The sequence below is a fragment of the Indicator indicator genome, chromosome 21 (genome assembly GCF_027791375.1).
Source record: "Indicator indicator isolate 239-I01 chromosome 21, UM_Iind_1.1, whole genome shotgun sequence".
NCBI lineage: Eukaryota > Metazoa > Chordata > Aves > Piciformes > Indicatoridae > Indicator > Indicator indicator.
This window is the reverse complement of record NC_072030.1, coordinates 4,365,274-4,437,362: the sequence shown is the minus strand read 5'-3', so window position 1 is coordinate 4,437,362 and position 72,089 is coordinate 4,365,274. Positions and strand designations below refer to the sequence as shown.

General features: G+C 39.2%; 1 protein-coding gene across 1 annotated transcript; it reads right to left on the bottom strand.

The window, feature by feature from the left end:
• Positions 1–42,601: 42,601 nt before the first annotated feature.
• Positions 42,602–71,829, bottom strand: SLC17A6 (solute carrier family 17 member 6). The gene is made up of 12 exons (XM_054390376.1): positions 71,744–71,829; positions 68,575–68,827; positions 67,402–67,520; positions 52,491–52,605; positions 50,866–50,953; positions 50,679–50,765; positions 49,634–49,776; positions 46,574–46,723; positions 45,798–45,930; positions 45,163–45,273; positions 43,268–43,395; positions 42,602–42,934 (listed from the first exon to the last, which is right to left on the bottom strand). Exons 1-12 carry the CDS (start codon positions 71,827–71,829, stop codon positions 42,602–42,604), a joined length of 1,746 nt encoding a protein of 581 aa, XP_054246351.1.
• Positions 71,830–72,089: the final 260 nt, after the last annotated feature.

Sequence of the window (72,089 nt, the reverse complement as noted above, 5' to 3'; positions counted from 1 at the left end):
GCTCCAAAGAGACCTAATAGTGACCTTCCAGTACCTGAAGGGAGATACAAGAAGGCTGCAGAGGGACTGTTTGCAAAGGCCTGTAGTGATAGGAGAATGGTTTGAAATTAGAGAAAGGGAGATTTAGATTGGATGTTAGGAACAAGTTCTGCACTATGAGGGTGGTGGAACACTGGAACAGGTTGCCCAGGGAGGCCCCATGCCTAGAGATACTCAAAGTCAGGCCCAGCAAGACTCTGAGCAACCTGATCTAGTGGAGGATGTCCCTGCAGGGAGTTTGGACTAGATGACCTTTGAAGGTCCCTTCCAGCCCAAACCACTCTATGATTCTATGATTGTGCCTCCTATCCGCAAGCGCTTTCTTACTGACCATCTTCTTCTGAGGAATTAACACTAGTTGTGTCCTTTGTCAGAAGGCACTGAGGGGGTAGGGAGGAACATGTCTTGCTAGCAGAACTGATGGCTTAGGGCAGACAGTTAAGTGGGGAATATCTTGTGTTTTCATTTGGTAAGCCAAGAAATAAGAGGTAATGCTCCTTAAGTACCCTGAAACTATATCTGTGAGACCTATGTTTTAAAACAGTGCCAGCACTGGAGTCTACTAGGAAAACAAATCATTTAGCATGGACAGGCAGGTACAACTGCACTAGGGCAAATGTCATCTTTTTAACAGACAAATGGACTTTGTACCTTTGATGTAGTTTGTTTAGCTCTTTTAGCCAAAGAGGGAGAGAAAAGGTTAGGGTGGAAAGAACCTGACTTTTCCAAAGACTTGCCATCTTCTCTTGTTTCAATTAATTAGTTGACTTTAAGTATAAACCTCAAACTTTCACTGTGTAAGGACTATTTTTCCTCTTTTGAGAATCCAGTATTTTTTAAATTTCATGAAAACGTATTCCGTTCTAATAAACCAACAGCTCCATGAATTGTACAGGTCTAGGTTTTACTGCACAGGGGTCTCATGCATGAATCTGCCCCAAAGTTTTGTCCATGATTGTCTAAACTTGTAGCTGTCAGTCTGAGCAAACTGTGTTTTCTAGCAGTTTGCTTGACAGCCTTGCTGTATTCTGATGAAAGGAACATTTCCAAATATATTAAAGAGCTGGATCTATTCATAAATCTTGTTTATTTATTTTGGAGAGAGAGAGAAGGAGGTTTTTGCTTGTTTGGGTACAGGCTGTGCTGTGTGTTGCCTGTATTGATGAAGAACGGATGGGGTGGTGTGGGCTGAGGCTCTGTTTTGCTTTGAAGAGAGAAAGAAGCTTAAAGATTATTTGTTGTTGCTTGGCTACAGCCCTTGCTTTTCAGCTCTCCAAGGGATAAGTTGTGATGTTAGGGAGGGCAAAAAACTGGGTTTTTTTAAGAAAACAATTTACATTCCAAGTTTAACATGAGGTTCTTAAGAACTCCTTCTCTTAAGCACAGACATCACGATACATTGCCTTGTCTTGTTTTTCCCTGATGCTGTGCATCTGTGTAAGGATGGCAGATGTCAGTTCCAAGTACCCTCTTTTACATATGTACAGTCTCCATTCTCCTTTTCAATCTTCTGCCAGCATTCAATGAATCCGTATATTATGGGCCAGAAAATTGTCTTATGTGACTGCTGAAAGTGATACACACCTGTGCTCTCTACACTTCAGAAACAGCTGTGACATTTATGACCTTATTTTGCTATGAAGCAGGCAAGAAGGGAAGGCAGCCTTTAGAAAGATACAGGAATGAAGAAAGAAGTAAAAAAAAAAAAAAAAAAAAAAACAACAAAACCCTAAATAAAAACCAAAACAAAACCCCTGATACATTGTAAATCAGAATCAGTGGCAATTCTTTTCTGTATTAAAATCAAATTAATTTAATGTGCTTCCTAGGTCTTCTAGACTGGTGGTGACTCTCAGAAATGTGCTAGTGATACTCCATTTTACCTAATCCAAGTTTCTGTTGTGCTGCTTGAATATCCTCTGCACAGCAGGAGTTTGTGTGTCTCCATTTAGTTAAGGAGCAGCAAACTTCTTCCATGTGACAGGAGAATCTGAATCCAGGATCATCTAAACTGCAGACCTGAACTGAGCACAGCACAGGCTGTATGTAGCCCATGCCTCTTTCCTGCAACAGGAGTTACACAGAAAGTTGGCTGTAAACACTTACCCTGCAAAAGCACAGTTGCAGAATGGCTGTATGTGGAAGGGACCACTGGAAATCATCCAGCATCCAGATCCAACACCAGGCTCCATCTTCTTTCTCTCCTCCCTACCACCCAGCACTTACATATTAATTAGATCCCTCAAGAACCTCCCCCAGCCTAGACAACCCCAGCTCTCTCAGCTTTCCTTGTGTGACAGATGTTTCAATCTCTGTCAGTCTCTCAGTTTGTCGCCCTTGACTGGACTCACTCCAGTTATGTCCATGTCTCTGTTGTTCTGGGAGCCTAGAACTGGAGCTAGCAGTCCTGTTGTGTCTCACCAGTGCTAAGCAGAGGGGAAGAGCCATCTGCTTTGACCTGCTGGCAAAACTCTTCATAATGCAGCCAGTCTTAGAATGAATATAGCACTTTAGACACCTCATAAGAAAATATTTTACTAAGATCAAAAGGAAAATATGCAAAATTACTCACTATTTATGCACATGAATTTTCTGCTGTTTATTCTCTTACTCTATAAACACTTCTCTCATATTTTTCCCTACGCCTTCATTTTAAGAAGGTGATATGATTCCATCTCTTTTCCAGCCGAGTTGTTGGTGCTGGTACATTTAGAGGATTTTATTACCAGGCAGAGCTATCCAAGAATCTGTCATCTCTGATAAAGTCTTGCTGTTTGACTGGCAAATGTCACAGAATAGCAAGTTATTTTCCTCCCTTGTCTCCAAAACAGACGCTCACCCAGCCCATTTTATAACACTTTGAGCTTCTTTTGGTGATGAAATCTCAAGGTGTTATTTTTTTACCTGTTGACTAAACTGTTTGAAGCTCTCCATTTAATTCAACGGTTTCTGATCACAGACTGTTGTTGCTATGATGCCTGGCAAGGGATGCAGCTGAGGCCACAACAAGAGAAAATGACAGACCAGATGGATGACATTCCAGTTCTGCCTAAATCAGTAACTGACTTCATGTGGCAAGGATTTTACCCCAAGTCTGCTACATTTGTCCCTGTTCACCTTCCTAAATCTTAAGTTTCCATAAAAGAGTTCCTAATGAATTGGAAATTTAGCATGAGACATAAAAAGCTGCAAATTGTTGGATGTGGATTGTACTTCAAGGATGAAAGCTAACATTAAAATGCAGATATGAACTGTGCCCACCTCCTTATGTTCATGCAGTTAGTTCCAAATCAGAGAAATTAAATGTTTTCCTCTGGTTTTGCTATCTGATTTCTTTGAATGCAATGGAGAGTATTAGTAACTCTCCAGGAGACTGTTGCTGAAAAAAATCAAAAGCAAATATCAATTGAATAAAACAGGCTCAAATAGGTCTTTAAAATCTGGCAAGGGGACCTCAGAGCTGCCTTTCAGTACCTGAAGGGATCCTACAGGAAGGCTGGAGAGGGACTTTTCTTAAGGGTGTCTAGAGACAGGACAAGAGGGAATTGTTTTAAGCTGAGGGAGAGTAGGCTTAGACTGGATCTTAGGAAGAAATTCTTCAGTATGAGAGTGGTGGGACTCTGGAATGGGTTGCCCAGGAAGGCTGTGGATGCCTCATTTGTGGGGTGTGTCCAAGGCTAGGTTGGATGAGGCCTTGAGAAGCCAAATCTAATTGCGAGGTGTCCCTGCCCATGGTGGGGAGGTTGGAGCAGATGATCTATCTCTAAGGTCTCTTCCAACCTAAGCCATTCTATGATTCTGATTTAGGAGGTGTAAGAACTGTTTAAAGCAAAAGTTTAAGGAAACATCCTTAGAGAGTCCTGCCAAATCTGTCTTTAGGGGTGAACTGAAGATGCTGCCAAAGCTTTGATTAATTTGACTGAATGACTATTAAATGCTTTCTTATACAAAATTCTATTTTAAAGAAATTATGTGACAGAAGCACAAATTGTTTTAGTGAGACACAGATGGGCTGAACTTTCCAGACCTTAGTTTTTCTTCAGCAAATTTTTGGATCTTTCCAGAACATCCCTGGTTTAGCATACATTGCAAACTGCCATATTTTAGACATTTTCTTCCAGTATATAAAGAGATTGAAATAACCATCAACCTCTTATTAGGCCCTTTGGTCATGTCTCTGCTCTTCCTAGTTAAGTACAGTCACTGAGTGACTGTGATCTGAGTCTTTCTGTCTCATCTTCCTCACCAATGCAAACACCCACGCTCCAGATTCTATAGTGCCTAGGTAGCAGCATCTCCTAATCCAAGGATGTTCAGCTGCAGCCAAAATATTTCCATTTTCAATAAGTTTTTTTTACAGTTAAAATTCTGATCTCTCTGTGGAAAGTAGACCCTTCTGGGATAGAGTCTTTTATTGGTAGAATAATAGCAATAAAAATAATTAAGAATAAAATTTTCTGTGGAACAATTTGATGGTTTTCTGTTGAATGATTTTGATGAAGCTCATCCTTCAAACCTACTTAACAGGAAAATTTAATGTATGGGCCTAACATTTTCCTTTATTAGATCTTCTCATAAACTAATTATTCCATTAAACTTTCATTTTGGTTGATATTTTAGTGTTGGATTACTAATTTAATCTATAATTTTTAGAAGCAAAAATGGGAGCTAGTGAGAGCAATGCCAGGTGAAGGCACACTAATGCTAAGATTTCCCATATGAATTTCTAAGCCTTTCTGTAGTTAACAGGATGTTTTCTGAAATGTGGCAGGGAATTAATCTTGCAATCTGCTGAATTTTGATTTCCCACTGGAAATCAACTAGGAATGGTCAAGGCTATGAACTATGTAAAATTGTCCTTTGCACAAGGGAGTGCTCAGGGCTAGTTCAGTGTGGAGGTAAATGTTTGGCTGTGGCTGAGGACTGTAGAATGCTGAGCTCTGGAAAGCTGTGCTGGCTGTGATAACCCTTTGGGAAGAAAGATTTCCTTACAAATATCAGTTGCCATCTTTACCTTTCTATTCCCACAGGATAGGTGAGGCAGACATTGCAGCTCTGCCTTTCTTTCTCTCTTTTTTTTAATTTTTGTTTTTATTGGTGTAGCAGAAGTATCTGGGCCTCATCCATGCATCCCTAGGGCAGGAGAATTCAGTCTGCTGGCACCACACAGCCTATGCTGCAGTTGTGCAGAGATGGTGGGCATGAGCTCCTTTAGAACTGCAGGGTCCTTCTGCCAACCCAGCTGGACGTACATGCTCTAGATCACCACCTCAACAGCATGCTGCTTTCCATATGCAAACTGCTAATCCTGCTGACTACCAGTGAAAATATTTTTCATAAAATCCAGACTCTATAAAGCTAGGTATGAAATTCTGATCCAGCATCTTCTGCCCACCACTTAGCAGTCAGGTAGAGACAAATCCTTTCCTTTGTGCTAATTTTCTTCTCTCATAACTGAGCATCAAGAACCATCAAGTAAGACAACTTCCAGCCATATTTGGCTAAAAGGAGATTTTCTGAATGATTGTGTGATTGGCTCTGCTGACTGTTACCATGAGGCATCTTTGTCACAGGAATGGAAAAAAGGAAAAGAATTTGGTAATTCGATTAACCTGCAGCATGGCAAGGAGTTCTGCATGTCTGTGGCAAGGAGGTGGTCCAGAATAAACTGATTTTTAACCAGCCTCAGTTACTCTTTTCTGGTTATACACTGGAGAACCAAAATTTGTGGTTCAGACCTTGATTAGAGCTTGCCTGTTGGGGGGTCAACATTCTAACATATCCTGTGCACTTACCACTGACACACAGCAGGAAAACGGATTTTAATTTCTTTTAATTTTTTTTTTCATTTACAGGGTTAGTACCCATTGTAGTTTAACCAAACAGGGGCTTGACTAAATAGCTCTACTCCTGACATAACCTACAGATGTTATCTTGAGTTTATGTCAATTTAAAGGCAACCTGTTTACTAAGTAGTGTAGCTTGCTGTGTCTTTAAAATCAGACAACGCCTATGTACATAAAGCGTGCCTTTAGTTATTATCTGCAAATAAACCTTTAGTAATGAGGTTTCAGATCTATTGGTTGAGTGTTAATAGTAAATTCTCTGTGGAACTGACTTCAGCCCATTAAGCAAGTCTGCTTCTGCTGCCGTGGTTGTTAATTTGACGGGACTGTGTCACATTAAGTAGAACAAACATGTTTTCACCCACTCAGCCATCCAGAACCGACATGGCTGTTACTCTAACAACTGGATATTGATTGGAAGCATTCACCCTTTCTGACCTGGGGCTGGTACACGAAAACAGAGCCAGGACTGATTAAGAAATTGCATGTGTTTGTGCACATGTGTGCAGTGTTAGCAGTCCACATAAATCCCAAGCCTTTTGAATTCACGTCATGTTAATGCTCTGAGCATGGGATCTGTCACTCATTTCCTGCAGGGACCGTGAAGCCTCATTTATCTTGAATTATTTATTTGTCTGTATGCTTGTACCCATCTGGTCAGACCATGCTTTCAGGGTCTGTTGCCCCATACTGAAAAATTTGTTTATTAGCTGTAGCTCTAATAAAACTGCCTCAGGAAATGTTGAAGTTGAGGAAATGTTGGGGTTTGTTTCTGGTTTAAATCTCATGTATGGCCTAATTCAATAGATAGTAGTATGTTACTTGTGTGTGGGAATATCCTTAGCTGGTGGTTTCTGTAGACAACCAAGAAAAAAAGGAACTAAAAGGGAGCGGGGGGAAAGGGAGAAAGGGGGATTACATGTATTTATGAGAGCAGGATGCCTTGCAATACAAATTTTCAGTCTCCTGCACTTTCTTGCTACAAGTTCTGCTCTGTCACTTACATTATCTACACATGTTGAGCTATACATGGTCTAGTGTGCAGCACAGGGAGGAGGAACCAGGGCCATCTCCTCCCTTATGCCATACTGGTCAACGTGGAAGGAATACACCAATTACCACCAGGAGATGGATGGCAGGTGGCTTCTTTTTACATTAAAGAGGAGTCATGAACTTGGGGGTAATTCTGGGTTCAGTGGAGCTCTGTTGAGTCTCTCACTTCAGTCTAGCTAGAAAGAAGTTATGGGATCACTGGTTGTTTTCCCTTTGATATTCTCCTCTCAACTTGTTTTTCTAGCCATCCCTCAGAATAAGGGTTCTACCAACTGTATTATATTATGCAACAAGGAGTTCCACTGCATTTTCTCAAACTTTACCATTTTCAAAGATTATCAGCCAAGAGCTGATAACACATTTTTACTTATGAAGGTAACTGCTGTGTATTTTCTCACAATCACAGGTCAAATTATGGCAGTCAAAGTGAAAAATGAGAGACTTAGGGAAATTTAACATGGTGAGAAGAGGACTAAGCATCAGGGATAGCCTTCAATATATTTTTTTCTATAAAATAAAATATAATATACAATATATGCAATATCTATTTGATATTACTCAGTATTGTTGTTTTCTAGTGTAAGTTTCTATTATAAAATATTAATCTGGATTTTAAAAGAATTATTTCATTTCCCACATTTTTCCACTTTGCTATACTCCTAAGTATTTGAAAGAACCAGAAGAAATACTGTTGGAGAACCCTGTAAAGAGAGTGGTAGGGGGTAATGAAATATGATCTTCTTTTATTACAGCTCATAACTTGTGAAACAATCAGTCTCAGAAATATATTTTGATACTTTGCTTTTGTGGAATTCAGATGAATGGATATGATGATGAAAAGTGATTCTGGCATCACTGAGTTAGAAGGGAATTAAAGATTCATGGGGGCTCTGCAGAGGGATGTAAGACTGGAAGAACACAATTAGTCACAGGGGGAGGATTCTGCTGTGAATTTCAAGTAATCAATGCATTGCTTTTTCAGACTTTTAAATGATGAATGTATCATCCCAGAAAATCAGACTCTTCATTACAGTCCAGTAGTACTACAGCACATTATATACATACAATTATGTATATCACACAAGATAAAATTCATCACAAGGCAATGAACTAAGCAATTAATACTTAGTTGTGGCTAGTCAATATTACTGTTCTTATTTTGCTATAGTGTTGAATTCTGATGAATATTTCATTTGGAAATTTTTGAGCAATATTCATTTGTTACTCAGTTGTAAAATGAGCATTTTACTTCATTACTAAAGACACACCAAATTATTACTTTCATTTATACTGAAATTACAGTGTGGGTGAATTATTTAGCAGATAAGATCTCAGGAAAATAAAGACATTGCCTTTGAAGAGTTCATGAAAAAAAGGAAGCCCTCCTTTTGCTTTTGTCAAGGCAAGTGAAATAGACAAAGCCCTTTTCTCTGGCACGGCAGGATTCTCTTCTCTAAGGTTAGATTATGTTCCTCCCTTTGGAGGTGGCCTTGGCTTGTGCTGCCTGATGAGAATTATCGTTGCCCAGTGCTTTATCTCATATCATACCCAAATGTTTTGAGAATACTGACTGGCAATGGACGAAGATATTTCTTTGTTCATTTGCACCAACCAGAAGAGAGTTTTGGAGATCGTGGGTGCAACCCCACTGCCTTCAAAGCAGGATCAGTTTAGACCTGGCTCCAGGTGCTGCAGCCAATTTATGAATATTTCCAAGAACAGAGATATTCTTTCCCCTCATCTTTCTGGCTGCAGTCTTGCTAACACTGCCTAGTGTCATTGACCTGTTTCTCTGGATGAGCACATTGCCAGCTCAAGTTCTGCTTGTCCACCCAGGACCTCATCTCTCATTGTGCAAAGGTCCTTTGTGGCCAGTGGTGTCCAGTTTGGGTTGCATGAGGTTTTTCCATCTCAGGTGCATAACTTTGAGTTGGCATCAGAATCCTCTGTGCCACTCAGAAGTGGTCCAGCCTCCTCAAGTATCAATACCAGACAAAAAGGCTGACCCTGTGGCTTTTATTCCTATGTGCATTATAACTGTTCCAAGCTACTGATGTTTTCATTATCCAAAGCGTCAAAGTGTGTGAAACTAATATGTCCAGGAGAATAAATTATACTTGAGGAAGGCACTTGAACCAGGCCCTAATTTCAACTGCTCTGTATCAGTTTGATTAAATCCACACTGCACGGTGCTACCAATGTCAGGTGGGTTTGATTAAATTGTAATGCTTCATACATTTATGAGATACCTTTTGAGTAATAAAATCTTCCACTTTTTGTCCGTTGCTTCACGTGGTTTCATCTGTGCAAAGGGAAGATATTGTTTCTGTATCAGTGAGCAAAATAAGTCTGCAAATCCACGAGATCTGTTTGAGTGACAAGGAAAAGCAATTAGAAATTGTTATTAGATGGGTATTTTGGAGTTAGTACGTGTGGCTGCTCTTTGAGTCTGCACCTACTTATACAGAAGGCCAAGACCTGTGAACAAAATAATTCTTCACTCACTGATTTTTGTCTAAAAAGATACAGATTTGGTCTATAGCAGAAAACAATCAGAATCTGATCTTTGTTGCAGATGTACTCTTCAATTCTGTTGTGTTTTCTTTATCACCAGAAAGTACACAGCCTTGTGTCCTTCTCTCAGCATTCCACCTGTGCCATTCAAAGGCACAAGGTGGTGGTGGTGGGGAGTTGTGCATGCCATAGGCAGCAATAGTTATGTGACTAGAATGAGAACAAATATGCCATCCTAAGAGCATTTTGATCATGCTCAGAAATCCCAGTATTCATTTTGATCTTCTGTACCCTTTACTTGCAATGAATGGGAATGAAGATGTCTGTCTCATTGACCTAAATATAATTCCAACATGATTTATCCTGCAAAGGAGATTAGAGCATCTTTATGGTATGATGCTGCTTTAGTGCAGAGAAGTCATGGATAAAATAGATGTTTAAATCTTCAGTACTCAGTATCTAATAACAGCCAGCAATTTAAATAAGAGTGCTCAGGTATGTTACAGGTGATGCCTGTGTCCACTGCCAGCTCTCACTGCACTTGGTTCAGGGTTTCAGTATTTTCTTTAAGATCCCAGTAGCCAGACAAAGTGCATTATTTCATTTGGAAGCTTACAGTACACTTCAGTGTAATTAGTCAAGCAGAATTTGTTTCAATCAATGCTCATTGGTTTTGGCTGCCCATTAAAGTCAATGGATTTTCTGTCCTAACTATGGAGAGATTCAGGCACATCACCAAAACTGTGATAATTTGCAACTTAAATCTGTGTCATTATAAATATTTATATTTTCCCCCTTTTCTATGTGGCAACATCATGACAGTTAGTGGTTTCTTACCACAGCTGGGGCACTGAAATCATGGTCAGTTCTGAGAACTTCTCCCTGAGTAGTGAAACACTGGTTTAAAAAATAAAAACACAAGTCTAAGTTTACCAAATGCTCTCACATTTATGGCACAAAGTGGGACAGATGCAGATGAAACTGCTAGGATCTGGGTCACATTTACTATTGCTGTTGTGCACACAAAAGACAGCTGAATGTTGCTGTTTCATCCTCTGTTGCTTTTCAGTCACACTGCATCCCTTTATGAAAGCATGAAAACTGTAAGGAAATATGTTCCTGTTCAGCTAAAGAATGAGAAGTGCTAAGGGGGCAGTGAGATGCCTGTGAGATTCCAGGTGAAATTTTAACAGGGCTTTAAAAGTATATTGTCTCTTCAAATTGAGACAATGAAGTAGAAGACATGATGAACAGCTTGGGATTTCCATTCCTTTTGCAATTACCGAAACCAAAACCACAAATGGAAATACATCAAGAAGAGGTTTTCAACATGTGTGGTGTGCTGCCATTTATTTATGGAGTTGATGACATGTACAGGGACAATCTCAAAGTTAATTATTTTATCTTGGGTGAGCTCTTGAATTGTTGTCTATGGGCCAGTACCTTTCTGATCTCTTTTACTTTTGAATTTCATCACCATAAATAGCTACCAGTTCCATTTGCATACTTTCACAGCCTTGCATGGCATAACTTCTTTTTCTGTTTTGTGGGCAGAGAGTGTTCAGAGTGTGGTTATAGCCTACTCATGGATTCCACACATAACAATTTTGTGTACGTAGTGAATGGCAGAGGTGAAGAGGACAAGAAGAGAAGATCTACATAATATAAGCCTTACGCACTAACATTAGGTAGTTAGAAAGACTTCATTACTCTTTTACACTACCAAACTTGCTATGGATATTAGTTATGAGTTCTTCTTCATTACCTTTCCACATACTTTGTATCAGAGCTCCATAATGATAGCAATAAAAAAATTAGAATTTTAGCAAGACAGAAAAATTTATGAAACAGAGATGAACTAATAACTGATTTGGTCCTGGTCTTTCAAAGTGATCATCTACACCAAGCAGGCAAATGCATGAATTGCTTGCTTATTAGTGGGCTTGTTAGAGACAGTGAGTCTCTCATCAAAGAAAACAGAGAGAAGAAAATTTCAAGAAGCAGGAAAATAGTTCAACAATCTACTCTCCTTAATGAGAATTCACATGAGCTTCTTTTCAATATTCTTTACTCTGACACTGAAAATTTACACAGAGTTCTGCTTTCAAGACTGAATAATAAATTAACTCCTACAGAATGCGTTGAGTTTTTTTGCTAGTGAATGATCTAATTTTTAGTCAGTGATTAAGCACAATTGTCCTAATGAAAATTAACCCCAGTCCCCTTACACCTTCCGTGGATGTGGTGCACAAATTAACTGTTTTGTTGTTTTGGTTTTTTCAAGGCATAAGACTTTTTAGTGTAAACATTAAGCACATCAGTGTTTTGTTTTGTTTTTTGTTTTCACAGGACTTGGGATGCTGCAGCTCGTGTTCCATGAACACTTCTGTTTAAAAAGAAAGATTTAGTATGCACCACAAAGTAAGTAACAACACACCACATCTTTTTAAGTTATGCTCAGCAGAGAGTTGTACCTTTTTAAGTAGTTAGATTTTTGTTGTTGCTGCTGTGTGAGAAATGGAGTGTGATTATATGGCCTGTAAAAAGCTACTATGTGATTTGTAACATCTCTGTCCCTTTAAGAGATACAAGTTATGTATCCTAATGGCTGTGCCTTGGTCTGATGAGGAGCCTTACCTTTAGATATTACTTAATTCCCTGCAAATGAGGCCTGCTGTTTGGGCAGTCTTTAGGGCTGTTGGATGTTCTCACTGTGGTGATACACACAATGCTTTCTGTGTTGAACTCTGTGTGGAGTAAATTAAAATTATTAGCAAGTCTCCCCTCTAAAGACCATTAGCTGAGCAATAAATCAACAAAGGATACCACAGCATGATGAAAGTGTTGTAGCCCAGGGTTATTACAACACATGGGGCATCATCAGAGAACTCTAATCCCTCTCAGGAAAAATAATTTATTACAGCAACAACTTCTGAGCTTCCCTTATTTGGACAGAAGTTATTGGGATGAAACATTTGTCACAGCAACATTAGCATTGCTAAATAGATTGTGTAGAGACACTTTCCCTTTATGGATTCATATCAATACTTTCAGTAATGTGTACAACTATCTGATTTTAAACAAGAGAGACAATGAAAGCAAAAGCCTTTTTTTTTATTTAGCTTGACAATAAAAATCTTTCCTGCTAATTGTAGTGACAAAAGATAAAAGAGTATAATGGACTAAGCATGAAGTTCTGTATTCAGCCCCAGTAATCCTCCTGTGTGGTCAAAATCACTCAAAATATTCTTCTGCCAGGCTTGGGCAGAAGATGTGAAAGTGGGATTCTGATTGTACCTTTGTGTCCTGGGTTAACACAGCCTGCTCTCACAAGGCTCTCCCTACCGATGGGGCAGAGTGGGGAAAAAGGTCCTGGGAGGCAGTGAGGTCAGTTTGCCTCACTCACTCCTTAGGTATCCCTAAAGAACCCCACACAAACCCTTCCTCTGAGATTGGGTCATGACACTGAAGGAAAAAAAGCAGAATACCTGCTAGACCTTTGGAGAAAGCTGGAGAAGAAAATCAGCTCAGAAATTTTTGCTGCCTTATTAGGTATTAGATGAAAAATTTAACCACATTTCCTGAGTCCAGGCAGCCAAAGCTCAGGCAAAACAAGGTACACGTGGGCATCTGAGCAGTGACTTTGGTAATCTAAATATGCAGTAATTGAATCTACTGGGCTTTGGAATTGTTTGGGGCTTTTTCTTTTTGTGTGTGTGTCTGTAGTACCTTTACTTCCAAAGGTGGATATAGAATTAGATGGAAAACTTTTTCTCTCCTGTATAACTTACGATCACAATGGGGTGGATTCATCCTGAAGATTTTTATATTTTTCCCAGCTGTTGCAGTTCCACTCAAGCTTTAGAGTAAATGGAAATGCCAATCATCTGTCTGAAAATAATGCAGAGCCATATATCCTCCTTTTCCCAGTTACATGACTACAAGGGTTTCTGTTATGTGACCAGATGCAGGCAGGCACCAGCATGCAATGCACATGCACCAGGGCATGCAATAGCAAACAGAGCACTGTTTTCAGGAATACAGGCCTAAAAAAGTTCTCATCCAATGATGTTCTGGTCAAGGATGAGGCACTTCAGGATCCTGAAGGCCTGGTGGGTTGTACAATATGATGTGCCTGAAGAGCTTCCTGGGAAGAATGAATTGGAAAGCAGGCACTGAACTACATTGACAAGTCAGATCCAGCCCACAGCCAGAGGCTGGACATCCACATATTGGCAATTTACTCATAAATATTTCATTACTCATTTAAGTTAAATTATACAAAAAATATATCTGAGCAGTCATATTATTTTTGTTCTTGTTTTCTACAGTGGGCAACATCTTACAGTTTTGGGTTTTTTTCTGAAGTAAACATTTTAATAACCAATGTCTCCTGCAACTCCCAATTCTGCCTGCAGAATTCTGTCTACTTCACATTCACAAGGAATTAATTTTTGGAGCTTCTGGATGCAGAGACCATTGGAATTTTTAGCCACTCCATTTAATAGACCCAGTTGGGCAAAAGCAGAGAAGCAATCATGCATGGATACACTCTCAGATTTTTAAAGTATTGGCCAGGATATGCCTAACAGAAATACCATAAACCTGTAAAAGAGTTACAGCTATTCCTGGTAGCGACAGTAAAACTTCAAAAGTCTTTAGTCTACCCTTGTCCTATAATTTCATCTTCTGTTTTTCCTTTGTGTGTATTTCTCAGACAAAATGCTAACAGCAAAATCATTCCAGACATCTGTCTTCTATTAAGTTGTTGAACTCAAGAAACTTGTAACACTCCATTAGAATGATTTCCCCTCTCCCTGAGATGCCCTGCCACAAATCACAGAACAACTTTAAGCATTACTTGCTAGTACCAGAAAATACTGAAGTCCTGGGGAAAAAAAAAAATCAATCTCCCTTTCAAAAAAAAGAGAAGTTTAATTCTGAACCATGGCCTAGAGGCATTGCAGGCTTCTGTTCTGAATTATCATAGATGAATTTGATAGCCTAAGGTTGGGTTAGTTGAGATTGATTGAAACATCAGTTGGGTTTAATCCTGCAGCTTGGGAGAAGGAAATATAAATTGCAAGCAGAATAGTAGCCCTGAATAAGATGATCAATAAATAAGCTCTCCTAGAAATCTGAGGTATTGCTTTTCACATGAACTATGGACTTCTTTAATAGAAGCTGTGCTAAAATGACTATGGTCCATATCAAGGAGGGAATGATTAATATTTTTATGACATTTTATTAGAGTAAGTGTAAGTTCGTTTTTCAAAACCATGATCATGCTTGCTATTTTTATGTGGCTTCTTGAAAGTATTTCCTCAGAATGTCTCCCATGAATTTTCTTTTGTGTGAATGGAATTGAGCCTTCTAGTTAAAAAATGATGAACAGTAATTAGGACATAAATTATTTAAAGGTTTTGTAGTTTAAGCAGACATAAAAAACTGGCAGGCAATTAAATTCATGGTAAACTCTAGAGGATACTGGTGGAAACAGGTGGAAGCAAGTATTTTATGAGACCTGAGGACAAGCTTGAGGGCTCAGGAGATGGTGGCGTGTGGATGAAAACTGGCATTTTTCAATCTAATGCTGGTTTAACAAGACATATAGGAAACCTTATTGCACTGGTGTGCATCTCCCCTGTGAGGCAGAGGGGGGCTAAAGCTCCTCATTTAGAGCTCCAGATGGGAACAGCCAGCCTCCTCTTTGAAAGCTTTCTCTTGCTTCCATCCCTTTATGTGCATAAATATCTGTGGTGTGCTTAGGCTTTGGAGACCAGTTTCACAGCTACTGTGAAACCAAGCAGAGCAAAGAGCATTGTGACAAATTAGCAAAGCTTGCCAGCATCTATGAATTTAGTTAGAAGCATAAGTGCTAAGGGCTCTACTACCCAGCCCCCATGGAAGAAGGAAACAGAAGAAGTAAGCAGTGCCAAAATCTCTCTGCCTAACGGAAGAAAACTACCTTTCTCTTTTTCAACAACAACAACAAACTGATTGTTTAATATCCATTTGCCTTTTTCTTCTAGCATTCCTGCAGTTAGTAAACAGCTTACCTAGAAATGGATCTGTGGTGGAAAGCCTGCAATCATTTATAAATGTGTAGAGTAAGTTTGCAGGATAGCCTACATTTATGTTTATGAAATGTGTGGCAATGATGCTGAGCCACAAATCTCTTTTCATTAGCTGTGTGACTGTGCAGTGTGTACAAATCTACACATCTTTATTCTCCTTACTTATGTTTTCCATTTGTAGCAAGAACTCAGAGGTGTAGTCCAACAAGCTGTTTTAACAAACATGCATGCAATCAGAACTCTCTTTGTACTTCAGAAAAAGGATTTCCTTTCAGCACCTTTTCCTGATTGCCTTTAACTGTATGAGCAAGCTGAAGACACACAGAAACTAACCACAAAACTACCATGAGGCTGCACAGTTATTCTCTTCAGGTTACTGAGTCTGTCTTGTTATTTTAATATGGCTCAAGACATTATTGGCTGCTTGATTTGTTTATTTCTGTTCTCTGAGCTTGGGACTGCCAAACAACAAGATGACCATCTAATAGAACAGAGCACAGATCTTATGGCTACTTTTGGAGGCAGTGTTTTTGAAAGCATACCAAAGGCTCTTCTGGAGATTTGAAGACATACCATGGATACATTGCTTCCTTCACATAGCACTCTGTTTTTTTTCACTCTCCCAGGACAGTAGAAATTGCAGCTCAATAATGCAGGGTTTTAATTGCTTCTCAGCACACCAAGCCAATGAGGATGTAGACCAAAGATGGTCGTTCTTTTCTGAGAAGGTGGAGCCCTTGGAATGCTACACAGAGGAGAGAAAATCCAGCCTGCATAAAAATTAAGATTTCAGTAGTTATTCCTATTCCATTTGAGGGAAAACCATCTATATTTTGGAATTTCCAAAATGAAAATTCTGGGAAGAACTTTCAAAAGCTTTGAACCGTTCTATTTTAGTTCCACTCTGTGTGTAAGAAAAACTGCAGACTTCCAGTTCAGAAGTGCCAAAACAGGGAGCTTTGTTCTTGACACCTCTTTTAATTTTTCAGCTAAATGATATTTCAATGAAATCAGAGGGTTTCAACTTTTGGCAGAGAAGTGCATTGTTATGCAAAATATTTCAATTAATATTTTCTAAATGTCACTTCCATTTTGATTTAGCTTAGTTCTCCCTGCCAAAAATTTCCTTCTCTTCAGTGTGAGGACTCTGCTATTGGAAGCAAGCTGAAAAACCTTTGGCTCTGACCCCAGAGAAAGGCTCCATGGAAGGTGTCTTCAATAGACAGTTTTAATTTCCCTGTGTTGTTTCTGTTTTCCGGCATACACAAAGCTCTGGTCTTGAAGCATCTGTATAAGACTCTTTAAAAACAGTGAAGTTTGTAAAAATATTTTACCAGTCCTAGCATTTCTACATGTATCAGACATCCACACTGGCACCAGACTTGATAATACATCATAGGCTTTAGACCTAGTTCTGTGAACAACTAAACTGAATGGGATTCAGCTGTATTCTCAGGGTAACTAGGAAGAGGTGGAACCCTCATGTGTGTAGCAAATATGGCCTGAGCACATCTTCCTTGGGCAACTGTAAAAGGCACCTCTGAGATCACTGTCTTTAACTGGGCTCTCAGTACTTCAGCAGTTTTGCTCAAGAACTAGCCTTCTAATTCAAAAGCAATTCAAGGGCAATTTCAAGTCCCCATGCACATGGAAGAAGGCTGGAGAGCATGATGGAATGACATTGTTATGACCCAGAAAGCTAAAAGCTAACACAGCACAGGCAAGCAGCTGATGAAACTACGTTTTAACCCACGAAAATGATGATTTTCTTTTTCCCCTCCCTCTAAACCCTTAGATTTTAAAAGCTTGTCTTATGCTTGTGAATGTTAAAGAATATATATTAAATTCTGGACCCTGAGAGTCCATATGCTCAAACATTGCACTAAAATATAGTGGGCCTTAATTTGGTGGGGAAGCTCAAATGTAGTAAGCCTTGTTTAGTAGCACTGCTTTGATTCCCTGCCAGAAGGCCCCTGCACCTTTGGAGCCAGAGACAGACTTGACCCATGGGTAACACTCTGCTGTGTTACACAGAATATGTTAATACTACACATGCCATTACAGTAAAGTATGTTACAGCCTAAAAATTATTGTACTAGCTTCCTTTCTGGTTTGAACCATTTAAATAATGTTAAAATCAATGAGGACACATAGCAGGGCCAATTTTGGCTTTGGGTTATGGGCTGTGCACATTGAATTGTACAATTTTGTGATGAAAAATAATACTATAAGCATTGTTTTTATAATTCACATCAGATTTCTGTACTGCAGAAGCATACTGGAAAGCTCCAGAATCCCCTGAAGAATTGGTTATTTGTAGGTCTTTGAAGGGTTTCTGCCCTTTAAATCCAGCCATATTTCTTCAACTAAACCTGCTTGTGTGTGACTGTTAATAATAATAAACGATTTTGCATACCCAAGAAAAAGCTTTTAGCTTGCACTACAGCTTATCACAGAATGCACAGGGCATAGCTGAGCAAAAGTAGTTTTGCCACTAATGAAAACAATCTTGTATTTACCAGGAATACTACAAAAATAAAATCAGTTGGCTTGCCAATAGTTTCTTCTTTACTCAAGTGTGAAAATACAGCTACGTATGGAGATCAGTAATATATATTATTTCTGGAGAAAGAATTTCCTTTTTAGCTTTGTAGATATTGTCATAAATCTTAAGCTACCCTTTTCACAGTTACATGGGGTATTTGACTATTTCCTTTTTGATTTAAATGGGAAATGAACATACAAATCCCACAGGCCTGGGTTTTTCAAAGCACCTTGTGGGACTGCTGATTTCATTCAGGTTTCTCCTTCAATTTTAGGGAGGACAGTATTTTAAGTGAATGTGCCAGCAGTGGTGATCACAAATATCACCATTTTGAATGTATTTTTCTCTCCCTGCTAGAGAGAAAGACAGGACAAAAGTAGATAGTGGTGACTAAAAAGGCTCACATATGAATCAGACAGGTCTGCCCTTGTTACTGTGTCCCATAACTGTCATTAGGACCCCACTACACGAGGTACTGTACATACAGTATAAACTAATTCCTATCCTCAAAAAGAAAGCATAAAATCCATGTGGAAATGAAGCATGACTGAAAGCATTACCACACTAACCTCACTCATGGGAAACTCAACAAACCCATGTGGAACTCTTAAAGTGCTATATATTAAAAATACCTTATTATGGCTTCACCCTTGGTTTTAATACCTCTTTCCTTTGGGAATTTACATGCCATTTAAAAGAAAAATATTTACTCTGAGGTCTTCAAAAATAATTAGAGATTTTATTTCTGTTTAATTAGAGTCTGATAACTTTGAAAATCATAATTCAGGCTCTGTAAAACATAAATCCATTTGATTTAGTTTCAGGGGGACCTTGGGTCTCATAATGCCACACCTGGCAAATTCTAACTCATTTGCTTGGCCACTGTATGGAAACCACAGCCAAAGTCCCTCAAGCCTGGCACAACACCAGAAAAGTCAGGCTTAGTGATAAAGTGCTGTGCAAAGGCTAGAGTACTGACCACAGAACTGTAAATGGCAAGAGGAAATCATGATGACAAAGATGTAGCTCTCCTTCCCCAGGAATGACAAGACTGTCAGATATTCTGATCGGTTACTTTTCTCAGGTCAGTTCTGAACTCACCCTGGGAACCAAGGATTTCAGTTTTCTGAGGTGAGGTCAATCTTTCAAAAGAAAACAGAAACAGGTGCTGAAAAATTTATCCAAGAACTCAGTAGTACAAGGACTAATGTGGGCTACAGACTTTCCTCCTTTGTCTTACAATTGTTAACTTCTGCCCTCCTTCCTTCTCCCTCTTCCTTCCTTTTCCCCTCTCTCCCCACTTGCTTGTCCTTTCCCTCTTGCCCTTCATTTCATTTCATTCAATTTCATTTCTCTCTCCCTCCCTTCTTTCTGGTTTTAGCCATCAGCCAGCAAATTACTGTAGAATAATACCTTGTCAGTCCCTTCTGCCTGAAGCTGTGGAACAATTAAATATTTATGAAGGTCTGCAGGAGAGAGAAGGCATGTTTGAGACAAGGGAGACAGCCTACAGCCTAGTGATAGACTTAAGTTAGAAAGGGTGAGATATACTTCTTATTTCCAATTAATAACTAATATAAAATTTTAATTATTTGGTGGAGTAAGTATTAGAAATCTGATCTCTCTTTTCCATGTGACACTGATTTTCATTTCTGAAGCAAATTATTTATATAGAAACTGTGTATGAGAATTTGGGTTTATTTATGTGTAGAGTGTTGCACAGGAGGAAGATTGTCTTACCTTCACATATAATATGACAAGCTCTAAGATGACCTTTACCTTTTAGGAACAAGGCATTAGAGTCATAGTATAGAAATGCATGCTTTGCCCAGCATTCAGCAAAGGTCCAAAAGGAAACCATACATTAGGAATTACTAGAACAGGAGAAGATACTGATGAGAAAACCTTATTAAACCATTCAATACATCCATGGTTTACTGACACCAGATATATTGTGGTCAGTTATGGTCCTCTGACCATACACTAGACCATACACTAGAATCAGAAAAGCTTCAGAGAAAAGACATTCAGGAGAGTGGAATGACTTCCACACTGATGAAGACTGCATAGGCTAATGATCATCAACATGGAAATAAAGAAAAGTTAATCAAGGCAGAAGTATTCAAAATCATTAGGAGCATGGCAAGCTGTCCTTTACCCTTTCTAGCATAAGAAATCATGGCCACCAAACTAGGGCGGTAGGGGCTGACCACCAAGCCAGCAAACAGAAAACAAAACAAGAAGGGAGTAGTGTTATACCTGTGAAATTCTTTACTTCAGCACATTTGGGATGACAAAATATACTGTGTCAAGAGGGAAGTAATAAGTATTTGGAAGAGAGATTCATTGAGGATTACTTAGTAGACAACAGGCTTTGGAAATTTTCCCAGCAGAAAATGTTTAGAGGTTGGGAGAGCATTAACAGGGGAAATATTGCATCTACCTGCCTTGTTTATATTCTTCCATAGGGTCTCACTTTCTTTTACTGTTGGAGCAGTAAGCTGTGGTCTGAACAGCTATGTCTTTTCTTATTCTGGACTCCCTTCCATGTGGAACTGCTTCAGCAGTACAGATGGGTTAAAAGACCGTGAACAAACCAATCCTTATTCCCTGATGACTAGGTAACTGTTCTGAGACAACTGAAAACAGATCCCCTCATACAGAGGATAAGGCACAGATCTTCTGTGTCATGTGCCCTTAGTAACACACACAAGATCAAGAGAAAGCCTATATCCTAACAAGGGGCTCTGTTAAGTCTTCCAAATCCCAGAATAATTCTTTACTCATCACCTGGCAGATTTTGTCAGCGAAGATTCTGTGGAATCAATGACACAACTTTGATACCTGATAATTTTGTAGCCTGAAAGTTAACAGCAGTGAGGGTAAAACATTCTGTGTCCACCCACATGTTCATTGAAATGTGTGTCAAGTGATTCATCTTGATCCTTACAGACTTTTTGATACTTTTGAAAGTTAGATGAGTTTGGTTATTTAGAGAATAAAATCTTCTTTTCACAACCACGAAACAGACGGGGGAAAGATGAACAGATAATGTTGTACCTGTCAGTCTGAAATAGCAGTTATGGAAAGCTGCCTGTTATTGCCATTCTTAGTCTGGACCTGAAAGCCAAAGAAGGGCAGATCTGTTAGCTCCAGAGCACTAGCAGACCCAGTTAACAGCAGAATAAGTATCACCTGATCAATAACATTTGGAGCAACCCTTATTCAGCCTAATGATTAATCCTTAGCAAGTCTGCCTCAGGCATTCACTGTAAAAGGAAAATAAAGGCATTTATCTCTGGAACAGAATCCAACTTAGAATCATAGAATCATTAAGGCTGGAAAGAACTCTAAGATCATCATATCCAACCATCAACCCAACACCACCATGAGCACTAAACCATGTGCCAGAGTGCCATGTCTGCACGGTTTTTGGATACCTCCAGGGATGGTGACTCCACCACTTCCCTCTGCAGATCGTTCCAATGCCTGCTTGCATCATGTAGTGAATGTGAAGTGATGCTAAGAGGCCTCTTTTGATACTTTTGGTCCTACATGTCATAAGGACTAGAGGCAAACTTGTGAATCTTCGTATGTACTCTGCTGCTGTTTAGACAACCCCAATGCATACACATAAAATGATCCATAAAATGATCAAGCTTCATCTTAAAAGTATTAACTTTTCTTCTCCTCAGCATCCATGCAGAAAGGTGTTTGGTGTCTCATTGGTCAGATGGTTAGACAGTTAATATTTTAACTTTTATAAATCACAAATGAGTTTCTGCATTGTTCCTCATCTTATACACTGTCCCAGGCTTCATCCATGCTGCAGATTCCTGTTACCACTGAGGGATATAGAGAGAAATCAGATTTGGAGATTTCTGTAGCTGTAGAATATATTCATCAACATTAGTAAGTGAGAGATGGAGGGTCCAATTTGCCCTCATTTTCAAATGAAATATTCCATCACTTTCTGTCCATGGTCATTAGCACCTTTATGTTCACTGTGGCCTATTTTAAAGCCTCAGTATAATAGTTACAGTCTGAAGTGTCTTTGGAACCTCTGTGGAGCTTCTCAGCTACATCTGTGTAAGGCTTTGGCTGATAAGTGAATTTCCATTCTCTCAAGAATTAATTTTGCTTTAGGTGCAAACCCATTGCCATCAACATAAAGAATCAACAGGGAATTTAACCAAAATTATTTTAAGCTTTCTGTCATGCCTTCTGTTATTTTTTATCACTTGCCCACTGGCTCCTAGTTTAACCATAACCTGTTTTTTTTTATACTGGCAATTTGCATCTGTTTTTTCCAAAATCTAGGATGAAGTCCATACTACTGATTGTATCTGATCAATCAGCGGCATTTCTTCTTTATTCAGGCTTCTTAGGGTTGGAGGTCATATTAGATGACACAAACCCTTCTTTTCTAGACTCTACCCAGGATTTTTGATCCATCATATATCCTAATATTCCCCAAATTATTCTTGCACATCACACTACCATAACAAACAGTTTATTTTTTCTTCATCAGTGTCATGATACTTCGTTTCTTTCACAATCTGCTTCATGGTAAAGAAAGAAAAGAGGTAAACTCCCAGTGGTTCTTTTTTGGTGTTTTTCAAGAGTAAAGCTGTTTTCCCACCTTGTCAAGCAGCACTGACATTATGTGGTGCTTTAGGAGGTGTTCTTTTTATGGACAATACCCCGGTGACACAAAGCAGAGCAGCAATGGCAGCAGCAGAAGCAGCTGAGGTGGTAGCTTGTTTTTTGGGGGATGAAACATAAGAACTTGCTGAACCTGTGCAAATGTGACCCACAGGACAACTTGTTGCCAACTTTCTCTGTTTTATGACTTTTCCTCTTTCTTTTTCATTATGTTTGACATTTTCCTGAGACGAAATTTTGTTAACTGTAAGTAGCTTATGACAATGAACAGGAGAAACAGGGTCTGCTCTGATATGGAAAGGAGACAAAGAAAATAATAATAATAAAATAAAATAAAAAAAAAACCCCAAACCTCTTTTCAAAGTTGGAAAAAGCATTTGTGAAGTGCTTAAGACCCCTTCTTGTCTTCACATGCTGGTAGGAGCTGAAGTTTTCCATTCCTTACACACCTGCTTAAATACAGAATCAAATGTCATTGATTTCTATTCCTAATTAGAGCTGTTTTATTTTTCTCTGTCTACTTTCATTTGCTGAAGCGTACCAGTCTTGGCTTTGAAGTTAGAAATTGCCCACACTTTCTCAGCTGGACTACATCACAGTCTTTACAGTCAATTTTGTATGTTTTTTCCCTTAAAATTAATTGGAAATTGAGGAAAAGTGAGTTACTCAGCAGTGCTTTCACACTCAACCTATTACACTTCTTCATCACATGTGCTGGTTTAAAACTAGATGTGAACTTTCATTTATGGCCTCAAAGAGTCACAAGCAGTGTGTCTAGCAGGCTACTTATGTAATATTGGTTCCACTCAGAGAGAAATCCAAAGTTTTCCTCAGCTCTTATGATGATGGGATCTTATCACCATTATTTTTAAGCATGTCATGTGGGGAAAGTACTGGAAACAGCAGCAGATTCATGTGTAGTGTGCAAATGCAATGTGTAGTGTTGTGGGTGAGTGTATAGGATGTCAGCAGCTTTTAAAATAGTTTTAATAATTTCCCTTTTAAGACAATGTTCAAAATTGCTATAGAGTTGTTACTAGAACTTGAGAGACCTGGGATGCAGATTTTAGAGATGGATTAGAATATCAGATGTAGAGACAGAAAGTAAATTTAGTTTATTTGGCTGAGGAGCCAATGTTTTTTGGGACTGAAAGGCAACCACTGGACCATCTGGAGAAATCTGCACCAAATTGCTTCTATTTCTAGTATTTTAAATTTTGTAATAGATCTTGAGGGTAAACAGGGATGGTAATATCTCTTCAGCTTTCTATTTTTTTTTTTTTTTTGGTGTGTTGAATTGTTTCTGTATGGTTGGTAAGGGAGAGGTCAGGCTTTTGTGCTAAGCCCATCTATTTACACTTTATTGTATGTCTGCCCAATGTGCAGAAAGATTCTGTGAAAAATCCCTGTTGCAGGCTGTAATTGATGTGAAACAGAAAAAGAGGCAGCCCTGTTTGCCTCTATTGTGCAGAGAGCAGGAACAAGGCTACCTCATGGGCTGTGCTGCTCCACATGTTGAGACCACACAAAAACTCAGTAGTTGCATTGGTGAAAAGTGATGAGATCCATGGGCATGCTACTGCCTCCATCTCCTCTCCTTGTTGCCCCACATATGGAAGCAAACATCTTTTATAGAAACAGTTTGTATTTCATCCATCCTTTTATGTCTTTCCCTAGTCATGTGTCAGCCACTGCTTTAGATCAGCCTCAATGAGAACTTGAGAGAGTTTTTGGACAGGAGAGAGATTGCTTCACACTTAAATACAAGCTGCTGCAAAAGCAAAAAGAGCTCTTTTCAGAGGTGGACAAGCTAAGGCAAAGGCATCCTCCAAATCTTGAACTGCTTTTCTCATTTGAGTAACTGGGATATTTTCTTCAAGCATTGATGTTTTGTTTGTGCCCAAAGACACAAGCTTGACTAATAGAAATTGTTATTCCCAGATTCATTCTGCTGTTTCTCTGTGTGTGCATGGGTTGGGTTTAATGCATACAGATATCTTCTCAGCATATCTGGCAAGAGCTTTCAGCACTATTTTACAAAGGACATAATCAGTTATTTTAGTTATGATTATTTACATAGTATATGCTGTACTGTTTGCAACAGTACAAGAAACTAATCCAACTTCTGTCCTAAGGTCATTTAGATGTGGTGCTTGGGGATATGGTTTAGGGGTGAACTTTGTAGAGTAGGGTTATTGGTTGAACTTGATGATCCTGAGGGTCTTTTCCAACCTGAATGATTCTGTTATTCTGTGATTCTGTTTTAAAATCCAATCAATCATTTGTGCCCACTGAGCTAGTTGCAGGAAGTGTATTTTTACTGTTACAGCTGATTTGCTTGGGAAGTCTAGACCGGATTTTTTCTGTGCTAATGTTTTCACACGTGGTCTAATTTAGGATGTGCTGAACAAGGAAGTTTATTATCTGTTATCAATGTAGGCTTCTTTAAGAAGATGCTCTGTATCTCTGCAACAACTTATGATTATCCTGTGATGCAGGAATTACCATGGTAACTACCTGTATGCGTTTTTACTGGGCAGCACAATAAGAAGGTAAGAAAAGCTGCAGAAGTTGTCAGCAACACAAGTTACAGCTGTCTGTGGAGCTTAGTCCATCACTAGAAGAAAAGCATTTTCATTGGCTTAGGACAGAATGTTTAGAATTTATACATGAAATTCAAAGGAGGCATATTTCACTGGAAAATTGTTTGGACTCCTTGTATATTTGTGATGTATGGCACAGAGGAATATACTTGCTTACTCATAGAAATGAGAAAGAAAAGAGCTCCTCTGCTCATTTATCTCAATGATAAACTATTAGGCATTCAGTGCTCTTCTGTAACATTGATGCAGAAATGAACATATTTCTGGGAAAAAAAAAAAAGGAATTCATAGACTGAGATTCCTCAAGGAAAATCTATAAACAGTGTTTAAAACTTTTCCAGAAATATGTAAGCAAAAAAGAAAGCTGAATTTCCTTACATAGCATTACTCTGCTTGCTCATGCATTTTTTCTGTGAGATGCTGCATTTTGGGATGTGTAGAACCCAAAATGCAGATGTTGGTTTTTAGGAGATAAGAGTTGTATTTAAAAATGTGTATGCCTTTAGTAATATAATTCTAATATCTTCCTGTAGAGTTCCTATGTGTTAGTGCTGCCAAGATAGACAGCAGCAGGATATGGCATGTAATCTCATTCACTGCCAATTGCTCTGATCCTTCAAGGAGCATTTATTACTCATTCATTGCAAAGCCAAGAAGCTCAAAGTGGTTTATTGAAGTGCTCAGTGAAATTGTTTCTTGCAATTCTCTGCTTTGAGGAGAACAATAGAATTTTTATTCCTTGGAGGGAGCCTCCAAATGGAAACAGAGAAATATTTTTCCCCATAAAGTCATTTAGAGCTCGACAGGATGTCTTAGTTTTAAATCCTGTGACTTGCTGAACACCTTCAGTGCCTTACAGGTACAGAAGTCTCATTTACAGACAGGAGAGTACAGAACTGCTATGTGTCATTCCCAGCAGTTCAGCCACAATGTCCAGACACTGATGAGTCAGTACACTGTCAGAATCAAGAATTACCTTGTGCTGAAATTAATCACAATACAACCCAATTAATCCAAGTATGTCTGTATGTGTTTGTTGTTTGTTTTGTGTGTGGTTTTTGTTTGTTTGGGGTTGGTTTGTTTGTTTTTGTTTACAAAAAATGCAGCATAGTTCAATAAAATTTTAAAGCTGGAAACCAGGTTCTGTTCCTAGCTCTAGCAGTAGCCTACTGGGCAAATGTCCTTTCAGTTTGCTATACTTGGATTTTCCTTCCTGTAAGGGAGTATAATGCTTTTTTTTTTCTGTGTGAAGGTCTCTTTGAGGTCATTTAGGTAACATAACCAATCAGTAACTTTGCTGTCAGAGTTATAAAACAAAATATTAGATCAGAAGTGTTACAGCTACATCTTTCTCCTCTGCTATCTGCCCTTCAACCCACCCTCATGGATTCAGACAAGTGAATCAGCCATTCTGCATGGCCACAGAAGTGAAATCGCTGGACCAGTACCCTTGCTGGTCTCTCAGCCCAGCACATTCTACATCCTATCTCCAAAATCTGTGCCAAGTGGCATGTCAGGGAACCTTTTCCAAAAGCAATATAAAGAAATAAGAACTACTTAGGATTTCTTTGAATATTCCTTTGAGGAAAAATAGGATAAATGCTGCATTCACAGTGATTTGTGCTCGTATTAGTGTCTTGTAGCAGGATTATCACAATTTTATATCTGCAACTTGAAAGAAGTGGTCGTAATAACATTTGAATTGCCTGGGTTCCAGAGTTCCTCACCTGAACCTAGAACCACTGCCTCTGTGTGCATTCCAAACTGGCAGAGGACAAGGAAAAGGAAAAAGAAAAATATTAGATGTCTCCTGATCAAGTCAGAGATAGTCGGAGAATTCTGACTTTAAAAATAAAATAGCTCTTGCTTCTAGTCTTTCTCCTTCTCAACATCACAGTCTGCCAGCTGCCACATTTAGAACCCCCACAAGACTGCATTATTTTCCAGTACTGAGACATGGACTGATGTCACTTCTTATACAAGATGACAATTAACTGAGTTCTCTCTTGAGTTAGTTCCAGTGATCAAATTAGTTACATCGGCAGCGCCTCCTGTACACAGTAACTGCCTCTCCTCAAGTGTCTCTAATACTTGCCAACATACATTTAATTTTACAAACTTACACTGAGTTTTAGAATCATAGAATCATAGAATGGTCCAGGCTGGAAGAGACTTCCAAAGCTCATCCAGTCTGACCTCCCCACAGTCAGCAGGGACATCCTCAACTAGACCGGGTTGCCCAGGGCCTCATCGAGCCCCACCCTGAATGTCTCTTTTTACCTAGAAAAGAAGATACTACTATTATTCTACTAAAATTTATCTTCTCCTTCCACTCAAGCTGCCTTTCATATAGCTTTTGAAAGTCACCAGATATGATCACTGAACTGTGAGGGGTTGTAATGTGAAGTTTTTGAGCATCAAGTTATATGCACTGTACGTGAGTGCTTTAAGGAGAAGAAGGAAGTTGGATGCATCTATGTTTTCTACTGAATTGATCATTCTCTGAGTGCTTGCAAGGATCTCTTGGCAGGTTCAGAGTGATAAAAGAATGTTTCTCTGGATGTGAAAGCTCTTACTGAATGGCAATATAAAATACTGCAAAAACTCCTGCTAAGGTGGGTTCTTAAATGCTGTTTAAATAGCAGATAAGGTAGGACTTCAAATATTTAAAGGTGTAAATTTTGGAATGGTTTTAGAGCTCTTAGTGATATTGCCCTTGTGTACACCATGTGTTCAAAATGAGTGCAAAATGTGTCAAATGATCCCTGAAAAATGTTATTGTACACGTACAGAAAGATACACAAATTGACATTTCAGAAACTCTGTATTTCTCAAATGTCAAGTGCTTAATTAAAATGATCGTTTAAGAATAAATTTTTTATATATTTTCTCAGTATCAGCTTTCTATAAAAGGAAAAAGTAAAGCTCAATTCTATTGTGTGTGATTTTGGCAGGCCTTTGCTTGTGTGGTGTCAGTGATGTGTAAATCCTTAGTAAATAGCTGCCACTAAAAATTCTATGGTAGCATGTGCTGCCATCCTGCAAGGGGCTCAGCCCAAACAAAGAGGTGCTCAGCTTTCTTTTTCTCTTAGTAGATCAACTGTGTTCTGCAGGGAGAGGTAGGAATGGAGTGCTTTGCATATGTGCTACATCAGACAAGGAAACAATGGAAATGTTTCCTGATGATCTCATAGCATATCCTGTTTCCCAGTCTGAGAGCTGCTCCCAGCAGTTTCCACAAGTTTTCTGTCCCGTAGCTGATGCTGCTGGGATGCTGGCATGTGTCTGTTCTAGACTCTCCATGGAATAAAATCAGTTAGCTCATTTTTACTGGTACTTGTCAGTATTTGCTCCTGAATAGCAGGCATTGCTACAGAAAAACTAATTAGGTAGCAGTGCGTGCTTTAGGTAAATATGAAAACAATTTATGAACAAAAGAAGAACAATTGATCTAAAGATTTTCCTCTTCATGTAATTAATGCACTGCCTGCTTCTAATGTAAAATAATCATAACTTACTCTTTAGGATTGTGATTCATAATCTTTTCTAAAGATTGCTAATTGCTATTTTGGGTATATCATGTGTGGAATGACTGTGTAGTGTGTATTCTGTATTTTTATATACACTCTATTTTAAAGAGCACCCAAGAAAGGATGTAAATTACCAGAGCACAGCTATGTGATGAAGATCTCTAAGACACATTTTGGAGACACATCCCAAATGAATGACCTTTCACCTCTCCACATTTCATCTGCACTTTGCCCTCTTATCTGCCTCCACTGGGACTAGTATTCATATTCCACACCATGGAGCAGCTGTCACAGAGGTCCCATTAATATCATTTTATTTTTGAAAAGGCAACTTAACATAAACCATGCCAAGTGTTTTTGAATTCTCACGTGATGGAAGTGATGAATAGCAGACACATGCTTTGAAGGCACTTCTTTTGTAAAGAATCCTTAGTTTTCCCTTGCTACTCCAGTGACTAATCCCTCCCCCTCCAGACACTGAATTTGCCAGCAGAGCCTGTGACCCAGGATTGAGGGAAGCCACACATGCACATTTACTTTTGGTGGTGCAGATTAAAAATTAGGTTGCTATGGATTTGCAAGATCTTTTTATGACAGTGTCCTGCCAGTAAGATTTGGAAATGGAGAAAAGGGAGAAAGAGTTGGGTTAATAGGCTGTTAGGATACAGGAGGAATGTATGGTTGTGAGAGAACACAAATGAATTCAACACATTTGCTGTATTTGATATGAATTAATTGTGTTTAAAATTTTAGGTTAGGCAATAATTTTTCATTGGACCAATGGACTGCCCAGGGAGGTGGTGGAGTCACCATCCCTGGAGGTGTTTAAGGAAAGATTGGATGTGGCACTTAGTGACATGATCTAGTTGATGTGGTGGTGGTAGGTCATAGCTGGACTTGATCTCAGAGGTGTATCTAAGCCTCAGTAATTCTGTGATTCTGCAATGCAGTCTGAAAATCTTGAATTCAACTCACTGAAAGGAAATTCATAATAGTTGTCATGTCAAGCTCCTGTCCTTGGTGTTCTATATCTAATCAACCTGACACAGGGTGGGTAGACTGGCAGCTTTAAGGAATCAGAACTGAAGGATGTGAGACACGTCAGAAGTGTGCAAAAGCAGGAGGAGCTGGAAGTGTGCAACTACATTTGGAGAGTTTGACCTTTGGCACATCGTGTTGCCAGCTCTTTCTTGCTGTTATCTAACACAGCAGCCACACTGCTGGGGTTTCTCTGCTACAAAAAAAGTACCTTAATGGCATTATTTTCTCTTTAAGAGCAGCTGTTTAGAGAAACAGATATTACTAGCTAAAAGATGGGGAGCCAACTCAGAAATACCAGAGACAGATAAATGACATAATTCATGCCTCTGGCACTTCATTCTTTATGTAAATAAAGGACATCTTCACCGTTAGACTGGCAGCTCTGAGACAGAAAAATGTTTTTGTATTGTCAGTTGCTATTTATTTTCTATTCTGTATTTTTCTCAGCATTTAGATGTGAAAATGTCCTTTGTCAGATGTACAGTATGTACAATTCCCCCTCTTTGCTCATTCATAACCCACTGTCTGGGTTTGACTAACCATATTTCTCATGAATTTACAAATAAGTGAAATTTCTTATACTCTAGTGGCTCCTTGTGGAGTTGCCTTTTTTAGACTGAACTCCTGCACAGGATTCACTGTTTGTTGAAGGGTTTTCTTCTACATTTGCTTTAATGTACATACAGGGTTTGATTCTTGAGTAAATAACTATGAAAAATAACCCAGATATTTGAAGAAAGAAGTCCTTTATAAAGTAGTTCAGCACTGCCATCATATTCACTTCCAAACTGATTTGTTTCCTGGAGTTTTGCCTGAATTTTGTCTGTGTTAACTCATACAAAATGCATGTAATGAAGGCTTCCAAAATGTAAATGGCAGATGTATCAGGGATGCTTTTACTCTTACTGAACTGGCATGGATCATCTGCAGACAGTAAAGCTACACCACCAAAGCTGCACAACAGCCTCTTTGCATCCCTGTTGTTTTGTCACTATTATCATACCCAGTATCTGAAGGGGGCCTACAAGAAAGCTGGTGAGGGATTTTTAGGGTGTTAGATAGTGATAGGACTAGGGGAAATTGATCCAAGCTAGAGGAGGGGAGATTTAAATTAGATGTTAGGAAGTAGTTCTTCACCATAAGGGTGGTGAGACACTGGAAGAGGTTGCCCAAAGAGGTGGTGGAAGCCCCATCCATGGAGGTTTTTGCAGCCAGGCTGAATGTGGCTGTGGGCAACCTGATCTAGTGTGAGTTGTCCCTCCCCATGGCAGGGGGGTTGGAACTAGATGATCCTTGAGGTCCTGTCCAACCCTGACAATTCTGTGATATCCTATCCACTTCCGTCCATTCCTGCAATACCCATGACAAAATGGGAACATTCTTTCACAGAGTAAGAAGCAAACCTTCCAGAAATAGATAATTACTTAGGCAATTAAATCAAGATACATTTTTAAATGTCCAATAATTGGGACACAGAGCAGCATGTGCAATCATTGTGTTTGTCCTCTGATATTATGCAAAAAGTGCACCACTTCAATGCACAAATATTTTTCTGCATACACTGAAATAAATTCCATATGGGGTCCCAGCTCATGGATAATCCCTGTGAAAAAGATTCCATGGGTGATATAGACAATTATGGATTCTCTTAGTGACTGCATAGAAGGATTGGCATTTAGGTAGATCAGGCACAACAATTTTGCTATCCAAATGGCCCTCTGGACTAAAGAATGGAAATGAGATTATATATTGGTGCTGGTAATTGCAGTTTGCAGATCTGGACTGACAGAGAGTGAGTCAAGGAGCACAGGCCAGGGACTGAGCACCACAGAAGATCATTGACTAATTCATTACACAGAAATAAAAGTGACATCACATTCATTGAAAAATGTGTGGTGACTGAGGAAGAGGGTTGCTAGCAAATTACTAGCAAAAAGAAATGTTTTATTTGAGACTGTTGAATGTCACCCCAATTAACTGATTTCTTTTTTCCATATCCCAAATTTTTGAGACTAAAACTAAGCAAGTTATTAAACAAACCAAAATAAAAGTCTCACAGATATTAAATAACTGTATTGTTACTTCTGGGAGGATAGTGCAGCGCAGAGCCATGAAAAAGATTAAGGGAGTGGAACATCTTCCTTATGAGGAGAGACTGAGGGAGCTGGGGCTCTTCAGCTTGGAGAAGGGCAGACTGAGGGGTGACTTCATTAATGTTTATAAATACATAAAGGGTGAGTGCCAAGAGGATGGAACCAGGCTGCTTTCGGTGATGCCTAATGACAGGACAAGGGGCAATGGGTGGAAGCTGAGGCATAGGAAGTTTTATTTCCCTGTGAGGGTGACAGAGCACTGGAAAAGGCTGCCCAGGGGGGTTGTGGAGTCTCCCTCTCTGGAGATATTCAAGACCAGCCTGGATGAGTTCCTGCGTGACCTGGTATAGGTGACCCTGCTCTGGCACAGGGGTTGGACTGGATAATCTCTCGAGGTCCCTTCCAGCCCCTGACATTCTGTGATTCTGTGATTCTGTGATAGTGTGCAGTGACACACTCTGCGGGTGGTCAGATGATCCATCTGATTGATGGTGTTAGAGCATTTGTAACTGCAGCTGCTGTGGGAGGGTGCATTCTAAACTTAGGTAGTTTTATTGATCACCAATGACAAATTGTGCTGAAAAATCAGGATTAAAAACACTTGAATTAGTGTCCTAAAAATTAGAGATCATTTTCTCTTTTTCTGGATTTAATTCTGCACCTAAGAGTGCCATCAGGTCCTTCATATTACATAGGTGCAAGGGAAACGTGGATCAATGTCTGAAGCAGTAGGACACTGAAGAGTAAACAGGGAAATTAATCATTCTGTCTTCAAATCAGGATTTAAATGGGGTGCTAACACTGAACAAACAGAAAACAACATAATTCAATAGCTGCTCATTAGCTCGTGTTCTCCATTTGTGCACAGAGTGACACAGAGGTCTCATGAAAAAATGCATTAATTCCTCTGGCATTGTTTCAGAATATGTGTGGGGAAAAAAGCTGATGAGGGCTGTGCATAAAGATTTTAATTCTCATCTCCCCTTAGTGTTAATTCTTTTCTTTGCAATCTCTAATCACATACATATAAGCATACAGCACAGGAACAAGAATTTTTTGTGTTGCACATGCTCAGTTTTGCATCTGAACATCATCTGGAGGCAGTAGAAGTCAGGAGGAACTACAAGGTTTACTCCTCTGTCTGTGGACTTAAACGTGCTTTCAAGCCTCAAGGAAAAGGAGAGATGATTTTCTGCTTTTCTGTTCTGTAAGGTACAATATATCCAACATTGCTAAGTAGTGAGGTAATTGTAAATGTTAATGCAAAACCCATAATGTGAATTTAATTAGCATTAACAGAGCTTTAAAAGAAACAAAGGTAAACAAATCAGACCTGCTGTTTCTTGGAGGCATCTTCATTTCTTTCTTTTAATATATAGACTATGTCACATATTTGGTATCATATCAGAGTGAAGGATAATCTAAAATGTGTTTCCTTTAAAAACAACAAGAAAATGAATTAGTAAGAGAGGACAGTGAGTCACAGGCAGTCAGAGTCCTCACTTAGAGCTGTCTATGGCCAAAGCTCTTCTTTGCAACTGCTCTTTGTCGTGGCAAAGAGAGGAGCAGTGCTTCAGCAGTGCTCCCTGCACAGATAACACAGCAGAATCTCAGAGGAAGCCTTCAATGGAATTTCAGTTTTGCTGCCATATGATAATAAATATCATATCCCAGGCCCAGAGAGGTGAGGAAGGAGAAAGAAAAAGAAGAAAGATATTGTCAGTATATAATCACACACAAAACTGGGATTTCATTGCTATAAAAAGTGGGGATTTTCTAATCTTGCTATATTTTCTTAGTAAAGTGTTTTATCTGCTGCAAATCAAGAACTAGCACATAGCTAAATTTACCCCAAGCTCTGCCTTCTGTCAGAGTTGTACTGACAGCTTTTGTTCTTTCTATAGGTATAGAATAAGGAGAATCATGTCTGAAAACCAAAATGTTCATTTGCAAATGCCTTGTAGGGAATGTAGTACAGATTTGTCCTCATGCATTCAATTAATCACAAGAACAGCTGAGGACAAATTAAATTTGTTTTTCTTTTTATTGCATACAAGATAAAGAGTGTGTTAGAGATTAACTGTGAACCTGTTCTAATTAGTGCCCAAAAGCAGATCAATAATTCATCTGTATGTCTCTTCCTGTACTTGGCCAGTAATCACAAATTAAATAAATGGCCAGGCACAACAAATGAAATGATGGGCTCCAGCATTTTTCCCCAGGAGATCAGCACCATTTCACTGACACAGGGCCTCCCTGGGTCTTGCACTGTTTATTCAGGCAGCAGAAGCAAAGTCACACCCAACAGGATGTCAGGCTTCAAACCTGTCCATATAAACTCTAACATATGCACATCATTTTAGAAAGAAACCTTAGGTCCTAATAAGAATAGGTAGATCTTTTAGTTTGGAAGTGATTGAGGCTACACTCTGCTATCAAGACTGTTAACTTTTTTTGCTAATTTGACTTTTATTCTTTTATTCCTTTTTTTTTTTTTTTTTTTTTTTTACTAATTAATGTTACTCTCTCTTCTGATGTCTGGGTTTGTGGCCTTTTTGATGGTGACCTTTAAATCTCTCCCCTCAGCTGGAGGATTATTTTCTGTCTTGTTCTTTCTCTCACTTTCCTTTTTCTATGTTTTTTTAATCATTTTGATGAGATTATTCCATGGCAAATTACATAATTTATGATGTAGTTGCAGAAAAAGACAGCCAAGTGTGCGTGAAATAAAAGAAGAAAGGAAATAGTCATCCTTCAAGGAATGATTAGGTCATGCTATCAACATGTTGCTCTTAATCAATTTACATGTAATTCACTATTTTGTTTTTGAAACACAGTTGAAAGTGATAGATTAAATGAATCCATAACAAAAGAAAAAAGAAATATTTCCAGGCAGTGCATCCAGGTTCACTTGTTAGTCAAATAAGGTCTTTTTCTGAAGACACAATGCCTCAAGCTTGTTTCATTTGTTATTTTTCAGAACTGTCTTTCTTCTGTGGCTTGCCATGGTCACAACTGGCAGAAATGTAGGGGTGCATTATGGTATGTTACCTAACTCATCACAACATCTGGAACATCTGTTGTCCAGGGGCACAGTGCCAGGGGGATTATAGATACATTGCTTGGTGAATGTGAGCTGTACCTTCTCCAGTTCTCAGTGTCACAAAGACCTCATTTCTTTTTGCTTCAAAAAATCTTACCAGCTCATACTAAGTAAACAAAAGAGATCAGGATTTTACAGAAGAGAATTCAGTGACAGAGGATTGGAACAGTTATCTGCAATAGGGGAGGTACTCTTCAGCCCTCTGAAGATGAAGCTTTCACTCTGACAGACAACTAACAAATGCCAGGAGCTTTGAATTTGAGGCAAATACAGTTAAGGCTTTCTCTCTGTTTCAGTTCTTCCATTCTGCTAAATGTAAATATAGACTGAAATCTAGTGAGGTGAAGCACTACAGATGATCTCCTATCTGGTGGTGGCTGTTCCAGAAGAGAATTTCAGTGCCTGTGGGGTGGCTGTCAAACAGCACAGCAATCAGTCCCAAGTGCAACTATGGCCACTTTGAGAAACTTGGTTTACCTGCCTTGTATTAAAGTCAATGTCTTCAAAACACTTTGCCTCCATAAGGGGCAGAATTGGGTGTTTTGATAGATTAATTAATGCACAAGAACAAATAAACCATTGGTGGCCCAAAGGATTTTATTCTAAATAAAACATGGGACATTTACATTTAGTGATATAAACAGTAAATGATGGTTGCAATAAGGCTGGCATTGCATGAACAAATTTCTACGCTAATAAAGATATTCTAAGACAAGAAAATAAATGACCTGGCAAATGATTTTAAACTTACACCCTTTCTTTTCACTCCTATGAAACACACACACAAAATGTCCTTTGAAGTAATTGGCCTGAGGAGGCAATTCTGGTTTCTTAGATTTTCATTTCATTCTCATTCATTACTGAATGTGTTCAGTGTATAAAAATGATTGTTTGATTTGCCAAGAAAGATGCATTGATTTATGAAAAAGTCAAAATGTAGGCTTCTCAGCATGCCCCAGACTATACCTGAAAAAGAGAGATCTGGTTTTCATTGGGTAGATATGACTGATATATAAAAAAAATAGGGGCAGAAAACATCAAAATCATGTTTCTGAAATACATATTTTTAAAAATTAATTATTGTATTTAATCAAAATTTTAATTTATTTGATTTTCAGGTTTCTTTAAATGAGTTGGAAGGTTACTGGGGGATGCATGCATACATGGTATAGGAATTAGCTCTCCTTTCAGACTTTAGGCTGAGATTATTCTACTGTTTTTATTACCAAAGGGCATATGCCAACAGTAATCAGGACTTGCATGTTCATGCAATGGAGAATACTAACTCACAAAGCACAGCCAGTCTACTACCAGTCAAGAAATAATGGGAAGCCATCATCTTCAGGACTCCTAGAGCTAGGTGGTCAGTCTTCATCTTCCAGTGCCTCCTTGAGCTTTCCTGTGTGCACATGCCACCAGGCATCTTCTCGTACATCACATTTAATCTGGTCCTTCATCCACACAGGGTAAACACTTTGTGCTTTATTGATCCTATGATCAGACATAACTGCACAGAAAAACAGCTGAGAAGAAAGCTTGACCTTGTCTTTATTTGATTCCATTTTAATTCCACAAAGCGACGTTTACAAAAAATTGTGGCTTTCCAGATGAAAACTGAAAGCAGTTCTGTTGATTGTTCTGATGTTTACCTTGAAGAGAATTATCATATCCTCTTCACAAGCTTTCATTTATTTCATGGCCATCTATGACAATTATCCAGTACTGACATATTTAATTGATTATACAAGCCCAACTCTAATTAAATGGCAATCTTCCAATTTTAACAATGTTATCCTTTCATTTTGAAATGCTTTCTTAGAATTTTCTGCTTCCAAGCATAATTTTTTTTTGTTTTCTTTTTTTTTAATATCTTTTTCTTTGTCTAATAGTGGCCTTTCTCTTTGATTTCCTCACCTTCCCAGATGCTACAGAAAGGTGGAGAGAATGAGTAGAGCCATTATAGGTTCCTTTAGATATGACTCTTTGTATCACAGAGAAGAAGCCATCCACTCACACATTCTGAGTACCGATTCAAGCCAGGCAGTTTGTGTGGGCCCTGACACATTTTTACAGTGCATGTGCTATTCATCTGCATGGCATGGAAATAGGAAATCCAACATTTCCTGGTATCATTTTTACTGTGCATGCCCTACTTAATCATTTCCACTTTTTCAATAAGCATGATGCACAGGAAGCTTGAAAACGCTGGCAAGGGGAGTGCAACCATCTGAATAAGTGAAAGAAATTCCATTCTTCAAGGAAAGCTTTTTTCATATTTCTATTTCAAGAGAGAACAGAGATGCTCTGAAAATGTACTTTCTGAATTCAAGATGCCTTAAATTGGGGAATGTTATGAGACTATTCATACCTGTAGAAATGTTATGAACCTTAATTGCATCAACTTAAATGCTAAATAGTAAGTTGCTGCTGTAGGGAAAATGAATGATAAATTATTCCACATTTGGGACATGGAAAATGTAATGGTGGAAGTGCCAAGATAAGTGACAGAACACCAAGTCTTCCCTGCCGATATCCCCATCCAGTTTTTCAGACCTTTTTTAGGTTGCTGTTCTGAAGTTCCCTCAAGCTATCTGACTGCAAGATCTTCTTAGTGAGAACAAAACCAACCAAATTTCTTACAGATGACTTAAAATTCATGTTGCTTGTTGCTGATGTCAATGTTTATTGTAGATTGGAATAGTTTTGACAGGAGCCTTATGGAAATGCCACTTGAACTTGCTGAGGTTACATTAGAGTTTTGATCAGGTCAAAAGAGAACTAAAATCTTTCTGTGTACACCAAGATTTCTCTCCTATTACTACTCCAAAAATCTGTATGTTATATACATGTATGTGTGCATATTTTATGTACATGTATGTGTATGTATATACAGACCTGGAACTCTAATGTAGTTTATGTAAATTACAAATTGTACAATTAGAGCAATAATCATCTTCTTTTTTTTTTTTTTTTTTTTGGTGGACAGCTGCTATCTTTCTCATATAATATATATTTACCATTTGAAATAAAATTCTTCCTGTTGCTGGTGAAGATGTTTTGTTATAGTTTATTTAGCAAGTTTGCTAATGACATGCAATCTCTGTATTTTCTGAAAGAAAAATAGTAGAGGAAGTTTTAACAGGTACAAATTACATATTGAGTGTTCAAGGTGCCATGGTCAGAGTTGATGTGAATGAATGCATACTGCTTCTATACATAGCTAATTTATAGATCTAATTAGAAAATCTGACATGTATGCATGTCAGAGTTGATGTGAATGAATGCATACTGAACTACATTCTTTGTACATCCTTTGACTATTTACTCTTACATATGCCAGGGCAATTAAAATTATTCAAGCAAAAACTACAGACAAATTCAAAATAGGTACAAAGGCAGCTGCTCTTAAGTAGCTAGACTTAGACTAGCCTTCAAACTCCTTCACAGCTTGTCCTGAAAGGAACAAAACATTTCATCTTTCAGAGGCAGCAGCTAAGACTGTGATGTTATCTTTCTAACAGTACAGCTTTGAACTGTGACATTTATTCTGACTTCCACATTCATTCCTATTCCTGGCTTCACACTGAAAGAGGACTTCATTCATATTTGCAGATATTCTTTTGTCACTGCTATCCAACCTTTACCTTGAGGCTTTCTTTTCCCCCACAGAAAAGTGTTTTTATGAAATTTGATCCATTGAATTTCACCATCACTTCTGAAAGCAAAGAGCCCTTTGTGATAGCTCTATCTCTGCAACAAAGAGTGTGTGTTAACAGAAGGCATCTGACCAATGCAGATTCAAGTATTTCAAAAAACTGTCACTGGCTGAGTGATACTAACTCTGTGAAATCAACTGAGGACATAAAGGTGAAGATCTGAGCTGATATCCTAGCCCATCCAAGCTCAAAACTTTTCTAATGATTTTAATGGAGCCTAGAATCTGCCCTATACTTTTACCTGTTGTTCTTCACTGAAAAGATAATGAGCTAATAAATAAAAATATAACATTTCTTTTCAACATAGTGAGCAGGTAGGGGAGCAGAACAGAAGTAGGTGACAGGATAGAATGATCAGGTGAGTGTAAACACATTTTATCTGATTGATAAACGGGGGTGGTTTGAGCTGCAGAGTTCCAGATGAGAACAACACTGCACCATACAAGTGCAATGCATCTGCAGGGCTAGTCGGTGGATCTGAGAGCAGAGGAGAAATCTCTGGGCAGAAAGGGCACAGATCAGGAGAGACTGAAGAGCTGTATTTTAGCAATGCTGCTTTATAGAAATGAAGCAGCAGATGAGAAACATAAAAGTATTTATTGAGAAGAAATACAGGAGTTTAGATGAATGCTCATGTTCCCCCTACTCTCCTTTTCCCTCAAACAGATCCAGCTGTTGTTGCTTGTCTTCACTTAGTCACCCTTTGCAAGAACCCAATAATTTTCCCATTTCTCCTTCTTCTTTCTCAGTCATCTTCCTAATGATTGGTTCTTGCAGGGTTTTTTTGTGAACAGGAGTCTGTGATGAAGTAAAATCTTAAAATTTGCCATGTTCCTCTTCCTTCCCAGAACAGCCATTTGGAGAGGAAATGAGGGATTGAAAGTAGGAACAGAGAGCTAGAAAGAGAATGTGGAGGATCCCAGAGTCTTTCCTTCGTTCTGTGTAATTAAAAGGTTTGAGGCTAATAAGCAAAAAAACCCAACCAACCAAAAAAAGCTCCCACAAAACCAAACCCAAAAATCTATATTTAATGAAAGGAAATTCCAAAAGATAGAGAATCTGTAAGATTAGACTGAAAGCTAAGAGGAATTGATTTAAATTTGTTAATTAGTTTTCATTTTCTGAGCTGTCCACTTACCACAATAAAGAGAACAGTAATTTTACAGGCCCTATTTATCCCACTTTTGAATCTTTCAGGAAGTTTCCATGGCAACATTGCACCAGTCCATCAAAACAATTAGAGGTAACTTTGCCTGCTACCTGATTCAGCATCTCATCGCAACAAGCCTACTGGGGAGCAACACTGAGCCCATTACTGTTCTGCAGTGCTCTCTAGCCTTTTGTCCAGGATCCTGTTTCTACATTCTTCTACTTAGCACAAAAAAGTTTTGTTAGAAAAATACTTACTTTTAATATAGTATTTCTTGAATTTACAGGTTCCTGTAGGGTCTGTCTAAAGATAGACAGGAAGCAGCATAATGTATCAGTTAAGGAATTTTGTTGCAGGAGCAAGAAAGGAAACAAATTCCGAGAACAGCAGTCTGTGATGCTTTGCCTTTTCTTTAGAGAATACTGATCCATGGCAACTCTTCAGCTAACACAGATTAGTCTGTCTTTCCCAGTCTCACTGCATTGGCCAGCACACCAATCCTCCTGCTCCTTTCTCTTCCACACCTACTCCAGCCATCCTTATGGACAGAGGGGCAGCAGTCTAGAGTAAACTGCCTCACCCGCAGCACGCTCGTGCATGATCGGAGGAGAGAGTAAATAATGCAGGATGTTGAATATTCAGCATAGCCCCCAGCTGGGACATGAGATATTATGTTCATGTTGATAGCAGAATTTGGTCTGCAGTGACTATAATGTTGGTCATCTATATTAAAGTGCATCTGAAAAAAAAAATGGCAAGAAACCACGATGGTCCTTTTTTATATAAAAGGATAAATAGAGCATTTTATTAACACTTTTTGCAGTAACATAAGTGACACAGTCCACATCTTTTTCATTAAACACAGCAAAAGCTATGGTCACATTTTACATCACTTTGAGGCACAAAGCAAAATACTTTTTTTTTCTTAAGGTCAAGGTATGATTTGCATTAAAAAAAAAACCCAAAACCAAAACCAAACAAACAAACAAAAAAGGAGAAGAAACAATCCTCAAGTTGTATATTGCGGTAGCAGGGTTTCCAATCACTAGCACAATACAATGAACAGACCAAGAATCCAGAATGGATTATTACATACAATAATAATCATTTGATTGAATTAAGAAATGGATCATCGTTGTCAGTTTAGAGTATTAAGAAGTGGTCTGGTGTTGCTAATTTCAGTTGGATCAGTTTGGTTTCATCCCAGCAACCCCGAGTATATACAACAAGCTAAATGAAGGTTAAGATATAGTCTAGGAGATTATGCACTTTGTAATGCATTGCACTTATTGCTTGGTACACTAATGTTGCAGTCACTGTTGAGTTATGCTAAAAAGACAAGCCTGATGCTTGTTGGCTTCTTTCAACCCAACACTAGTTATTTACCACTTTGGTTTATTGTGAGTTTCTACATTGCTCATCTTCAGTGTCCATTATTATTAGGTTTAATTGAAAGACAAATATTTTTTTTTAATTATTTCAGGGATTTCTAAAATAGCAACTTTTATTATAATTACAGTATCTTCAATAAACTTCTATCTATGTATACAACTGTGGCACGATGTGTAAAAATATGAAAGCTATTCAGGGAAGATTAAGGATTAAATTATTCTCTGTTTCTTCTATTGGCTTCAAAATATTCTGCAAAACAAATAAATCCTTTTCCATAGGGTTAGTTACTCATAGTAAATTTCTCTTTGGAATTTTGTAAAAGACTATATATTTTTCTAGGTTATATTGTGGTTTTATTTTTTCTTTTCTTTTCTTTCTCTAAAGACACCAGTACAAAGTTGGAATATACTGCAAAGAATTAGAATAAATCTTTTTGATAAAGGGATTTGACAGTCTGCATGAAAAGTCAGACTTAGCATTATATATTGGTTTTATATAGTTGATAAACTCAGGGAAGAACATGGCAATGCCTATAATTTCATAAGATTCTGTAAAGAATAGAAATAAGAACTTGTGCCCAAACATTCAGTATAAAACTCCTAAATAATTCCTTTATTCATCAGAGAGTAGCCTGCAGCATGTAACCACAATAAACATACACTATGCCCTATTTGTTCCTTAGGCTCCATAGATCACTGTGAAAGGAACTGGGGATCAACCCTCTGTAAATGCCTAGGACTCAACCTTGCTTCTTGAAGCAAGCTCTTGCCCTAGGCTAAACACACAACTCCTACATTGCACTGGGTAAACGTGTATTCAACACAGTCTCTTTCCATACAGTGTAACAAATATATAAGTGCATTTTGAATGATCAAGTCATTTTGGCTTTCTAAAAAGAGCATTAGATGTGCCAACTTGGTTGCTTAGTTGTGCTTTAGTCCTTAGTTATGAGTTTTAGCTCTTGTATACTGCAAGTATCTAATTGTCTCTATAGTTTTGACCAGTAAACCCTTAAAACTCTAATGTTTATAGAACAAATATAACCTAATGAAAGTGATGACATGTCACAACTCATACAGATTGCACTTTGATGTAGGTTTTTTTTTTTTTTTACAGTAAGACCTTCCTGTTTGATATGTGTTTACATGTTTATACCACGGTTTATTTCTGTGTGCAAACAATCACAATGAATTTAATCACAAACACTACAAAATATACCCAATATTTAGGTTTGTTATGAATAATCTCCTTCCTTGTAGTTGTATGAGTCTTGTACTTCCTCTTGTACAAATTCCTCTTTTTTCTCCCAACCATTAGGCCAGCCACCATTGACCTGGGTTGTAGCACCGTAAGACTTGGTGGTACCATAATTTACATAATTCTGAGTAATGTCCCCTGTCTCTTCAGCAAGTTCATCTTCATGAATAAAGCCACATTTCTCTTCACTTGTCTGTTCAGGGTCTGCCCAGGGTTGTTTCTCTCCTGAAGCAAATATGCCATAGAAGATAACACCTCCATAATGAACTAAAGCAGCAATGAGGAAGACATACTGCCACTCTTCACGTGTCTGTAAGGAAGAATAGGGCATAGACTTAGCCAATCCTTCTGAGCTGAGACATTTAAATTAGGAATTGAGGCTGTGACACTCCACACAGCTCCAACATTTCAATGTCTGGTTTCCAATTATTTAGATCTATCTTTGAAAAAAAAATCATTGACCAAAGCATTGACCTGGTCAGCATATAGTGAAGCATGCTTCGAATTTGCAACTTTCTGAATGCTATCCTGTGGAGGTCCCAGAGCCTAATATGAACATCCTGGCAAGAATTGCTATGGAAAGGTCTTTTCATGGAAACCAATACTATTAACCTGCAACATGTGAAAACTGATTGCCATTTACCTTGTTCTTTGTCATTGCTCCAACAATTATAGGGCAAACCATTCCAGACAAGGTCCCAACTCCATTAGAAATCCCCATTAAGATGCTGGCATACCTTGGGGCAATGTCTAAGTGGTTGACATTGAATCCTGCAATACAAAGGTCAGCAGGACATTACTTCTGTTCTGAAAAGTAATGCTATCACTTGACAATTTCACTATGACATATTTGGGCTGTTTAATGGCATTTCTTTTTCTCTGAAAGGCTTATAATGGTTAAATATTCCTAGAGAAACCCTGAAATTTCATTTTTCCTTTAAAAGTGTATTCTAAAAGCATACCAAATTTATTTTCTTCCCAAAATTGCATAAAAAAAAAAAAAGAAATCACAATGATGACCATGTGGAGTAGAGAAACCAGAAGATATTTAGACAGGGAGAAAGTTCATAGTTCACAATGTCCTTCCTAACCATTTCATGCTGTAAATAACATATTATTTCTTCTTCCATCTTGTACCACTTTTCCACTGCTCACATTTTTCTTTTTGCCTCACTTCATAGCAGAAGGGAGTTCCTATCTGTTCTTGAGTGGTAAAATGAAGTTAAAAGAGAGTGTCTAAATATGATTTATTAATTATTTTGATAAATATTTGTTCTTTTGCATTTCCAGCAGCTTCATTCTGTTGAAATTTATGCAGTAACAATTTAATGTTCAAAAAAGATGTGCTCCTCTGAAGTGACAGGACTCATTGTCCCCAAAATAAAAGCTTAAGTCAATACAGAAAACAAATCTTTTTGTCCAGAAAGATAATGAATAGGAAAAAGCAGACAGTATAGTATGGATAAAAGTATATCAAAAGAAGCATGTCCAGCAGATCCAGAGAGGTGATTCTGCCACTTTACTCTGCTCTGTTGAGACCTCACCTGGAGTACTGCATCCAGCTCTGAAGCCCTCAACATAGCAAGGACATGGACCTGGTGGAGTGGGTCCAGAGGAAGGCCACAAAAATGATCAGGGGGCTGGAGCACCTCTGCTGTGAGGACAGGGAGGTGGAGTTGTTCAGCCTGGAGAAGAGAAGGCTCTGGGGAGACCTAATAGCAGCCTTCCAGTACCTGAAGGAGACCTACAAGAAGGCTGCAGAGGGACTGTTTCCAAAGGCTTGCAGCGACAGGATGAGGGTCAATGGTTTGAAATTAAAGAAAAGGAAATTTAGATTGGATGTTAGGAACAAGTTCTGCACTATGAGGGTGGCAGAACACTGGAACAGGTTGCCCATGGAGGTGATTGAGGCCTCATCCCTGGAGATGGCTCTGACAACCTGATCTAGAGGAGGATGTCCTTGCAGGGGACTGGACTGGGGGGGGTTGGACTGCAGGGGGTTTGGACTGGATGACCTTTGGAGGTCCCTTCCAACCCAAACCATTCTATGATTCTGTGATAGCTGGCAGAGAAAGTGCAATACACTTCCCAAGTTGTACAAGACAGGCACAATACCTTGCAGAATTCATTTTTTTAAGGGCAGATTTGATTAAGGAGAGTTTGGATGTTTGGCACAGAACAAAAGAGCCTGCTTTAAACATAAGGAACCAGCATGGGAGAGGATACTAGGATCACAGTGGGAAAGCAAGGGAAGGTCAGGTGGCACGTTTGGGAAAGACAAAGGGAAAGGGATGATATAGCAGCAGGAGAAGGGAAGAGCTGAATTTCAAATCAGAAAAAAAATCTAATAGTCAGTCCCCAGAGTAATAATAAAAAAAAATTACAATTCTAACAAAGCATTAAATACTATATATTGAGGAAAAAAAATAGCAAAAGGCCTGTGTTTAAATGTAGACATGGAAATTTATGTGTCATTGCATAATGGTATTCTATTTCTTAAGATAAAATGAGTTCCTAATAACTGTAATATAATCTTACCAGATATGGCAAATCCACTAAAGCCTACAGCAAGCACTAAGAATGAAATAGCCACTCCTTTACTGTGAGAATATCCCACCACAAGAAGAAGAGTTGCTTCCATACCAAAACCTGGGGAAATTATAAAGAAAACAAAGCATCAGATTTCATTCCCTCTCAAATATTGCAGGCCTTAGGGTATGGTAATGTTTCATGGGAAGACAGAGACAAAATATTATTGCCAAGTGGAATATTATCAGGTATTTCTTTCATCCCTAAAAACCACACATTCTTGTTCTCTCAAATAATTCTTCTTTTATTCTCTGCATGCTAATTTATTGTTACTTCCTGACAGGTGGACAATGAAAAGAAACATTTGTGATTTGCTTAGGTCATTCTAGCCAACCATAAAAGGAGTATACACTTAACCTGCTTATGAATTTTGCAGCTGTTTTCACAACCAGGATTCAGCTCATGTGACTTTAACCTCTCAGCAGTCAGAGATGTAACCACAGGTACCTGTCTGGGCTCTCAGTGCAGAGCGTGCAAAAAATTGTGCAGAGTATTGCTTCAGAAGTAGATAATAGCACATGGCTTGTTTGTTTATGGGCACTGAATCTCTATGAGCAGCTTTTTAATCAAATAGGAAAACTTACCTCCACAGTTCATTATCTTCCTTACAGTAGTGGTTGAAAGAATCTGCTTGCTTCTTAAGAAGTCTGCAATTTGTCCCCCAATAGGAACAATAATTGTCATCACTAAATGTGGCACAGCAGATAAGATACCCACCTAAAGTAATCATTAGAATTAGCAGAGGATAAACCATAAGAAAGTATTAATTCTTCATTTTCTGGAGCATTCAGCAGCTAATTAATTGTTTCTCTTCAATTTCAAGCTGTGTGCCAAAACTAAAAATTTATCTTGGTTTATTAAGTGAACAAAACTGATCTTAAGCTGTCATTGTATGTTCTGAAGGAAAGTCAGACAATTCATTTCAATGTTCTTCTTGAAACTAGGTGGTCCTGCTTTGTAAAATGTGCTTGGAAAATTGGAATCACTTGTCAATGCTTTCTCCACAGCTTTGAAGGGATCCTGTATCCCCTGGGGTGTCAGGGACAGAAATGTAATGGCCTCTTGATACCTCTCTATACTATTCATGGTCTGGTTTCAAGCACTGAACTGGTCTTTTTGCAATACAGCCCCAGTTAGACCATCCTCAAATCTCATCCTGCCTTCACCATCCTCTATCCAATCCTTTGCCACCATATCTGCACTGATATGTGCTGGTCAAGGGAACAGAAAGTGGCAGGGATAAAATTTCAGACGTGTAACCCTCTGATAAAGACACAGATCACTTTTTCCCTAATAAATACCACAAATGGACTTCTGATATTTACTTGGCTAAGAAAAAAGCATTGTTATTTTTACATACCTTGCTTATTTCAAATCCAAACACTTCCTCAAAGTAAGCAGGCTGACTGATAAGCAGCAAGTAAAAAGTCCAGCTTCTGCAGAAGTTTGCAACAATTATTGCATAGACTGGCATAGATGTAAAAAATTTTCTCCATGGAGTTTTGTATTTCTGAAACATAGAAAGAGGGGTCCAGTCACCTTTTGATCACCCTCAGCTGATCTTCCCTTTTCCTCTCTGTTATTTTTACCTACACACCTACACAAGGTGGTTTATGCACATCTTTATGTATCAGATTCCAATGACTTCAGTTGTCATGCAGTACATGCACCCAACTTTTGATGAGCAGGATTGAAGCTCAGGACATAAGCAAGTAAAAATTTCTGTAGCATGCACAAGTGGAGAAACTCAGTGATACTTAGCTGCATGACTGGCTGGAAAGCTGTCTGGCAGAAAGGGGCCTGGGAGTGATAATCAACAAACAACTGAATGTGAGCCAGCAGTGTGCCCAGGTGGCCAGTAAAGCCAATGGCATCCTGGCTGGGATTGGAAATGCTGTGTCCAGCAGGAGTAGGGAGGTGATTGTTCCCCCCTACTCAGCTCTGGTGACACCACACCTTGAGTATAGTGTCCAGTTTTGGGCACCTCAATACAAGAGAGATGTGGAGGTACTGGAGCCAGTGTAGAGGAGGACAAGGAAGCTGGGGAATGGCCTGGAGAATAAATCTTATGAAGAGACTAAAAGAGATGGGGATGTTTAGTTTGGAAAAGAGGAAGCTGAGAGGAGACCTCTTTGCTCTCTATAGCTACCTGAAAGGATGTTGTAAGAAGGATGGTGCTGGTCTCTTCTCACAGGCAATTAGTGATAGAACAAGAGGGAATGGCCTCAAGCTACAACTGGGTAGGTTAGACTGGACATTAGGAAATTTTTTTTCCCAGCAAGAGTGCTCAGACATTGGAACAGGCTGCCCAGGGAGGTGATGGAGTCACCAATGCTGGATGGGTTTGAAGGTGGTTTGGATGTGATGCATGAGGATAGGGTTTAGGGGTGAATCTTGTAGAGTAGGGTTATCAGTTGGAGTTGGTGATCCTGAGGGTCTTTTCCAACCTGAATGTTTCTTTGATTCTGTGACAACATTCATGTACATGTACCATTAGCTAAATCATGTCAACTAGGTCCAAAACAATATATCTTTAACAGACAGTGTTTCTCTAAGGCAACAGTCAGTTTTTTACACTCTAAGTAGACAATTTCATGCAGATATACTTTAAGCAAGACTTTTAGAATTTAAATCTTAGTCCCAGCATTCTGAATAATCTTTTTATCAAGGTTTAGCTGAAACTGCTTGGCCAATAGATACTTTTGTTTGTTTTATTGTATTTTTAAAATGAATTGCACAGTGGGGGAAAAAAAAAAAAAAGGACAGATGGATAGAACTACAGTCCTGCTGAGTCCCAGCATCTCTCCAGGAGCCAAGGGTTCTGCCCATCTGTGTCCATCCAAATACAGGATCCAGGCACAGAGGAGTGTTTGAAAATTGCTTTAGCAATTTAGTCTCCTGTTGATTTGAATACCAGCTTTTCTTCAGAGAAAACTAGCCCCTAAGATGGATATATGCAATGCCTTCTATACCTGTTAAGTTGCACTTTAGTGAGAGCTAAAGGTTAAGTGTGACTTAATGAGAAGCCAGCAAGAAAAGCTAACCGATGCTATGGGAAGAATTTCAGCTTCAATATTCTAGAAGCAACGTAACTATTAATACAAATTAATCACTTCCAACAAATGTTTAATTAAAAAGCAATAATAAAAAATAGACAGAAATTATCCGTCCCAAATCAGGACTATATGGTCATCCTTTGAATTTCATCATTTCATGTCAGATTAAGAAACCATTAATGCTGCTGACTTCTAATGAGTATCAACACAGACACTCCCTCCAGAACACCTAGAACTGCCAACTATCAAAGAAAAGCCTCTCAAATATTTCCAGGTGTCTATTTAATCTGCATCAAAGGGGTTTTGCTAAGAGAAAAAAAGGTTTGTTCCTGAGTTCAATCAAGAACCAACACTCTGACCACTTAGAAAGTGTAACAAAGAGTGGTAGTGAGGATCTGCTAGGAATGCGTGGTGTGAAACTCTGAGCAGATGATGTGAGGCTTAAGCCATTATTTATTTATTTTTCTTCAGTGAGTAAGAATGGTGATAGTTTCTGTCAAGCTTTTCAGTGATTAGAGAAATAAGATTATTATTAAGCATTGTAGGATTGTTAAGTGGCTGAAAAATTCTCTGAATTTATGGCTGTTTTTTTAGTTCTTGAGAACTAAATCAGTACACAACTAAGTCAGGTTATGAGAGACTTGACAGTGTGTTTCCAGCAAATATCACAATAAAGGGGAATGTTCCTGTGGCTCTCTTAGCATTCTTTGTGGCTACTTGCAGTCCTTCTTGCAAATGAAACACAGGATAGCCAAGATTTTCTTTTTCTGATATTCCAAGGACCTCAGAAAATACCAAGTAGTGCTTTTCCTGCAGTTGACCCTTTAGTAGAAGAAAATCTTCCAGAAAGGATTATATAGGAAGGAAAAGAACTGCTTCAACTCAACATTGTAGAAATCTCAATAAAGCTGCAATTTCGAATGGAGCTGTAGCTGGTTTGTATACTCTGGAGTAGAAAGAGAGGCATAAATTCCATGAGTGATCTGTTAGAACTGGAACCTGTTTTCTGTTTGTGCAGAAGCAGTATCCATCCAGAAATTCATAGCAGATTCAACCTTCTGACCCCCAAATCATTCAGTTGTTTGAAACATGCATTTCTGTCTTGAAGAAGAGTGTTTGATTTTTGTGTGTGTGTGTGTGTGGTTTTTTGTTGTTTGGTTTGGGGTTTTTTGGGGGGAGTTATTTTTTTGTTGGGGCTTTAGTTGGGGTTTTGTGTTTTGTTTGTTTGGTTTGGTTGTTTGCTTTTATTTTGTGGTTTTGGTTGGTTTGGTTTCTTTTTCTTTTTTTTTTTTTTTTTTCCTATTGGAAGCTTTTGGTTTTTACTACTATCTCATGGGAAACAAGTGTGTGAGCAATATTCTTACTTCCATTGCACCTAGGAGGTTGGCACTCTCTCCAATGCTTTCTTCTATGTATCTCCTTTCTTCATCCGTGATTGTAGGATGCTTTGCAGGACTCTCATATGAAACCAAAAGCCAAAACATGTACCAGACTATGCCAAAGCTCCCTTTGGAATGGAAAGAAAGATTTTAAAAGAAATGCACAGTAAAGCAGCAAACAAGGAAAAAGATCTGTGAATAATTGTAAGAAATATAAATGGCAGTTGTTGTTACGCTCTGCTACGGAGCCATTCTAATAGAGGATTGTATCCTGGAATCCATGTTTGTGCAAAACACATGCAGAGCCATAGCAGGGAAGTCTTTGTTTCATGTACAGGATGATTTCACAGTAAGTGACTGTTCACTGGTATTTTATCATCAATTTGTACAATGCAGTGCAGTGAAACAATTTCCACTTCATTTCACCAGACTGTAAATGAAGTTCCATTTTGCTTTAAGCCAGTGTTGTTTGATCACTGCACTACACTTTTTACCTGCAAAATACAGGACTGTGGCATTGTTTTCAACACAGCAATGCACTTTCTGGGTAGTTTTATTAAATTTCTATAAGGCTTCCCTCTAATTCACATCAATTTTACACTGCAGAATGAACTCGTTTGGGACATAATTTTCTGTCAGTGTTAAGGCAGCAAGAACTAGTGGGAATGAAGTTGTGCAGGCCTTCAGATAAGAATCAGGATACCCTAGTCTGGGCAGGTAATCTAAACCTGCAGTTGTATAAATGGAAGAACAAGACTCTCTAGGTCTGCATAGCACTTTGCACAACTTGTGCAAGAAATGATGAAAGTTTCACCATGAACTGGCTTCTCTTCTTATTTAATAATGCTGCTTTCCAGATCATTCCTTTCAGTGCTGTTCCTTCATTGTCCTTTTCTCCAGACTGTATTTTAACTTTACAGTCCTACTTCTCTCTTTTTTTCCCCCCTTGCCTTTTAAGCAGCTTTTAAATATTTAGAAAGAGCCTAGTAAGGTCATACAATACTGGAATAAGATAAGCAAAAATGCATACCATACACATAGAACACAGACGACCACCCAGTGTATTGCACTAGAATTCCAGCTAAAGGCATTGCAATAACAGCTCCTGCATAGGAACCTACAAAACAAGACACGTGGGGATGAAAAGGGTGAAAAATTCAGTCTCAAAATACTTTTGTGTTACGCTTTGTGAAAGATAAAAATAGAAAGTTACTTACCACAAAAGGAAGTGGTTGCTAACCTACTTCTTTCTAATGGGGGGGCCCACTTGCTCCAAATGCCGTGGCAGGCAGGGTAGGTGACCCCCTGGGGAATGGTTTGCCACATGTTAGCTAATGAGGATCAATCACTCAGTTCATTGTCTTTGCATGATTTTTTTTTTAATTGCTACAAACAAGAAGTGGAGAATGCTTTGCACTTCTATAGCAAAGTCTGAGTACAGCTATCAAAACCCTTCAATTTCTATTAAGGTTGCAAAGGATTTTGTATATCACACCAAACCATTAAAGAAGCATTATAAAACAGATACAAAACATAATTATTTACTTTTGTTCCCCTTCCATGAAAAAATTGAGAGTAATTAGAAAGAAAGGATCTTAATGCACAGGTAGCAGAGTCAAAGGAAGGGCAAAACCACAAACCCTCTGTAGCCTTTCTAGTGCAGGGCTGATTTCTCCAACCCTCACTTTTGGTGGCCTTCTAACATTTCAAGTATAATTTAGGAAGTACAGATTACTGTTCCAGTGTTCCAAAACTAGAAAATAAGATCAGTAAAACCTTAAAAATATAACGTTAAGAGAGAAGTTTTTCATTACCTTTGTCTTTAATAAAGTGCTCTTCTTGAGCACTCAAAGCAAATAATTGAATTGTATTAGTTGGATTGATCTTAAACCAGTTGCTTTTCAGGTCTCTCTTCAAAACCAGCCTTTAACTTAAGAGTGCTGAAATTTTAGGAAGTGTAATACAATATGTGTTGTAATTTTCAACAAAATTTATTGTAAACCTGCTTCAAACAGACTTGTTGGAGCTGTTTTGCATTTGCAATTCCTTTGAACAGTGGCAGAGAAATGAGAAGGTCTAACCCAACTATTTTGTAATTGCCCACTTGTTTCTGTTCCTCCCCTCTCTGCTGTCAAGCACACTTCTGTACTTGCAGATCACTTTCCAGGAACAAATCCAGATTTGCACACACACACTTTAAGAATTTGACTGACAATACCTAATTTACAGGCACATTCCCTATCCTCTTTTAGCATCTTTTTACACAGTAAAGTGCACAAGTTAAAAGTCAGCTCATACAACAGAAGTATGTAGCCCTGAGGAATAAAGAACCATCAATCACAGGCCTAAAAGCCTGCCTTTCAATAAAGAAACAAGCAACCAAGTAAGTTTGGAAAGCAGGCTCTACTTTCTCTTCTTTTAAATTATGGTAAATATTTCATTCATTCCAACAACAGCATGGCCTGATAGGAGCTTTATTCTTGATTATAGATCAAATCTATGAGGCTGGACAGCAAATAGTTTTTGAGAACAGCATCATCATGAGCTCCATGCAGCACAGAATTTCAGTGAAACTTCTGTGTTAAATACATATCTTATCTGTCTCTTTGCTAGGCAATTTTGTAGATGAAGGAAAAGCAAATAGCTGTAATTACACAGAATGGTCTGGGTTGGAAAGAACCTCTAAAGGTCGTCCAGTCCAACCCAGTTCTCACACTGAAATTCATTACACTGAAAATCAGTAATAAACTGAAAACAATTTGTTTCCCCCCCAAAGTTACAATTGCTAAATAAAGGCTAACAAGCATCTGTGACATTTATTGGTTGTTTTAGGTTTCCATACCTCTACGAGGCCCTGCAAGATCCTAACAAAGATGACACACCCATAGTGCACCCTGGCTGCAGACGGTATTAACATGTTGAGGGAGGATGTCAGCAGTATAGCAGCACCAAACACTCTGCAAAAGTGAGGGGAAAAAAAGGAAAAGAAGTAACTTCAGTTCTGTTCCAATTGACTTATTCCACATATGCTCACAGATCAATCTGGAAGTATTCAAACACATGTTCTTTATGTAGGGAATACACTAACTGCTCAAATGAGTTAGTGTCTACTTCCACCTAGTCTAATTAGACCCAGACCAAACACGGGCATCAACACTTATTTAGCATCATTTCCTAAGGAGGTACAGCTTAGGCAGTCACAGGTATAGGTCTGCTATAGGAGTAGGAAAGTGATCATGCCCCTGTACTCAGCAATGGTGAGGCTGCACCTTGAGTACTGCATTGAGTTTTGGGCCCTCACTAAAGAAGGACATTGAGATGCTGGAGCAGGTCCAGACAAGGGCAATAAAGCTGGTGAAGGGCCTGGAGAACAGGTCTGGTGAGGAGCAGATGAGGGAACTGGAGTTGTTCAGTCTCAAGAAAAGGAGGCTGAAGGGAGACCTCCTTGCTCTTTACAGCTACCTGAAAAGGTGGTGTAATGAGGTGGGGGTTGGACTCTTCTCCCTAGTATCAGGTGACAGAACAAGAGGAAATGACCTCAGATTTCACCAGGGGAGGTTTAGATTGGATATAGGTTGCCCAGAGGGGTGGCAGAGTCATGGTTCCTGGAGGTGTCCAAAAAATGTGTAGATATGGCACTTCAGGACATGGTTTAATGGGCACGGTGGCATTAGGTCAACAATTGGACTCAAGGATCTTAAAGGTCTTTCTCAGACAAAACAATTCTGTAATTCTTTATAGCCCCAATCTTTCCTTTAGCCAATTTTCACATCAGTTTCAACCAAATATGATCGAATTTGCTAGCCTCTAGAGAAGTTAGAAATTAGATCTCCAAACAGTTTGCTAAAACAGGTGGCCAAGTAAAAGAGAGATTCCTATTAGTGCTTTAATTGTAAGAGAGTGGCTCCATGCATTCACTGCTTATAAAGCAGAAGAGAATCCACTTTTATAAATGCCAAAGCAGCAGGAAGAATTTCTTGGGATTTTCTTGGACACAAGACTTAGTATGGAAACATATCCATGGCAAAGGGATCATTCTTTCTGCTGGTTTTTCAGAAGCTACTCACTGAATATTGCTGATTTTGATCCAAAGATCATCTGAAGAATTGTTTAAAGTAAAGCACGTTGCAAGGTCTGCATAAATGTGTGAAGTGATGATCCATTTGCAAAACTCCACTGCTTCAACTGAATTTTAATTTGATTCAATTAATATCTGCCCCTTGTGGGAAGAAGCTTTTTCTCCATCATTTTTATATCTCTTTTGTAAAATGTTCATTCATTCCTTTAGCGTAGAAGATCATCCTTTCTCCCCTCCATTTTTCTTTCAGTAGAATTATGCAAAGGGCTGAAGCCAGCAGCAGTGACTGGACACTTTCTTTATGCAAAACTATGTAATGCTAAGACAAATCCTGGAGATGTCTTAACATATGACATCATGGTATCTGATGTGGAACTGATTTGACAGAAACCTTTAACCTTAGCATGTGTTCTTCAGAAATTGGTACAGAGCCATAAGTTAGTGAGAAACAGACCTTGGGCTACAGAAGCAGGAAGCAACGACAAGTTACAAACCAAAGATTCTCTTCAAAGACATCCGTGTTTCACATTCCCTATTTAGAATATTTAGCCTGATACAAATTTTTAAATAGCAAACTGAAAATACTCCTTTTCTCCTTGACAAATATTAAAGGGCAGCAGAAAAATAAAGGCTTCTTGACATGGTAAAGAAGCTTTGTTTAATAAGTCTAAATCTGTCTCCTCAATGTGTTCCACGTGATCCCCACCTCATTGTTAACAACATCTAGCTGGCTGTGCAGCACATTTCTAGCCTTGTTTGACAGCATGTTCAATACATTTACTGGGACTGACTGCTGCAAGTATTTGTGTTGCACACTGTGAACTATTTTGGCCTGATTTCTGTCTTTACTCTCAATTTCTTTCTGTGTAAGTTTCTACTCCTGAAGTTCATTTCTGTACAATTGAATACAGCCATATGGTCACATAAACCACAATGGTGTCTTGGGTTTTCATTTGTTTTTTTTTTTCTCCTTATTTATTAATGAGAAGAATTTTGGGCTGCTAGGAGCTTTACTTGTGTTTTTTACAGATTCTTTTAAAAAGTTAGACCTTCCTGATGGCAAATCTTGAACAGCAATAGATTGTAACTCTTCTGAAGGTTCATCAAGAAAATCTTTATTTGCTTGTAAGCAGGAAGAAAGGAGAGTTTGATTTATAACCATTCCTGTATCTCTTCTGAACAGCTATTTAGTAAAATGCCCAATGCAGCACTACAGGTTTTAATTTTGACTTGTGCATAGACTTGCTGTAACAGATTCTTAGCTAGTATGAATCAGTGCCTCTCTCTCCAAAGCACTATTGCTGTTAAAATCATGCTATGACAGAATATTTTTTTAATGCCATCCCTTGGTAAGAATTAGGTCTACAAAATTGTAACAGTAGGTAGCTCTTTCTTTAAAGAAATTTAGCCTCATTTCTCAGTTCTGTCTCTAAAATGATCTTCTGTTTGCCACAGCTGAAAGCTGAGCTGCCCACAGTTGCCTTTATTCTCATGTTCACTAAAGAGAAGCTGTTTCCTTTAGTCTGTTCCTTAGGGAAGAGGAAGGAAAATGTAATTTAAGGAATGATCAGAGACATGCATCTTCCAAATGAAAATTTTGCCTGTGTTTAGACATATGAGCACCGGTGAATATTTAGTTACATTGAGGAGCAGATGATGAAATAATTCCACAATGTCAGTTGAAATTCAATTCTCTCTCACAACTATGCGTTATAGGAACAGCCTTCTCAAAAATAGATCAATTTCCCCCCACCTCCCACCCCAAAGAAAAATTTATATGGATTTAAGGGTAAAATAAATTAGAGTTAAATTATGACCTTTGTAAAAAATGGCTTTTTTTTTAATACTTTTTCTTGACTGTGTGTTAAAAGTGGCACCATGAATTTAGTGTGTGACTGTTTCAGCGAGTCCATTTCCTCCGTAACTCTTAATCAAGAGCAAATACATCTTCTTGCCTTTGCTTTGCATCTCTCAATGCACATCCATAAATACAGTTGGTATTTCTTCTTCCTGCTTTTTTTGTCTTGTTACATTTATTTCACCTCTATAAATACTAAATTATTCCTAACAGAGCATTGTGTCCCTTGGGTTGGGCTCAGCCTAGGAAATCCATGTAGCTGTGCTGTTGTATTTTCATACAGAGGCATCCCTGAACATCCATTATGTACTGGTCACACTCCAAACCCCACATTTTAATGTCATGGCACAAATGAAGAGCTTTAGCAGGTTGAAGGTAAATTCCAAGAAAACTGCTGGGTGGCACTAAGTCAGACCTGGAAAAACCAATGACATTGCCATCATTCTTGGCCCTTGAATTAGGGAGGAATTAAAATGCCTTGACATGCCTCCAGTAGGGGAAATTCCTTTGTCCCCAAATCAGCAAGTGCTTAACTATACATAGAATAAAATAACAGTTTACTGAAGAAGATAAATTAATAAACACAGTAGTAATATATCAAGGAGAGGGGGAAAAAAGTAATCCCTAGTCCTCACAAGTGACCAGAAGAAACCCTGAAATAAAGAATTATGCTTCCCTTATCTGGTTCTATTTCTAGACTTGGTAGACTCAGTCCCAAAAGGCAGAATCTAACATCGATCCTCAGTGTTTTACTGACATTGGCATTACATGAAGGTCATGAGCTGTGACTTAGTCCTCCTATAATACAAGTAGCAATAATAGCGAAATATTATTTGCTTAAGAGATGTTTGGGATGAGAGCAGAGGCAGGAAATGACTGACAATTCAGGAAAAATGCTTAGAATGGAATGAGGTTGCAGGAGGAATTAAATTCGTGTGTGTGTGTGTGTGTGTGTGTCAAGCCATTGGGCTCATTTTTCTCTTTGAGGAGAAACTAAAGAGAAAGAAATGTATTTATTTTCATCTCTGCATTTCTAATCTCTTCATCTGTGCAGCCCCACTCTTTTCATCTACCTTTTCCAGGCAATTCATATTACATGAGCATTCTGCATGGAAGTGCATTATAGATATTGTTACTCAGCTGGAAGAAGTGCCAGCTCAGAAAGTGAGCTGAGAACAGTGGGAGCACAGATGCATGCCAAATGCTGAATGCCAGATGGGTGACATATTGGGTTACACATATGATATCTGAAAGTACAGGGGCCTGGCTGGAAGCATCCTCTTACTCCTATGACTGGAAGTGAAAATTGCTGCAAGGACTCCAAGCTGCAAGCTAAAACCCCTTTCATAGGTGTGTTGATGAGGAGCCAGTTCCTCAGATGTCCTAATTCCATGTATTTCTGTTTATGTCATCTTTTAGTATAATTGACAAATTCCACAGTTTTCTGTGTGTCCGTTCACTGAATGAGTGGTCCACCTTTGTGACTGAATATATAGAAATTTCAGGCTTTTAGATACCAGATAATGAGGCTCTTAAAAAGCTCTTACAAAGCCTCTATCTACCCATATCAGGTGTTACAAGGGCCTTCTAAGACTTTGATACAGAACATGAACATTCTGCTGACTGGAATTTGCTGTGGTTCGATCTGCCAGCTTTGAAGAGAAATAAATCCCCAAATATTCACAAATCTTTTAGCAATATTGACTATACAAGGACAGGATCAAGCACCAAAGTGAAGTGCCATGCAGAGACTAAGTCAATGTGTATCAGCAACACAATGTCCCTTTAGCTTTCTGCCTTCTCCAAGGCACACTAATGACACTGTTGAAAAGCAAACCAAGACCCTTTTCTTGGGCTGTGCCTTCCATTGGCTGTTCACAGACCTATTTTTGATATGCCATTGTGCATCCTATGAAGAACTTCTGCACCGTTAGTTGACAGCATCATCGCAGTCAATGCTGAATGTAAAACACTCCCAGGTCATGTCATTAAGCTCCTCTTACCAGCAAGTGCATGACATCATCCTTTCATAAGCAGATCAGGTTCCATCTCAGGTGTATTTAACATTGCCCTACTTTTTTTGGAGGCCTTTCTAGCTTGTTACTTCCTAAACCCATGCTGTTTTATTCTACAGGGTTTAATCTCTGCAGTTCACCCCAAGGGCAATCCTGTCTTGCCTCACTGAGAGAGGCAGACCCTCTTCACTTTGCCTTCTTCATTATTCATTAATCTGATCACCCTACCAACCTTCCCTCTGTCCTGCTTGAATTCAGCTGGGGAATCTCTCGAATGTAGGGTTTCATTTTACAACTCATTATAGCCATACACATCTAGATAAAATTCTGACTCATTCCTTTCAGCTCATTAGCTTTGGGATGGCTTGTTCTTTAAATATGTAATCTGCTAGATCATGTTTCAAACCAAGACCAACTCCTTCAAATTACCTTACCAAGTTCCAGGGCTTAGGCTGTGATTCAACTCTCTCTGATGATTTAGAGACACATAATACACTTATAAGAGAGACATTTGTGTTTTTAACTTCATGATGCTTTGTGGAGCTGGTTGGGAGGAAAACTGCTGTGCGTTGGTCTCAAAAGCTACATCTATTCTGCTTTGTGAAGTGTGTTTACACATATGGACATCCTCTGTTAGGCCTGATTGTATCTGGACTGCTCAGAACAAATGCAGATTCCTTCAGAGCAAAGTGACTGTGACATTAGTGTTTACATGCAACCAAACTAAACATTTTGTTACATGAAATCTGGTGTACATATTTTATTGGGGTGAAGCATCAAAGCAGGTAGAGATGATTAGGGATCTCTGTTGGATAGAGTGATTGGAATTAACTGTGAGGTTTGTTTCAGAGAGGATTAGTTTTTTTCCCCTCTGAAAGACAATCAGGTATCATACATGCAGCAGGGAATCCATGGAGAGTCAGGACATGGGAGAGAACTGGGAGCAAAGCTATTTGACAGTATTGGCATATCTAGATGATATCACCCCAATAAAGAGTAAGTTTCTTTACAACTTGATTTGGTGTATCATGCATTTGGTGTAATTTCATGTAAACTGTAAATTTTCTACAGGTAATGATTTCAAAGGATTTGGACCAGTGGAGGATGGAATGCAGAAAGGAGACCAAATTTCAGCCACATTCCTGCTCTTGTTAATTACAGCTGAACCAGCAGGGCCAAATTCTGACAGTTTTATATTTAGTCCTGAAATAGCTCATCAAGAGTCAATAAACTTCTCTGCATTTTCTATCCTGAGGATCACTGCCAGTCCATATCCAAAGGCCACGTTTGTCAGCTGAGAGTCATACAGGGACCTCTCAGTAACAGAGAAAATAATATTTCAACCTAGGATATTCTTGCTTGAGGGCTGCTTAGAAGTGAAAAAATTAACACCATTAATGATGGTTTACTTGCTTCCAATTTATGTAAATATAACCCAGTGCTCTTACTGACTTCTGAAAAGAAAAATTTTCCTCAGTAACAGAGTGTGATAATTTTTTTTCACTTTTTTTCAGTATTTTTCCCTGTGGGTCCATGGCTATCACCCGGAACACAAACTGTGAGTAACCACTCATTTTGAACATTCATATTGCCTGTATTGATGTTTAAGTGTGTGCCTATCTTTATAACATAAGTAATCCTGTTGTTGTCTGCAATCATGCTGATTATCCTTCTTGGGACAACTCCTATTTATATTTATTTATTTGTAATGGACTAAGTGAAAATGACCCCCAGTATGGGGACACACTTTTGCTATGCTGTGACATACATCATCATTCTCACTTTTCTCTACTGCAGCCTAATTTCCTGATGGCCTTGTTGACCCCTCTACTGTAGGCATATTCCTGTGAAATGCTCCCCCTGACAGCTTATGGCTTCATAAATGATAGACATTTAGGGGGGGTTCTGAATCAGGGCTTTAATTTGCATTAAATGGCACAGGGCTAACAAAGCTGGGGTTGTGCCATGAATATCAGAGTGGTTGATGAACTCAGCTGCCCAAGAAAACAGCTCAAATAAGCTACCTTTGACATTTGAGAGGAAGACTTATTCCCAAGTGCCAGTCTTAGGTTGAACCTGCTTCACGAGAGCACAGCTTAAAACCCACCCTCTTTAACAATAGTCTGTGGCCTGAAGCCATGCTATAGCAGCTTTATTTGGCTGTATGAAAACGTGATAAAACAGGTCATTTTCATTCATATGTGTACAAGGGAAGAGGGAGACCTGTGTCTGTGTGCCCTTAATACTAAATCCTATTATAAGCCCTTCATGGAAGCATTAATATGTAAAAGCCGACCTCCCACCATCTAATCCAGTATAATAAGGGCTTGGATACATTATTAATTTTTGTCACACATCTGAGGCCCCCTTTTATCAACCAAAACCCCCATCCAAATCCCTTGTTGCATCATTAAATTGTGAAAACAGCTTCATCATTTGTGACAGAAAAATGGAAGGACCCTGAGCCATATGGCAGAGGGAGCAGTGGTACCAGTGGTACCAGCCACCAGGAGATGTTTCCCCAGTCCTCTTCTTGCAGTGACTGGTGCTTAGAAGACCCTGCAATGCAGCAGGGTGGCAAAATCAGCTTGGGTTTTTAGTGCCATATTGGTTTCTTTGCCTGGAAAACCTAGTGCCTGGGATGAGAGCCCAGCTCAAGATGCAGGATTTTGAACTGAATGTGAAAGGTGCTGTTGGCAAGTACAACCTCGGGGGCTCTCTCTTACAGTGCAAGGTCAGCTTTTATCTGTAGAAGTTCAGAAGCTGCCTCTTGTCTAACCATCCGCACATCCCCTGCTCATGCTGTGAGTTGGATGTTGTTTGCAAATCAGAAAAACACACAATATGTCCAGCAGCTAAAGGGCAGTGGATAACTTCTATTTTTAAAGCAGAAAAATGCAAAGCTATAAAGTCTGACATCTTTCTTGTAGAAATACAGTTCTTGGACTTCTAAACCAATTCTTTACCTTTTTTTTTTTTTTTTTAATGCTAAGTGTTATTAACCCTGAGTTAGGGAGAAACATTCTGATTCCACTGACACACTAATGACACAATTTCAGTAAAAATCTTCAGGGCTCTGAGATGAGAAGCACTGACATAGAGTTGTCTGAAATATCAGTTCATTTCTTCATGTAAATAATCCTATTGGATTACTTGCTGGGGAAAAGGATTTGTCCCTTCATAACAAGATGAATGGCACTTTAATACCAAAGATGGATTTGAAGTGAAGGTTGACTTATATATTTTCATTCAGGTTAGAATGTGACAATGATGGAGTTCAACAAAGATGAAAGACAATTACATTGTAGAGAGACTTGGTATAGTTATGTCATGATGACTCTTGATGTGCATAGTGCCAGGGTTTGTGGGGTAACAGCTAATGAGAAATTTATGGCATTAGCCTAGAATCATAAGTTGGGTTTAATTTTCTAGGAATTGCCATTCTACTCTGCCCTTTGCATTTCTTTGTGTAAGAGAGTTCTAATGTTTGAATGTACACAAATGAGCTCAAATGGTCACTCAGACTTCCTTTACTGCAAGCAGGTTGGTGATTGTTGCAGATCTGTTTTTGAAAGATTACTTGGCATGTGCAGTCAAAACCTGCCCCTGTTTTAAATATGTAACTCCAAAGTTGGGAAATAATTTCTTATCCCATGTAATCTGACAATGACATTTCAGAGGATCTTCCCTCATTTACAGTGAGTGTTTAAACTGCTCACTTAGGAAATGAGTGAGGAAATATTGCTGCAGCATTTTGGTCGTGTTTTTGGTAGGGCAAGGGGATTTATTATAGATTTCCAGTGTGGTTTTTAAAGCATGTTAAAAGAGTGCATCAGCAGTTAAAATACCATTATATTGAAATTCTCCTGACATGAGGGGCTGGAAAGCAGTACAGTTTCACACCTTTCCATGTATGTGTGACAGCACAGCAGGTAGCTTATTCACCAACAGCTGCAGCTTTGCAACAGTATGAATATGGAATAGGAAATACTAATTTAAATAAAATGGGTATGTTTCTGGAACAAAACAAGTGCTTAGTTTTAAGGCCATCTAGCCTGATATTCACTAGGGTATTAATCTTTATATTTCACTTGATTATCCCTTATATTTTGCTTGATTATCCTAGTACTGAAAACATTTTTAATAACTACAACACAACTTTAAATATAGGAATTTAACACCCAAAGAAGAAGAATCTAGCACAAAATTTCTCTGGCTGGAACAGTGATGGGTAGTCATTATTGATAATATTTATGCTTTTTAAATTTATGTGGCTGTCATTTACTGAATCTTGTTATGTCTCTATGGGACTAAAGCATATATTTAAACCCAGCCATTTTTTCCAGTGCAGTTTTATGCATACTTTGTAATCAGATTGCCTCCTACTATTCTTTTTCTATTCTGAGATCCTAAATATATAGTTCTTGCTATTTTTTTCACTATGTGACTTCATATACTATCATCTTATAAGTAATTAAAGCTCTCTAAACCAATATCTTTTTTCCACCCTCATATTAATATACATGTACCCAAATTACCTGCAAGATTCCAAGATCAGTGTCATTGACCTAAATACACTCATTACACTTAATACAGAAAGATAACTATCCCAGGATTACTCTGACTTCCTTTTTAGAGCAGCAAGTTGGGAGATCACAATGGATTTGTATTCCAACATGGTTTAAGATCCCACTCAGCATGACTGCTTTCCAGAGTGGTTCTCCACCCTCTGATATGACTTTGCACTTAAGTGTGGTTTCTACTGAGGAGAATTCAGTTTAACAAATGATGGTTAAATGTCACCTGATTGTCTGGTCCTTTTTCTATTCATATGTTTACCAGCATTTATATGAATGAAACATGAAAATCAGAGCTACTGGTCAGCATCATAAAGGTATCCAGATCTTTGAAAGGGTCATAAAAATAGTTAATCATTAGTCTCCCAGTGTGATAAACATCACTAATCCAATTGCAGGTACTCATTTGTTTGTGCAAAACCCAAAAAGAAGGAAAGAGGTTTCCTCATACCATATGATGACCCAGGCTAATGCACAGGTACCCTGGGCCCCTCTAAAGTACAGAGGCAGACTCAGATATTCTGGGAATGGCACAGTCCACCTGAGCTGTGCAGTGCTTGTTAGCTCACTTGCTTAGTTTAGCAATGTAAATCTTCCTGAAGGAGCTCAAAGACAACAAAACCTCCACCAGTTTCCAATTTGCTGTTTTCAAAGCATCACAGAAGCAAAACCCGTTCATAATAGTGTTGTTAAGATACTACAAAAGAATGTGATGATTAAATGACATTTCTGGATTTCACAGCAGCACTTAAAAATCTCAGCCACTGATGTCTCAATGTATTTCATTTAAATCAAATTTTGAATAATGGAGTTGAAGAACCACCACACTACAGATTTTTTTTTCTTTTAATAAGATTTCAGTCACTGACAATGATGTTTGGTGGTTTTTTTTTTTTAATTTGTAAAGATTAGGTGAATTCTGATTAGCCTGAGGAAAATTGCTTTCCATGGACTAAGTGGAAATTCAGACTAGGTGGGGTTGAAGGTCTGACAGCATTTTATACCCTTTCTGTTTACATTCCATCATAATCACATAATGACAGCCTCTCTGCAATGCTGACATCAAACCTATAGTTTAAAAGCATTCAGATGGGATTTATGTGCTTTTAAATGGCATTAACTGCCAGTATGAGTAATAGTTCAGCTGATTAAATGGTGTGGATACATGACGTTAGGGCATCACACTTCAATTTTCATGTTGTCTTGATTTTTTTTCCTAGGAAAAATATTTCTAAATAATGCTTTCTTGATATTTTTTTTTCTGGGAAAAAATGCTTTTAAACAATGCAAGAGTAACTCACTTCCTTCCTCCTGAAACCCCTGCATGCACTAGTCAAAATCTACTATGATTCAGTGAAAAACAGAAACAAACAAATAAAACAACAACCAAACCAACCAACAAACAAAAAAGCAACACACCAAACCAACCAACAAAAAAGTCTTTTTTCACATTTTGAATAGAAAGCTTTGCTGTTACTAATCAGGGTTGTAACCAATGGACATTTACATCCTTTCAGATTTGTCTCTGCAATCTGCTTGTCTATTCTTGGCCCTACAGTCTCAGAAGCTGTGAATCATAGCTGACTTTTTCTCTATAGTTACATAAAGATCTGTGTGGGGACCATGAGCTCTGCTCCCAGTGCACTGCAGCCTGGGGAGACAGGCACATTGGTTTTTTAGTGTAAGGCTGTGGGTATCTTGACAAAAAAGACCTAACCTACGTCAGTCACAAACCTAGATGTCCATGTGACAAGATGCCTTCTCTAAGTTATTAGCACCTGCTCAGGGCTCTCTGCTGTCATTGCCTCTTGCTTAATTGGCGACAAGGTTCATTGTTCATTGAGAACATAACCCTGAGGAAAGGTAGAGCTGTAACAAGCCCTGCCCAGGGGATGCTGCATTGCGCTTCTTTTGTTCCCCTGGCCTGCTGTGCTTGGTTGCATAGTGGTTACATACCAGCACCTTCCACAGGCAGATCTTCCTCTGGGAGAAGAAGCCTCTAGCCTCTTGTGGCAGGAGGGAATCCTCTTCTATTTTCACACATTACACAAGGGATGCCAGTTTAAAGCTCCACTGATTGCAAATGTGTCTTTGGAAAATCTGTGTTTAGTCTTTCAATGTACTGAAGGGTTCTTATTCCTACAGAAGTCAACAGAGGTTGAAAATGTTCAGGAGCACAGCTCTTGAAATATTCTAACCCAACTCCTATTGACCACTTGGGTGGTAAATGCTCAGGAGATGGATTGTTTCTGAATGTTCTCTGGAATCTTTGAATACAGTTCTGTTTGACCATGCAGTGTAACTATACCTCTTTTAAATAAATAATTTTTCTTAGTGTTGGGCTGAAAATAGTCTATACCAGAAAATTCTCAGTGATGCATTATGAGATAAATTGAGACTCAAGCTATCAAGTGAAAATTCCTGAGAAACTCCGTTTACTGCTTGTAAATCTGTAAATCACTAAATCTGATCTGTCAGAGGTAATGGGGAGTTGTGCATGAGAGCAGTGAGTCAATGCAGAAGAGCATAACCATGAGGCAGCAAGCAGCCTTGACTCCTGTAATTAGCAAAGAACCTCAGGAAAATGCTACCATTGACAGACACAGATGAATAAAATGTTAGAGGGTTCAGAGCTCAGGGTTGCTAATAATTGATTGGCAGCAAGTATTTTAAACCAGAGGCAGAATCAAAACAAAGGGTTTCAGGCCAGCCTGAAAGTAATACATTGTGTGTGGAAAGGTTTTCTTGATACCACAGGAGGGTGATTTTTGCTGTGTGTTGTACCTTAGAGAAACTTTGGAATTACATTATCCCAATCTCTCTAACTGGTTGCTATACTGAATCTTAAAGTCAAGCAAACTCAGTGCTGTGCACTCAGCAGTTCTGTCAGTAATGAATTAAACTCACAAAGCACACCTTAACCTTCCTCCCAATTTCCTTCCTGTTAGCAGCTTAGAGTCAGTTTTGCATTTGTGCTATCTTTTCCTTGTAATCCTTATCTCCTTCCCTTCCAGGGAATGACTCAAATATCTCTCTTTTAATGAGCTCAAGACTGAGTTTCTCACAGATCATCTTGAATCTGGTGATGCTATTCTAGAGTCTATTATTTTTTGTGTAGGACACATCTGAACCTTGCTCTTTTGTATAAATTCAGACTTACTTGGAATGCAGAGGAAACTGTTGACAAAGGTAGTCAGTGAGGCTTGTAAATAAAACAAAAAACCCCCCAAAAACCCCAAAAAAGTTACTTGGCCATTGCCCACCGTAATATGAAGGGACCAGTTGTGGCTCTATCATGAGATTTCTACATCAGTGGAGATTTTTATAATGCCTCATAATCTGCTGGTTCTTTAAGTCTCTAGGCCTGCCTACTCACTTGTCTGACTTGTTCTCATTCAGTGTCTTGGTAAGAGTCTGGACTTGCACCCTCTTTTGTGTGCTGCTTTACTCTGTAGTTATTCTTTTCATTTCAAGTTAAATGCGTAGCTGTAGATGTCAAAATCTCTTTGAAGCATTCAGGAGCTAACTTAACCTCCTCAATACCCTGTTATTTCAACCACTACCTTGAACCACTCTAGCACTCCATCCTCTTGATATTTTTGTCCAAAACCTAAATATAACTCACAGCCACTATCCATATTTTACTATTTTCAATTACTGGCACATATGTCACTGCTAGTTCCTTAATTAAATCTGTGATTTACATAGTCATTTGCTTTGTGTCAGGCTTCCACAACTAACCACTAGTCTGTGAAAATTGCTGAGTTAAAATACACCCAGGTTAATAATTGGAACTGGTCCTCATTTGCTGTTGTAAATATAGATGTTTGTGTAAATGCTTGTTGATCTACATGTGCCAGCTTGTGTGCTGAGCTTTCCTGGGAATGTCCCTGCCATTGTCTTACACATAGTTGTCATTGCACCGTTTTCAGTGTGGATTGATTCAAATGACTTTAGTGTCTGAGTTACAGACTGTGCAAAGACTAAAAAATGCCCAGGGAGGAAGAAGGGGAAAAGAACCCTTTAGCTGTTAATTGCTGAGTCCTTATCAAAAATATATCACTTGTGTACAGACAGGCAATGGATACCTCACTTGAATAAATGCTGTGTTTTAGTCTAGCTGCTTTAAAAGGTGGGTGTTAGGGTTATCTCAGTTACAGAGCATCTCTCTGTTAATAAATATTCATTATTTTTAATGGACATCTCTGAAAAACTATTTCCCTTGTAGGTCCTCTCTCTCTGCCTCCCCTTCTCAAGTACTTGCTCACCAGGCAAAGCCTCTCTGCCTGTCCAGGCCCACTTTTGATGTTACATGCTCCTGAGGAGAGTTCAAGGTATACATTGCTGATTTTAGTATCCGTTTGCACTCAGGTTATTATTGTTTTGAAGAGTAGCATTAGGACCTTTGCTTCTGCAAAGATGAGCCTGTGGCATTAAGCATGGATGTGAAAGCCTCATGTGTCTTGAATACTCAGAGGATCTAATTAACAGGTAGAATCGCACCCTGGGTGCTTGAGAAACTGCCAGACACCATAGAAACGAGTCCTTAAGTCCTTGCACCATCTGCACTTTCTTTTCATTGCAGACCTCTCAGTGAAACATGTTTTTCCACCCTTCTAAAACTCATTTGTACGTTAATGGAAAATTCCTGCTGATGGCTTTCTTGTTCTTTTAAACAAAAATCAGATTTCCTTCAATCTGGGGAAAAAAAAAAAAAAAGACAAAAAAAAAAGACAAAAAAAGAAACAAACAAAAAAAACCCCAAAACCAAAACCAAAAAAGCCCCTCACCATCTCTCAAGGCTGGATGTAATGATGAATCTTTTAATTTGCCTTTGGAAACAGGCTTTGTGAATATCATCACCACAACCTCCTCAATGACTCATTAAAGAAAAAAGAAACCCACCCGAGATTCCCCCTTCTCCCCCCCCCCACCCCCCCCCCTTCCAAACCAGGGTGTTTCTCGAGATAGACGATCAATGCATCATCCCGTCCACCTTTCCACAGTTCCCACAAATATTCCTTCCTTCTGCAGCGCGGCTGCCTTTGACCCGGAGGCGCGTTGCTGCGGCGCGGTCCAGGAGAGACAGACACAGTGCCAGTGTCCGGCTGTCCTGCCATGCCCCTGCTCCCGGGGTGTCATAGGCCGAGGACTAACCCCCACCGCTGCTCCGCGTTCCCTGGCTGCCTCCCGCCCGGACTCGCAGAGATTCAGCCCATCGTTACCTGTTAGCTGCCAGCCGGGACGAGATGTAGCCGCCGGGGATTTGGGTGATTATGTACCCCCAGAAAAAAGAGCCGTGGATCATGCCAACTGTTTCAGGATCCCAATTAAACTTCGCTTTCTTCCAGTACAAGGGATCGGGAAAGAAGGAAAGAAAGAGAAGAGGAAGGCTGTAATCGTGCGGGGTTAATACATTCATCCGCAGTAACTCGTACTGGGCAGTCAAGAGGGATTCTAACGCCCGCGATGGCACTCGGCGGCCGGGGCACAGGGACAGAGAGACTGGCTGTGCCTTAACCCAGCATAGCAAATGCTCCAGCTGCCCGCCAGACAAATAAACAGCAAAACAAATTCGATACAGGCAACTAAAACAGCACCGTCCGTGCCTTCCTGGGACAGCGGAGGGGCAGGGCCGCTCGGGAGAGTCCACAACACTCTGTTGGGGCATGGTCCCTGGGGCAGGGACATCGCAGATCCGGAGTGCGGCTGGGACCTGCAAGCCAACACCCAGCGCTGCTGCCCCGCCTCGGACTGGGGTTGCCGGGCTTGAAACAGAGCCCCGGGAGGTCCGGGGGGCCGGAAGCGTCCCCTGCACGCCCTGCCTCGGCTCTGAGCACCCTCCTCTTGCCTGTGCAAGAAGTGCGCTATACTGGTTGGTTTGTTTGCAGACTTGCATCCTCACCACGCATCTGGTTTGATTCACCTCTTTCTCATTACGCTACAACTCGCTTTAAAACGAGTCTAAACCCATTTCATGCCTTTTATCAACGCAAATTGTTTCACTCCGATGTTTTCAAACCTTCCCGCACAACCAACCGTCTTCTTTCCCGCAGCCGCTCGACGCCCTCTTTCCCCCACACTCTACGTGTGTTTTAGCAGGTATCTGCGTTCTTCAAGGTTGTGTGCAAACGGGAAAACACAATAGCAACCTGCCTGCAAATGGGCTTTTGAGTGGGAAGGGGAAAATAGGAAAGAATCGATAGCAATTGTTTCTCCTTCAGGAATGAGGTTTCCGTGCTACAAAGGGCGGCGGCGGGGGCGGGCACCGGGAGCACAGCGGGTTGAACCGGGGGAAATGCCATCAAACCGTCCCAGCCCGTCTCGCTTGCGCTAAAGGTGCTTAACCTGGGATTTGTACTGGGAGGACATGGGATTTACGAGGGAAGGGTTCCCACCTCTTTAATAACTTTTCCTCCTCGGTGTATGGTGCTGTTATTGACCATATCCACAATGGCCACTCCCAAGTTACATCGGATCCCGAAGGAAATGCAGAATCCCAGTCCGCTCATGATGGCAATGATGTATCTCCGGGGCAGCCCGAAGCAGGTACAGTCGCACAACGGGGCTTTCTTCTCGGGCACTTCCATGGGCTTCCCATCTTCCGTCAGCTCGATGGTATCTCCGGGCTTCTGCCTCTTCTCTAAGACTCTGCCCGACACAAGAGGAGAAAGTCAAACCCCGTCTGCCTGAACGCACAGAAGGCTTAAATTCACCTCTCCCCCCGCCCCTTTGGCTTGGCTTGGATTGACTTGAGGTTTTATTCCTTGTTTTCCGTTCACCTTCAACTGTTCTCTAGCAATGACCTGTGGGAGTCAGGATTAGTCATCCCCAACTCCCCCCGCCACCCCGCCGCAGAAGCCCAGGGAGGAGCTCTGGCTGAGAATTGCTCATCTATCATTAAAGACTTCTGCTGAAATATGTAGGACGCAGTAAGAAGACATCATCTGTAACCACTGCAGAGGCGCCATGTTGGACAGCCCAAGAGGCATGGTATGGAAACTGAAACAGTCTTTTGAAGAAGATTTTATTCCCTTCTTGCTGTTTTAAGAGCACCAAGCGGGGAGATCTTTGTGTGCATCTCGCTTCAGGTGTCGGAACAAAAGAAATCTAAAGAGAAGGGGGGCGGGGGCGATATTGCTACTTATTTTGGACTTGCAAAATGGCTGTCACATGCAGTGGAGGAAAACATGACCGTCTTTAGAGAACTGGCATCGCCGGAGAATTCTTTCTGAATGCTCTCCTCAGCTACACGTGTGATCACTTAGCAGGTTTAACCTTCCCAGAGCAGCTTTATCTCTATCTCATTGCCCCCACTCCCTGTTTTCACATCTAGAAAACAGTGTGCAGGAATGTGAAGGGGGGAAATGATTTGCAGCTATTTCGAATCAACAGGAAAAATGCTGAAAAAAACCAAAATCCCCTCTTACCATCCACGAAAGGTGGCTTACAACATTTCATTTTATTTCTTCTTTGGTGGAAAAGCTTTTTAAAACGCTGTGTGGGTAGTAAGAAAGATTTGGTTTATCGAGCAAGCATCCCATGCTGAATCTCTTAATCTTCTTTGTTAGTCACTGAGATATTAAAAATACAGAAAATCTAATCGTTCCCACATAGCTCCATCATCATCTTAAGGAGAGACTGACCATCTCCGACACTCCGACCTCTCCTATCACTTCTCCAGGATTGTTTTCTCCCATCAGAAATTTTCCTCGGAAGAACAGCCCTTTGAAGTTAACTCATCCGGCTAACGGGGCAGTAACAATTAACAAAACACGGCTCAAAAGCTTCTCCGTGCTTCAGGGAAATAGAGCGATTTATTCCAACAGTTACTCAGTGAAAATCATCCTGATTTTTTTTTTTTTTTTCGTTTCTGAGGAAATTATTTCCTCGTTTAAAGACCACAGCATTAAAATTTGTTTTAAAGTTGTGAATAAAATAAAACACCGTGGAGTTACGTTCAAAATTCGTTAGTGCAAAAAAAGGTTTATGGAGAAGCATTTTCTGACTAAACGGGCTTCTTGTCTTCGTGAAGACACTAGAAATCAGCACATAAAGGGCAGGAATAATATTTTAATTCTAACAATCGGGAACAAAATTGTTTAATCCTGTGGGTTGAAGAAGATTAGAAAATCTCTCCTTTGTTACTTGGTGTAAAGAGAGTTTTGCTAGAATATGCAAACACAGTTTCTCCTTTATTCACTGTGTGACTACAGAAAAAGCAGTGAACATGATCCGTTTGTTTATGTTGTAAATCGTTTATGCCCCCCAACCTTCCCCCCCCCCACCAAAAAAAAAAAACAAAAAAAAAAAAAAAACAGGAGAGATTTATTCTCTTCGTTCTATTTTAAGCAGTTATTCTGGATTATCGATTTTATTTTATTTCTTCTCTGACCATTGAAAATTATTTTTAAATTACCTAAATCTATAGGATATTCACTGCGTTGTTGGTGGCTTTGGTTTCACTTCTGGCATTTCAAAATTGTACCCCTCCTACTAAAATGGAAATCTTGATTGTGTCTTTATCACTTCACTGATATGTCCTTCTCCTGAAAATGGCAGCAGAAGTTGTGACTCATGCTGGGGAGAAGCCTTGTGCCTGTGCCCAACACTGCCGCATAGGTATGGAAAAAAAAAAAAAAAAAGACTTTTACGTGACCTGCCCATGGTAGATAAATCCGCGGTTACCTTTAATATTTAATTCGGAAAAAAAAACCCAGCAACTTCGGGGGAATTTCTAGCAGAGGGGACAATCGAAAATACGTCGGAATTTCACTTCCTGGGGGTCACTAAAGTCGCCAGACTGGATGGAGCACGATGGGTCAACTTCAGTGCATACACTTTTTAGGTATGCGAGAACTGAGGTTTGTTTATGTGTGCACAGGGTTCGAAGAAAGCCAAAATGTTCTGTACACATATAAACATATTGTTGAGTGACACTTTTGAGTTTAGCCATTGCAGTTGTGTATTACTTCTAAGACGAGTGGATGCTTCTCAAGGAAGACGGATAAATAATTAAACACATCCCTCTATATGTTTTAGCTTCAGGAGAAAAAAAAATCGTTCGGATATCAATTATTTATACATCTCCATGTTTATCTTCCTCTGACGACGAATTGCACAAGGGAAAACCCTAATCGAAACCAACAAAGATTATTATTATTATTGCTATTATTATTATTTAATGATTGGTAAGGGCAGAGGGAAAGATCCAGTGACTGCATTGCAAAATTAACACAAAAAATAAATAAATCACAGGGAGTTGCTTTCTCCTGATTGAGATTTCAAGATGGGGTCCTGGTTTTGTGGGGGAAAGACGGGGTAATCTTTTGCTACATATTTACTGACACCTTCTACGAATCAGATAGAGAAGTTAGGAGGGTGCCATATTGAGAAGCTTCAGCACTAGTTTGCAGGATCCAGATTATATCAGCAGTATCTCCACAGTTCCCAGCCCCTCCACCGCTAACCTCCTCAAAGCATCCGACCGCCTCCAGCAGCTGCTGGTTAAGAAAAGCTTCCAATTATTTCTGTGAAATAGGGTCCTGTAAGAGATCTCATTCTTACCTGTAAAGTTGACCAAGAGATTTTCCAGCAAAATTCTTCAATCCTTCCTTGCCAGGGGTCAAAATCCTTTGTTTTACCGACTCCATTCCTGCAGGCGTGCTCGCTGGATTCTGCTCTGCTCTGGATAGGGCACTGCTACGAGCAACGATGGTTCATATTGGTTTAATCTTTTAACTTTCTCCCCTCATTAAACGGCTATCAGTGCACCTCCGGGTAAAGGCAGAGTGAGAGAAAGCGTGAGCGTGTGTGTGTGAGAGAGAGAGAGAGGGGGAGAGGAGAGACGGCGTACGGAGCCGGAGGGGGGGGGGAAGAGGGCGAGGGTGAGGGCGAGGGAGAGCGCCTGTGT

Bases quoted from the DNA above. Each gene is read 5' to 3' on its own strand.
- SLC17A6 (XM_054390376.1), bottom strand. From the start codon at position 71,829: ATGGAGTCGGTAAAACAAAGGATTTTGACCCCTGGCAAGGAAGGATTG. The intron at 50,954-52,490 runs GTATGGAAACCT...ACCATTCCCCAG, and splicing joins TCTTGCAGGGCCTCGTAGAG to GGGGTCACCTACCCTGCCTG. The intron at 42,935-43,267 runs GTAAATGGCAAT...TCTTCCTTACAG, and splicing joins GAGCAATGACAAAGAACAAG to ACACGTGAAGAGTGGCAGTA.